Raw genomic sequence first — 72,089 nt, 5'->3', positions numbered from 1 at the left:
TAGATTTTATGGATGAAAAACCAACTGTTGTACTACGTTCTACAAGTGGACAGAATTCCTATTTTCTGTGATAACACAAGTGCAATTGCCATCATTGAAAATCCAGTACAGCATTCAAGAACAAAGCACATAGACATCAAGTACCACTTCATTAGGGAGCATGTGATATATGGTACTGTGGAACTTTATTTTGTTCCAAGTGAAAAGCAGCTTGCAGATATCTTTACCAAGCCACTTGATGAATCCACCTTTACTAGGTTGGTAAGTGAGTTGGGTATGCTGAATTATTCTTAAATTATCTCTGATAATTTTGCAAGTTGTGATGCAGCCAGAAACTTAATTGATTTTTCTGTTTTAGATGAAATTTTGGCTAAGTCAAAATTTACATGTCGACGGATGCTCATTATCCATCGAGTTTGATCATCCGTCAAAATAGAATAGCTTGGTAAAAATCAATTACCTTTCTGGATTACTTTATACCCGACGGATAATTGCTTTATTTTCATCCGTCGAATTATCTACATCTTTGCCATTAAAAGTACTGAACATTATCCATCGGATATACTTACAGTCTGTAAGTATATCACGACGGATAATTGACAGAATTTTGACAATTTATTTTATTTTTAAATGGCTATTTTGGGCAATTTTGATTGGGTCTTTAATTTTTAACTTTAATTTTTATTCCATTTTAATCTGAGAATACATAAAAGCCTCACTTCAATTTATTTTAACTTTTATCATTCTCTACTGCAACTAACTATTATCTTCTTCCTCAAAGCAAAATCCTCTTTCTCACTGCAAATTTCCTCACTTTAACAATGGCACCAGTAGTTAAAATCATGTCTTAGTCAGGATTCATCTATGAGAAGAACAACTTCGTTGCTCTTGTGAACAAAGAAATTCCTGCATCTGAAGACTTTCACAAAATGATGGACTTTGTGAAGGGATGCAAATTCAGTTATGCCATGCTGGAATCACCCACAATCTACTGTGAAGTTGTGGAGGAGATATGGACAAATGTTGTGTACCAATCTACTGACAAAACCATAACTTTTACTCTTAAAGGTAAACAATTTTGCATTAATAGTGATATAATTCAAGCATGCTTTAAGATTCCTGAGAACACTACTACTGAACCACACACAGATGCTCATTTAGTGACCATGCTTAATTCTATTAGCTACGCTCTTCCTACCACTAAGTTAAGTGAGATTAGAAGGCTAGGTCTTAGAAAAGAGTGGATTTATTTATGTGATGTAGTTACCAAGGTGTTTTCTGGTAAGATAAGTAATTTTGATTCTGTCAACACTGCCATGCTTAACATGCTTTATATGCTAGTTACTGATAAGTACTATAATTTCAGTGATATAATCATGTTTGAGTTAGGTTACAAGTTAGGGGAAATTAAAAAGAGAGCTAAAAATGTCTATTATGCTAGATTCTTTATGATTCTTGCTAACCATTTTATTGAGGATATTGTTATTGAGAACCCAACCAATAAACTGGATTGTTGGGTTCAAGAAAGGAGAGTGATTGCAGATCTTAACAGAGCAAGTCATCACAATGAGGTGCCCCTTTTCTATTTTCCAATCATGGAGGGCCCTCAGGTAAGTGAGGTAAGCACCACTGTCTCTACTATTTCTACCTCCAAAATTTCTTTGCCTTTGAGTGTGGCTATGGCATCTGTGTCAATGACCCAACAGATGTCTACCCAAGCCACCAAAAAAAAGTTTCCAAATCCAAAACAAAGAAAACCCCCTCTGGTTTCTCTCAAAAGAAATTAGTTGCAAAATCTACCAAAACCAAATAGGGGAGTGTGAAGGGGTAAGATAGGTGAGGGACAGGGTGAACATCAAAGAAACCCCAAGGATAAGGATGGAGAGGTAAGTGTACCCCAAGCCTAGCCACACCATATTTCCCAACAAACTGTGGTGATTAATAAGGAAATAAACACAACTCTAGTTTCATCCTCCCAAAATGATGTTACTATTGAAACAAGCTCCCAACCAGGAGCACTGGCCAAGAGGGTAAGGGACACAAGCTCACCCCAAACTTATGCCAGAAAGAAGAGATCTAAAATCATTGGGGATGCATAGGGAACACACACAGTGCAAATTGCAGCTAAAGACTCAGTCACTGCACCATCTCAAATTCAGTTTGATGTGGCTCCAATAAATGTGGAGTCACAACCAAAATCTTTAGTCATAGAAGCACCACAAACACCAAACTCTCCCACAAATTCTCTGGATGTGGATATGATCAACACATTTATCCCTGATTCTCCTTCTTTAACTCTGTTGGAGAAGCCAAAATTTAGTGCAAGTGAGCATCGTCTTTTAGATGATTTTTTGGCTCACTTGCCAATTCTTTCACGAACTGTTGATACATCTGTGTCCAAATAATCATCAATCTGCACAGAGTCTACAATAGTTTCCACTCCAAAACTCTATCATTTCTTCTATTCCGGTGGATATTGTTCATCCGTCGGTTAGTGATTGTATCCCGACGGATGTGCCTAACAGCAGTCGTCCGTCGGCTATCCCAACTACTACCCCGATGGATGTTCCTCATCCGTCGGTACTCACTACACACACTGAAATTTCAATAATTGTTACAAGTGTAGATGAGTTAGTAGTTGTACAATCACTCTTAGGACTGAGGGAAGGGACTGAATTGAGTGAGAGGCTGAGTTGCTCTCAGGCAAAAGGAGAGGAAAAAAGAGAAATCATGCAGGCAATTTCTTCTAGCCTGGCAAAAGAGAGTGAGAGGAGTTCCACCTTAGTAGGTGAAGGTGAGGGTGTAAGGGTGGTGAGCCAAGGGGAGCCCTTGATGCAAGAACAGAGAAAAAAATGAGAGAAAAGCAGGTACAGCTGAATGGGAAGAGCCCATTGTAAGTGAGTTAATGGATGTCAATGAGGCTGACAAGAGACAACTAATTCAACAAGAATATCAAGCTATTTTAGATTCTGTTTCTTTTGAAGCTGAAGCATTTACTCACCCTGTGTCAGCATATCAAGTTCTAGCTAAACAGGACAATGTGGTTGCAGAAAGGATGCTAAACTTAGTGCATACAACTGCTTCAATGCAAAGAGCAAAGGATGCCATCACAGCCATGCCATCTACAGCTGATGATGATGTTGATTATGGAACTGGTGGTTCTGAAGAGTTCTTTGGAGATGAAGATGATGATGATGAAGAGCCAATGGACATAGGGGGAGAAGAAGGCCCTAGCTCCAGATCTAGTATGCCATCTTGGGCATTTTCCTAAGATTGTGATGAACATCATTTCAAGTCCACTCTCTTTCATATAATTCAACAGACACAGACTGCTCTTCAAGCCACCACTAATGCTAGCACCAAGAAGCTTCTACAGGCACACCCCAACTCTCTACAACTACATCAAATACAATCTCTTCAACACAATCTGGATGTCACTTCAATCAAAACAGAGATTGACTAAGTCAAGAAGGATGTCTCTGAAAGATTGGATGCTAAATTTCCAAATACAACAATGCTTGACATCAACAGACAGTTAAGGAAGAATTCCAATCTTGCAACCAAAGTGGATTCCCTGGATACAAGACTAAAAGCAGTGGAAGCCTCTCTCACAATTATTCATTTACATCAAACACAACAAACTCAGTTGCTTCAAAAGCTGACGGCTGCACAAACTTCAACCTCCACTCAACTTGATGCTAACAAAAAGGGGGAAAAAGACTCACTTGTCCCAGTTAGTCAAGGAGAGCCAATCAGTGAGGGGGAGGATGTGCTTCACATTCAAATCAGTCAAGTAATGGTTCCAGAATTTACTTTACCAAAGCCACCAGTATTGGACAGCATTGATCTAATCCAAATAGCAGCTGCTAAGCTGGATTCAAAGTCATACATCAAGAAGCTTGATGTTGTAGCTATTGAGAAGGAATTGGATGACAAGTGGAAGAAAATAGATGAAGAAATTACAAGGAAATTTGGGCCAATTGATAAATTAGACAAGACTTTTCATCATCACTCTCAAGTCAAACAAATCTTTGTGAATGAAATGAGTCTAGGTAGCTTAGAAAAGGGCCCACCTTCATGCATAAAGTCTCCAACGGCCAATCTGGTTTTGAAGCCTAAAAAGAACTATCCAAAGTCATCAGACAAAAATCATGTGGATCTTATATTTGAGACTCCAAGGCCAGATGAAAAGAAGATGTTGGCAAGGTCCATTGCATTCTTCAAAGATCCAACTGATTCAGTGCTGAAAAGAAGAATTTCCAAGATCTACAGGAATGGTAAAGAAATATGTGTGGTGGCTGGACACCCTCAGTTTGTAGAAGCCAAGAAGGAAGAAAAAGAAAGAATCAAGCAAGAAAAGAAGCAGGCTGCTTTAGATGCTAAAAAGCTCAAACAAAAGAAGAATCAAGCTGCTATTTCTGAGAAACCACATGTGATTACTGAAGCTCAAGATCATAAAATGCTCAATGAACCTCAACAGACAAAGAAACCAAGATACAAGCAAAGAATCAAGAGAAAATTGGACTTCAGTGATGAGGAATTGGAAGATTACATTTCCAAACACTCTACAACTTTAACTCAAACATCCAAGCCCTCAGTGGTACATGAGGAATCTAAGGTGGATCCAACAAAGAACTTTCATGGTGAGCCTATAATTCCCAAGGATGAGCCAATAGACTGGGAAAGTTTTCCAATTCATGAACTCAATTTACCTATCTTCAACAAGCCAAAGAAAACAAAGTCTAGAGCAATCAAGAAGGTCAAGCCTGTGAGTTTCAGAACCAAAGCCCTAGCCAAAGCTCAACCAACTGTCAACAAGGGAGATCTTCTATACATCTGTGCTATCAAAGAATTTTCAGAGATTAATCTCTACATGGATGAACTAGAAGAAGTGAGAGCAATTGATGCTCACAGAAATCTTCCTGAAAGACTGGTGTTTAAGTATAAGGGAGGGAAAGAAATCACATGGCCTCTTCACAGGATTCTTCAAGAAAGCTGCTCTGTACTGATAAAGATCTACTCTTCCTTCAAGAAAAACTTTGGATTTAATGTGACTGCAAGGAGATTAGTCCTAAAGAAGATAGAATATCTAAGGAGTAATAAAGCCAAAGATGCACTCCCAAAGACTTTATCAATTCCCTTCACAGGAAATAAAGTGCAGTTGAGGCCTTATTGGCTGATGGAATTCATGGATGACAAGGGTGTTAGAAGATTCTTCAGACTGGATGACCAATTGAGTATCTCTAGCAATGAAACTCTATTGGAAATGTAAGAAAAATTGGATCTCTCATATGCTGAAGAACTTGAATTCCACAGGCAGCTCCAAAATAAAATAGAGGAAAACAACAGGAAGCTTGGGAAGAAATCCAGACAATCAAGGAAATAGAAATCATCTGCTCAGACTAGAGGAGCACCTTGATAATGATTGTGAGAACTCTTGTACACTTTACTTTGTTCAATTTTTAATAAAATTGTAGCACTTACTAGTTTCATCTACTATCATTTCAATCTGTACATTTTGGGCGTTTTGTTATCATCAAGTTTCTCTTAATTTATGACTATAATTCCAGTAGACATAAATTGGGGGAGATTGTTAGGAATATGTTGTGAACTTGATGATAAGTTAAACAAAACACCTTAGTAGATTTAACTTAGTGAATTTGTATCTCTCGACGGATGTTTTATTATAGTCCCGGCGGATGATCTTTATAGTCCCGGCGGATGATAACTGAACATTCATCGAGAGTGTAGCTTATGTAACAATAAGTATTGTAGCACTTTTCTGCAAACAACAATGTTTAAGTTTTATAGATTCTATAGGATTCTCTAAGTCATGTTGACTACTAGATTGATATACAGAATAGGTTGGCTAATTGTAAATATGAGATGTCTTGTAATTCTGTATAAGTGAAATGGAGTCAAGTGACAGATAGATTCCTGACGGATGATCTACAAGGCTCCCGACGGATGATCAACATATTCCCGACGGATGTTCAACATAATCCCGACGGATGATCATATTCAAAATAGCAGTTGATAGTGACAACACAATCACATGCGTCGGGTGTTTGCAAAAGGAATGTGGTAGCCTATTAAGCAGGATTTTGAGAACAAAGAAGCATTAGCATTTCCATGCAAATGTGAAGATACTCAAAGATGCTGGATAGAATAATGTAGCAGCATGATATTAGACTAAATTTATTTTTGTTTTATTGTCTTGTCTTATTATCATGTAACTTGGTGATATATAAACCAAGACTAGCAAGTAGAACAAAAAACTGAGTAAGCTTATTTTCCAGAGAAATAGATAAGGTTGTATTTTGTTAAGAATTTCTCTGTAAGTTTTTTTGTTCACTTGTAAGCAGTTGTGTGCTATTCAAAGCATCATAGAGTTTTCAATCTGATATATATATATATATATATCTGGTGGATACATTCAAATCCGCCCAAAAGTTTTAAAGCTTTGTGTTTTAGTACTTAGTGTTTTGATTTCCATTATTCTTCCATTCCGCATTACTGCAAATCAAACACTGTTATATATATTAAGTAAGAACATTTTTAAAATCTGAAAAAGAAGCCAGAATTACATTCAACCCCCCTTCTGTAATTCTTGTTGTATTGTTTGGGAATAACAGGACTTTGCTTTGGAGATGGATCAGGTCTTGGATAGGTTTAGAGATGAATATGTCACCATTCTGGGAAGTAATGCCAAGGCCCTGACTCGACAAGATTTCTATGATGCAATCATTGAAGTTTACAAAGGTCAACTCAAGGCTTTTCACCTATTTGGTAAAGCTCTAGAACTAAAGCTGATTAGTCATGAAGATAAAGTAAGGAAGATGGTGAGAGAGAAGATGGATGAGAACATACCTTCTCAAGTCAAGATCACTTCAAAATTTAAACCTTTTGCTGACCAAATGGCAAGATTTGATCTGACTTCTGTAGAAAAAGATGTCAAAAATCTCAGACAGTCTTTCATTGCTCTGCATGAGGTGGTTCAACAACAAATAGCAAACTCAAATGATACAAAGCTCAAGTTGAATCAACTCCACCAAAGCAGATATGAGCATACAACACTTCTCATGGAGGGTATCAAGCAGGCTGTGCACGACACCTTTGGTCCCTCAATTGCTTCAAGCTCTTAACAACCTGCCTCTACATCTACCAATCTCCAAATTCAAGCTCTTCAAGGTCAAGTCTCAACTCTGCAATCCTCCAATGACAAACTCACAGCTCAAGTGTAGGCTCTCACTATACTAGTGCAGACTCAACACGAAGACATTCAAGCCTTGGTGGACTCCCACAAGCATTTACAAATGCAGAATTTTGTGGCTTTGGGAGCCATCATGGGCAAGCTCAACATTCCATTGCCTGCACTTCCTGAGACTGTGAGGCCTGAATTACCAACTCTCTTACTCATTCCTGTTCCCAAGACTAAGGGGGAGATAGAAGCTAGGATTCAACAATCCAGGGATGCTGGTAAATCAAAGGAGCCTAGAAAATTGACTTCAATCACTCAGACTGCTCCAAGCTCTTCAAAAGCTCAAATCTCTAATGATGTTGGAAAGGAAAGACTTCTAAAGGCTACAGAAGGACCAAATCAAGATCAAGAATTTAGTGAACTTCTTGCAGTACTGAGGATGTCTTTTCAAAATAATTACATCACCTACAAAAGAGCATTGGCCAAGACCATCAACTCCATTAGGGCAGTGGTTGTGGAAGTTGAAAACTATTTGCAAAAAAGGATTGTTGTAAATATTAATGATGGTGGTGTGGACGGATGTCTTCAGGTGTCTCTTTCAAATCTCAGAACTCTAAGAGCATCTGAGCTGGATGTAGTGATTGACAAGGTACATGTAGTCATCATAGAGGACACTCAATTGCTTCATGAGCTCAAAAATGCACAGATAGCAGCTTTCCTGAAGCCTATCTATATCCAAATAAAGGGGTGGCCTACATCTGTCTAAGAACCAAACAATGCAAACAGCTTATTGTTCCCAAAAACTGTGTCAAATCAAACATGAGGTTGATCATGACTCTTCAGTCTGATCTAAAGTACAAAAGGAACAAGAAGGCTAAGGATGAGGAGATGATACAGATCCTGGACATGTATCTACTGAATGTTAATACCATGTTACCAAATTTGTAATTCAATTTAAAAGATGACAAGGATGATGATGAGCAGAAGCATGATGAGCAAAAACCTTCTGGTTCAAATCCAAGTCAATCTTCAAAATCAACAGGCAGCAATGACAGGAAGCAAGATTGTTTGCACTAAAACACACGCGAAAATACACGCAAGCGTACGTGATCACAAGTAGTATAAGATTTAAGTCAAGTTCGTTCCCACAGGGATTGGTTTAAGTTTAGTTCAGATTATGCACTTATACAACAATGTATGATTATCGTTCACAGCTAAGACAAGTAACAAATTGAGTTGATTAACTATTTAAGAGATTATACTAGCATGCATCAACTAAGAGATTAAAAGTGAATTACTTATATGAGAATAACACATGGGATTCTAACTTCATTAAATACTTCATTCAAAGTTTATGTCTTTATCAATAGTATGCGATGGTGATGATAACTAATCAGATAACACGAAATTAGTATACGCTATCTTTTGATATACGCATACCCTACTACTAAGCATCCACGCTCAAAATAGAAGCCAAATAGACACCAATTATGCCTAGACCTATATGTCTATAAGATTTGAAAACATAACAGTTGAAGAGCAAGTTATCTATTATGATTACATAGGGTGTGTAAGATGGTTAAAATTACTCCACGAATTATGCATGTCAATTCATATATAAACCTATGCTAGCATGGCAAGTTCTAAACCTCTATATCCACTGTCGCTTCAATAAAGATTAACAAACAATCTTAGATGTTAGCTACGCATCAAAGGCAAATAAGCATAACCAAACTAGGAAATCATAAATCACCACACACTAAAGATTTAGAACAATTAACTATTGAAATCCATAATAAATCCGCTAGAACCCCATGACAACGATTAGTTCATGATCGAACACATCGTCACCTTGGTTTCCAATGAAAACATGGTAATAAATAAGTTCAGAATACTACAATAGAATATAAAAGTACTAGGGTTTAGAACAAATCAAAACAAATATCCAAAAGTATCGCCTAAATCGAAGAATACAAAAGTATGAAACTATTTCTTCTTCTCCTTAGTTGTCTCATGTGCTCTATGTCTTCTTAATGTTCTCCATGGCTTCCTTGTTATTAAAAATGTCTTCTTTTCATTATATATAGGCCCTTGGATCACCTAGACTCTCCAAATCTTCGAATTATAATAGAAACAGGATTCTGCAGGATTTGATGGGTGCGGGCGTGCAGCTCTTTGGAGCGGGCGCGCTGGCTTTCTGACAAACATGGCACGTCCACCCCGCTTCAGGCGCGGGCGCGCTTGGGCTCTGTTCTTTTTTCTGCATTTTCTTCCCTTGTACTCTATTCTTCATGCGATCTTCCGAAACTCCATTCCTGACCTCTTATAAGCATAAAATCATTGTAAAGCTCCTTTCCACCTCCTAACTAGTGCCCTGCAATGACTCAGCACGAAAACACATTAAAACACCACATACTTTAGTCCAAAACACCAACTTAAGCCGATACGAAGCATTCCAAGTGGATATAAATTCCACTTATCACACCCCCAAACTTAAATCAATGCTTGTCCTCAAGCATAAACAGACTCGACACTAAAAACACAACCAATACATGAATGCAACTAATATGATAATGCAACGATCCCCTTAGAATAACCATAACCAATCAATAAGTAAATGTCTCTAAGAATGCAATTATTCGAAACAGAGTTCAACCAAATCCCACAAACCAACTCACCAACCAGAAACGTGCGTGTGTGTAATGCTTAACAGATATACTCACCATACTAGATCAATAATCATATCTTATTCTTCGCCAAAGCAATCACAAGTTTATAAATAGAATAGACGTTAAACACATAATGACTCACAACACCTCAATTTTACTAGAGTTAGACAAGGATTCATGCTATAACATAGAACACATCACAAAATAAATGCTTATTTGACCATGCAATGAATGAGGCCCCAAAAGACTTATACAATAATACCCATGTAGTGAGCGTTAGGCTAGCGGATCCCAAACTATACAAGCCTTAGGTCACTAGGCACAAAGTCCCCTAGAACTTAATAACTCGAGTATTAAAGAGCTCACCCTTGGTCAATTCTGCATATACTAACACAATTTTTTTCTCTTTTCTTTTATTTTTCTTTTCTTTTTTTTTCAATTATTCTGAATGAGTGTGTTTCGCTCCATCTCATTCAACCCTAGACTACTCATAAAAATATGAGCCGGTTACTAGCCATTTGATGCCTAGCTTTATTCACAAGAAGCAATGATATCCATGTTTTTCCCTAGTTTAAAAATCAGTATTCCTACGTCATTACGGGAATAACAAAAATTCTAAATATAACCAAGTGATTCAATTCCAACAAACAAACAAGTATGATCATGATCTAGTTCAAAAGCAACCTATAAGACTTGTGAAAAAACTTTGTTTCCGAGCATGCAAATCAATTCATTAGGACTTAATTATCCCTTTATTCGACATCACTACACTCTAATCAACATCAACCTACCAATCAGAAACAGCTCATCCTATGAGATCATGTTATATGCATGCAAATGCAACTACATGGACTCACTTACAAACACAAAAAAAACAATATGCAAAACAAATATCATCTAAATGAACAAACATACAAAAATATGAATGCACTACAACTAATCATGCAAAATGAATCTATATGGACACAATACACTACTAATCCTTACATTATCACCCCCAAACTTAAAATTTTCAATGTCCCCATTGAAGGCAATAATAAGGATACAAGGCATACCTAGTCATCGGAAGGATCACTCTCCTCGGGTGGAGTATCAGGTGGCGGATACACTGTACTAGCTTCAAAAGATGGCCAATCAACCTCGACACTTTGTTTTTTTAGGAAGCTACTATACAACAAAGCATGGGTTGCCTCCCACGAAGCGCTTGGTTTACGTCGCTAGCTTGAAGTTCAAAATCAAGTTGTCGCAAGAACGGCGCTCACTATCTCACGGTTCGCCGTATCATTATAGTAATGCTTCAACCTATGACCATCTACTTTAAACGCTTGGTCCGGATGCTCATCAAAAATCTCTACAGCTCCATATGGAAACACAGTTTTGACAATGAACGGTCCTGACCACCTTGACTTAAGCTTTCCAGGAAAAAGCCGGAGACGAGAGTTGAACAATAGAACTTGTTGACCAGGCATAAATGACTTGCGCACTAACCTCTTATAATGAGATCTCTTGACCTTCTCCTTGTATACTTTATTGTTCTCATAAGCATGTAGTCGGAACTCATCGAGTTCATTAAGTTGAAGCATTCTCTTCTCTCCAGCTGCTGCCATGTCCAGATTCAGCTTCTTCAAAGCCCAATATGCTTTATGCTCTAACTCCGCAAGCAACTGACACGCCTTCCCATACACCAACTGGAACAGTGACATTCCTAGAGAAGTCTTGAATATTGTTCTATAGGCCCAAACAGCTTCATCTAGCTTCAACGACCAATCTTTCCTTGATGGACTCACAACCTTCTCCAAGATTCGTTTGATCTCTCGGTTAGACACTTCAGCTTGCCCATTAGTTTGAGGATGGTAGGTTGTGGCAATATGATGATTCAAATGATATCTTTCCATCAATGCAGTGAACTTGCGATTGCAGAAATGCGATCCCTCATCACTGATTATGACCCTTGGAGTACCAAAATGTGTGAATATCTGCTTATGAAGAAAATTGATCACCACCTTCGCATCATTGGTTGGCAAAGCTTTAACCTCAACCCATTTAGACACATAATCCACCGCCAAAAGAATATACTGATTGTTGCATGATGAGACAAATGGCCCCATGAAGTCAATTCCCCAAACATCGAAAATCTCAACTTCGAGAAGCACATTAAGAGGCATCTCGTCTCTCTTGGACATATTTCCAACTCGTTGGCAGCGATCACATCTTAACATGAACTGATGAGCATCTTTAAACAAAGTTGGCGAGAAAAATTCGGCTTGACGGATACGGGCAGTTGTCTTCTCTCCACCATAATGACCACCATACACAGTAGCGTGACAATCTCACAGAATACCCTCCGTCTCACTATACGGAATGCATCTCCTGATAATATGATATGCTCCCTGTCTGAACAAGAATGGCTCATCCCATTGATACCACTTTACCTCATGTAGAAACTTCTTCCTTTGAGCATAAGAGATTTTTGGGGGGATAACATTACTCACAAGATAGTTTAAAATATCTGCAAACCATGGTTCTTCTTCTTGCACCCCAAAGAGTTGCTCATTAGGAAAAGATTCATTGATCAACGTGTTATCATGTGAAGCCTTACCTTGATCTTCCAGTCGTGAGAGATGATCCGCTACTTGGTTTTCTGTACCTTTCATGTCTTTGATTTCTAGCTCGAACTCCTGAAGCAATAGAATCCATCGAATCAATCAAGGTTTTGAATCTTTCTTCAAAACCAGATATCGAATAACAGCATGATCAGTGAAAACTGTCACTTTTTTCCCAAGCAAATAAGATCGAAATTTCTCGAAAATATAGACAATTGCCAAGAGCTCCTTCTCTGTAGTAGTGTAATTCAGCTAAGCACCGTTAAGGGTTTTACTAGCATAGTAAACCACATAGAATATGTTCTGCTTTCTCTGGACAAGAACTGCTCCAACTGTATAGTCAATAGCATCACACATCATCTCTGATGGCTCATTCCAATCAGGTGCAGTAATAACAGGTGTTGTAGTCAAACTCTTCTTAAGCTCTCAAAAGCAGCTAGACATTCTTCATCGAATTTGAAAGGGACATCCTTCTCTAACATATTGCAGAAGGGTTTAGAGATTTTGGCGAAGTCTTTGATGAATCGCCGATAGAAACCCGCATGACCAAGAAAACTGCGGACTCCTTTAACTGAGATTGGTGGAGGAAGATTTTCAATAACCCCCACCTTGGCCTGATCCACTTCAAGATGCTTGCTAGACACCTTGTGCCCAAGAACGATACCCTGTTGCACCATGAAGTGACATTTTTCCCAATTGAGTAACTTCATCGATATATGATGAACTTTTGAAACTGATTATACCTTGAACGGTGGTAGTTCAAGTAGTATTCGGAAAAGATATAAGTATATTGGAGTATCTTGTAACTTCATCTTTTCAACTTATATCTAGTAAATGATTATCTTATGCATGATAAAGATTTTCAGAAAAACGTTGAGACAAGGTTAGATATATGAGATCACCTTGCAACGATATTTTTATACAGTTATAAACTAGAAATCTGTGTATATTATGCATGGAGGATGATTTCAAAGATTTTGAAAAGTATATATATGTACTGAATATTTTGCGACTTCGTCACGTTAAGATATCAAACTTGGTTCATGTTTGCTTGACCAAGACTTTCATGAGTACTATGTGAATGCTCATATATTGTTAATTACTATACATGTTATTTTGGTGGGCTTGTTGCTCACCCTTGCTTTCTTCTTTCATCACACAACAACAGCTAGACAAAATGAACAGGACCAAGTTTCCATTTCGCGAGCGGATAGGAAACGTTCCGCAGTTTCCTGTAGGCGTTGATGCCGCTGTAGCTGAGGTAGGAACTACTAATAGGCTAGGCTTTCAACTTTTGATGTACCAGACTTATGTATATTTTTGAATTGTAATAATGGCAAAGAATATGTAAATTTATTCAGAAACTCTTTTGAGGTGTAATGACTTATAATTGTGGAATAAAATGACTTGTGTTATTTTTGGTATTCATCTCTGAGACTATAACTTGTGGTGTGTGTGTGTGTATTGTGGGGTCACAATACGCAGTTATTGGTTGTTTATTAAGTTTAAGTTTTATGAAAGGAAATGGAACTCGTGACAACTCGGATCCCCGACCCCGGATTTGGGGGTGTTACATTCAATGTATCACTTAAAAATTTATCACAGTTTATACCCTTTTAGTGCATTTATACAATTTTCAACAGTTTTTAATTATTACAACAGTTTGTACCTAGGCTAGTGATACAATGTCCTTAAGTAAATGCATTTTATAAGCAACTTTTTATAAAGCTTGGCAATCAACAGTTTGTCTTACCTTATTAAATTAGTTAAGGTTTAAAATATCAAGACCATTTTACACATTTTAGACTGATAAGATTACAGCAGCAGTATTTTATGTAGGAGTTCATCCAGATATTAAAGTAATGGATTTTGACTTTAAGAAATTTTACAAAATACTGATCATAATTAATTCACCAAACACATTTTTAATTAGATAATCAATCCATCAAGTATTTTTACTCAGAAATCAGCTATGAGATTACTTAACAACTATACTCATTATACACACCGGTTGTTATTTATACAAACATCAAAGTGACAGTTCTCTTCCATCACATAATTCACACATTAGTGATTATATATTTATTTTGATCATTATTAAACATATGCAAGAATTTTCCTTTTAAAATTATAAGTAATTCTTAGACTGGTTAGTCCTGTAATAAGCTTGTGAACAAGTCCCTATTTATTTTAACAAGTCTGAGTTCATATATTTCATATTAAATCTACCACATTTAAGCACATAGATTGACACTATTTTAATTCTAATTGTCTCTCCGTAAAAATCAAGAAATTAACTTCACAGAACTCACACGCTTGAGTTTTGAGAATTAGTGGCCTGGGTTTTTAATACATGCAAGTACTTAAAACAAATACTCAAGCATATTTTGGTATGATTAGCTCTAAATTAACCGGGAAAAAAAGAAGCCATATATTACTCATTAAATCCACAACCAAGCACATAGATTAGAATCAAATCACTAAGTGATCACTTATAACATAAATCAATCAACTAATTCACAGAGGCTATGTAATCGTGTTTAGTGAGTTTAATTCACCTGAGCCTGCAGCTTAACCAAGCATTCACAAGACTCACCAGGTTGACTCAGTCGCGGACTGAGTCAAATTCCGAGTTGTGCAATTCAACCTCGAATCGAGTATATTCTCTTCGAATTTGCTCTCTTCTAGAGTTTGTATACACCTCTGGTTCTTCTCTTGTAATTAAACTCGAAAAACATGTTAGGGTTTCATAAACTCGATCAATCAAGAACTGTAAAGGTATATATATATATATATATATATATATATCGATCCATATGATGTTTGATTTGATGATTCTCGATCAATTTATGAGTAAATCGTCGATTTTTATCATCTAAATCATTTGATTTTATCCAACCCGAATAAAAGTTCATCAATCATACAAACGATTGATGATTCTTGAAAGATATAAACTTATATAGTGATATTTTCTAATCAAATTCATCAAAATAGGAAGAAATTTGATCGAGAATTAGTTTTTAGGGTTTAAGAGAGAGAGAGAGAGAGAGAGAGAGAGTTTTGGGCTTAGGGTTAGGGACGAGTGAAATGCACTGTGCAAATAGTGTTTGTGTATATATATATTTTATACATTGAACGGCCAGGATTGATCTGTATTATAGATCAACAGTCAAGATTAGATGGTTTTGGTAAAAACGGGGATTTGGATTAAATAAAAATGGATTGGGCTTGGTTTTATAGCTAGGTTGTTTGAAAATATAGGTACATATATTTATATATATATATTCGTGAAATTTTTATGGGCTTAGATAAAAGAGTTGGGTCGGGATATTTTTCTGTTTGGGCTGGATTTAAAATAAATAAAAATTAATCCAGAAAATAAGTGTGTATATATATATATACTTTTTAAAATATATATATATTTCAAAATATCCATGTATATATATAATTATAAGAGTATATATATTTTTTAAGATATTCTTAAAAATAATAATATATTATGAGAATAGTTTTATAAAAGCCCTTTATAAATCTCACTGAGTAGAAATATTTACTCGAACAGTTTTATTTTCCCGGTTAATTAAAGCTATTTAAGATCTCATTAAATCCGATCAATAAATATCTTTATTGACAAATCTAAATTTACGAGACACTTAATAACTTGATCGGAAAAATATTTTTTTCGTGAGATGGCTTAAACAATCTCAAAAGATGGATAATATAATTCTTTCTATTTACTATCTATTTCATTGATTCCATCATTCCTAAATCCAGACAGAGTTTAGTGAATCTTTCGAAATTCAATGGTTTTGTGAATATGTCAGCGAGATTAAACTCAGTATTAATATGAGTCATTTTTATATCGCCTTTATTGACATGATCACGTAAGAAGTGATGTCTCATATCTATATGTTTAGATCTTGAATGTAATACGAGATTTTTGCTAAGATCAATAGCACTCGTATTATCACATAAGATTCAGATCACATCAAATTTTATATTATAGTCGGCTAGTGTTTTCTTCATCCACAATATTTGAGCACAAAACTTTGCGGCCGCTATATATTCAGCTTATGTTGTCGAGATGGATAGGGGATTTTGTTTCTTTGAAAACCAAGAAACTAGGCATCCGCCGAGAAACTGACATGTACCACTAGTACTTTTTATGTCGACTAAATGTCTGGCATAGTTTGAATCATAAAAACATACTAAGTCAAATGGTATTCCTTTTGGATACCAAAGACCAACATCAGTGGTTCCTTTAAGATATCTCAATATCCTTTTTACCGCGGATAAATGAGATTATTTTGGTGCTACTTGAAATCTAGAATACTTACAAACACTATACTGAATATCGGGACGACTTACAGTGATATAGATTAAGCTACCAATCATTCACCGATATTTCTTTGTGTCTACGGGAATTCCTTTTGGATCTTCTGTTAATTTATCGGATGTAGACATAGGAGTAGAGATGGGTTTGGCATTATCCATTTCTAATTTTTTCAACATCTATTTACAATACTTTGATTGAGAGATATGGATGCCTTTATCGGATTGCTTTATTTGCAATCCTAAAAAGAAGTTTAATTCTCACATCATACTCATCTCGAATTCTTTACTCATATTATCAGAGTATTCCTTATATAGTACATCATTTGTTGAACCAAATATGATGTCATCTACGTATATTTGTACGTGCAATATATCATTTTTTTTTCTTGTCTCGTAAATAAGATTTTATCGGCCGTCCCATCTTAAATTTATTTTTTAAAAGGAACTTGCTCAGCCTTTCATACCAAGCTCTTAGAGCTTGTTTCAAGCCATATAAAGCTTTATATAATTTATAGACATAATTTGGATAAGTTACATCTTCAAAACCGGGAAGTTATTTTACATATACTTCTTCTTCTAAGATCCCGTTTAAGAATGCATATTTCACAACCATTTGGTATATTTTGATATTTTTATAATAAGAAAATAGCATTTGAATTGATTCAATTCTTGCTACCGGTGCATATGTTTCATTAAAGTCTATACCTTCCATTTGGGTATATCCTTGTGCGAGTAATCTCGCTTTATTTCGAACTACCGTTCCATTTTCATCTAATTTATTCTGAAATATCCATTTTATACCAATTATAGAGGTATCACAAGGCTTTGGGACAAGTTCCCAAACTCTACTACGAGAAAATTGGACTAATTCCTCTTGCATAGCAGAGATCCAATCCTCGTCTAATAAAGCCTCTTTCGCGGTCTTAGGTTCTATTTGAGATAGAAAACTAAGATGATTCACAACATTTTGAACTTGTGACCACATTTGAACTCTTTTTCTTAAGTCTCCAAGAACATTATCTAGTGGATGACTTTTTATAGTAGGAGTTGCTTTGGGAAGTTCATCTTCCTTTTCGTCTATTTCTAATGGATTTTTATGAATGGGAGTCTCAATATCCATATTTCTGAATTGTCGAATAATATTTTCAATATCATCTTGTTCAATATTTTCTTGGTCAACAAGATCTTTATATTTCGCGGGTGGTTTACTTTCATCAAATGCCACATTCATTGATTCTTCCACCACAAGCTACTTTAGATTAAACACTCGATAGCTTTACTATTATTCGAGTACCCAAGAAATATCCATTCACCCGATTTCGGATCAAATTTTGTAAGGTGTTTTTTTGAATTTAATATGAAGCATTTGCTTCCGAATACTTGAAAGTAGCTTAACTTCGGAGTTTTGCCAAAATAGAGCCCGTAAGGAGTCTTTTGCTTCATAGGTCATAGCAAAACCCGATTAAGAATATGGCAAGCCATTGACATAGCTTCGGCCTGAAAATATTTACGCCGACGATATTCATTTAGCATTATGCTAGCCATTTCTTGGAGTGTTCTATTTTTCCTTTCAACTACTCCGTTTTGATTGTGGAGTGTATGGAGCGAAAATATTATGTGTGATGCCATGTTCATCACAAAATTTGGTAAAACTGAAATTCTCAAATTCTTTACCATGATCAGTCCTTATATAGACTATGATTTTATTTTGTTGATTTTGAATCCTTTTACATAAAGAAGAGAAGGATTTAAAAGCGTCACTTTTAGCTTTAAGAAATTTCGTCCAAGTAAATCGTGAATAATCATATACGATTACCAACGTATAAGAACAACCTCCGAGACTTTGTATAGGAACCGGACCAATTAGATCCATATGTAATAGCTTGAGAGGTTTTGAGGTAGATACCATAAATTTTGCTTTGTGAGAAGCTCAAATTTGTTTACCAATTTTACAAGCTTCACAAGTATGATTTTTATGATAATTTAACTTTGGTATACCTCGTACATTGTCTTTAGTTGATATATTTTTTATCAAATTCATGTTGGCATGTCCCAATCTTAGATTCCATAGCCATGGATCATCATTTATAGTGATTACGCATACATTCACTTGCTTGCTCATGTCACGTGTATAGATATTTTTATTTCGAGGGCAAGTGAGGACCAACTTTCCGGATTTATCTAGAATAAAACAATGAGTAGTGTAGAAAATTACCTTGTATTCATTGTCGCATAATTGACTAATGGAAAGAATATTGTACTTTAATCCGGTGACTAGTTGCACGTCGGAAATTTTAACTTTATCATTACTGAGGTCTTCGATGTCGATAATGTTTCCTTTACTATTATCTCCAAATGTTACATTCCTTCGTTACCCTTTTAATGTAGTTCAAGAGTGACTTATTTCCGGTTATATGTCTTGAACACCCACTATCAAGGTACAATATGTCTTGTACATCATAAATAAAATTTGAATTTTCATGAAAGAATCTAGGCATGGTATAATTATCATTGGGTACATGAATATTTTTAGGTGCATAATGCCTAGTTTGACAATTGGCACTTGGATCGAACTTTGGGAAGCCCTTCGGGAGGCCGGAGAGTGGTAGTGGATGAGCTCACTTGGTGGGAAGAAGCTTGGTTAGGTGAATCTAAGCTTGGGTTTTAAAAACTCTGTATATATGATAATATATCTAAAAGAGAGAAGGTTTTTTAGAAGAAGTATGTGTTTAGAAATTTGAGAAAGATGAAGAGAGTATACTTCTTGAAAATCCCAGAAACTTTGTGACTCTTAGCTTGGTGAAAATTGGTTGGGGGTGGGGGGTTTATTTATATGAGAAGTTAGGTAGTTTGAATGGTGGAGATTTAAAGAGAATGGATGGTGGATGATGGAAGTGGCATGGATTGATGACATGGAAAGTAAAGTGTGTTAGTTGTGTTTCTTTGTCACTTGTCATATAAGATAAACAAGTTTATGGAGTTCAAAAACTCGGCTGATTTATTTGATTAAATATATATTTTCCTTTTCTTTTAAGCATTGTTTAATCTTTTAATTAAGCATTAAGCACCGTTAAATATGACCACCCTACAAACTCTTAAATAAATACCACAAAAAATATGATAATTACCTAAATATTATAAAATAATTTCTTGCAAGTTTTGGTCAACCTTGGTCAATGGTAACTAGGTCAAACGTGGTCAACTATGGGACCAACTACCTCGAAATTTGTGCCCAGAAAAAAATTCTCGAAATGTTACGTAATTTTTACCATGCATATGAAATACTATTTAAATGATCCATACCAAATTTCAAGTCATTATAGTATGTGGAAGTATTTTATCTAAAATTAAAACTGTTCTGCCAGTCTTTTCTTCCGAGTAAAAATACCATTGGTCTTGAAATTAAATATATGGATCTCTTGACCAAAGTTTTTAATTGAATAAATACTTAAAATATATTTCCTAATATATAAAATATATTTGGATGATTTTTGAGTATTTTTGAATAATTTTCTCTAAGAAATGCTGATTTTACGAAACGGGAGAAAATTACTATAAGTTTATATAGAATGGGTTATAAAACTGGATATTAATATTTCAATCATGAATATTAATAAATTTTAAATAAAAACTCTTTTGATAGATGTATAAATATATTTTAAAGCGAAGAGTAAAATATTTTTGATATAGCACGAGTGTTCAAAGGATTATTTCTAATATATTCATTTTTCGAGCTTGTTGCCTTATTGATTTTACAACACAGATCTAAAAAATATCATGTCTTGATATTTCTTCTTTGATTATATTGTCTTTAGAGATATATTCCATAAACATATAATTTTGATGTTTCAGAATAATGGAATATCTCTTTTATATTTATATCTAAAATATAAATATACTTGAAAATAATTTTCTAGTTTGACCATTTGACTTTGATTTAGATCAATTAAATTCATGTCCTATGGAGAGGATATACGTGTATTTAATATATGTTTAATTGTACAAATACCATAATAAATAATATATCGAATATATCATTTCAATCCTTATCAACAAGATATTCTCGTGGAGATCGTAATTTAAAGTTACTAAACCTAGATAATGATGATGTATTTTCAGCCGGGTCATTTAGTCAAATTTTGAGTATTTTTTTAAAATGGGTAGAGTACTGATTTCGAAGCTAGTAATTTGGATACATATTATCAATTGACTTGATTTTATAAAGACCTCAAAAATATTAATTTTTATCAATATAAGATATCACAAAACTTCTCTTTATTAGTAAGATTCTCTCGTCAAACTCATAATTTAATTTAAACATAGATAGTGATGTTGTATTTTCAGCCAAGTCATGTAGTCCTATTTCAAGTATTTTTTTAAAAATGGGTCAAGCTCTAATTTCGAATTCGAAATAAACTGAAATATACTGACTATTTATATATGACCATAATCTATCTAAATATGTCGTACACATATATATTATTTATATAAGTGTTTCAATTTACATTTTAAAAAAAATATGTACATTATAATTTTTTTTATTGGAAAATATATATTAAAAGTTTACGAGACATACTTTTCAAACTAAAAAATATTTAATAAATAAGCTAATGATCTGTTTATGTACTATGCTTAATTTTATATCTCAAATTCAATTGTTTAAAATTATCTCTACAAATATTTTAGTAATTATGTTTGAATTTAAATAAATTATTGTTATTTACGACACTCACATATTATGTGTATGATCAAAAACTTAAATAACAATATGGTGTAACGGTAAGAAGATGTATATATGAATGTAAAGACTAAGGTTCAATTCCCCAAAATAACATTTTTCTCTCGTCAAACTCGTAATTTAATTTAAACATAGATAGTGATGTTGTATTTTCAGCCAAGTCATGTAGTTCTATTTCAAGTATTTTTTAAAAAATGGGTCAAGTTCTAATTTCGAATTCGAAATAAACTGAAATATACTGACTATTTATATATGACCATAATCTATCTAAATATGTCGTACACATATATATTATTTATATAAGTGTTTCAATTTACATTTTAAAAAAAATATGTACATTATAATTTTTTTTATTGGAAAATATATATTAAAAGTTTACGAGACATACTTTTCAAACTAAAAAATATTTAATAAATAAGTTAATGATCGGTTTATGTACTATGCTTAATTTTATATCTCAAATTCAATTGTTTAAAATTATCTCTACAAATATTTTAGTAATTATGTTTGAATTTAAATAAATTATTATTATTTACGACACTCACATATTATGTGTATGATCAAAAACTTAAATAACAATATGGTGTAACGGTAAAAAGATGTATATATGAATGTAAAGACTAAGGTTCAATTCCCCAAAATAACATTTTTATATAAATATTAAGTACAGGGGTAAGTTAGTCATTTCACTAAGAATTAAATATCTCACTAATTTTATCTACATTTTTTATATAAATATTAAGTACGGGGTAAGTTAGTCATTTCACTGAGAATAAAAAATCTCACTAATTTTATATTCTTGTTCTCCTATTATATATAGAAGAGATAATAATAGATATTAGATGGATAGATTAATTTAAATGTAAAATTTATTTAACTAAATTATCAATTGTTAAAATCTATTAATTTTGCATGATTAATATACACATGGATACATATTTATACATATATATACACATGCATAGATATATACACATGTGCATATGTACTAAATTGAACATGACTAGGGGTCAAAAGCGAATACTCGAATTGAATACTCGACGGTGCTACAAATTTTTACTCATAAATCACATTTTTAACAGACAAAATAATTCTAACCGCAATAATACAAACACATAAAATGATCTCAAAAAATCAACAAATTATACATATTTTCATGTCCGTGCATAATTTAATAATATTTATTTCACACATATTCTCTCAATTAACATATAATTAATATTTATATTTTTAAATCTTAGTGAAATATCAAAAAAAAATTATTTTGTTTTAGATTTATGTTTGAGGAATAGGTCCATATATACATATATTTTGTCAATAATAATGATAACAATAATCATAATCGTAATAATATATCATCCAATAATTATACATGAGAAACATATCAAACATAAATCTAATTCAAAATAAGTACTTTTTGATGTTTTAGTAAAATTTAAAATTCTTAATATTAACATTTACAATTCACTTACTTATATTGTTAATTTGATAATTAATAACATTTGATAATCGAGCATACATATGTCAATTGAACTATTTATGTCTCCAATTAGATAAATTATATATATATATATATATTATTGTTATACTTTAACTATTATATTTTTTTGTTACAAATAAATTCAAATTCAAACAAAGATTAAGAAACTTTCATCTATATAAGTACAATACATACTTCGAAGTGTTGTATAAATTATCAATCACATTTTTAACACAACAAATAGACGACGCATTTCTAACATATAAATATATAAAATAATTATGAACAAATCAATATTTTATACATATTTATGGAATTTTCGTGTATCACACTGACTAAAGATTGTGTTTTGTGTAAGTAATGGCCTACAAGATATCTTGTTATTATTTTCTCTATCGTCCCGAGTGAGTTATACCCCCATTTTATTCTCAAGTGTTGTTTTGTTTGAAATGTATGGTAGAAAATGAACACATACACGCATATAATTTTTTGCTTATAGCCTTTATTAAACATATGATCATGTTGGTTTATATTGATGTTTAGCTGCGGCCTTACACGTCACAACTTGAAAGAATGGTAGCGACTGAAGCAGATAATCTTAGTAATATTTGTGTATCAAATGAAATTAAAAGGAGTCTGGCATGTTTAGAACTATGTATTTGTTAATATTGAATGAGGGATGTGAAAAGGTACTAAGGTCAAGAATAAATATTCAAATAAAAAATAAATATAAGCATACAAACTACTATATTCTGCGGTATCCCAAACAACTACAAACAATTTTACAGCAACCCTCATGGATCATCCTTAACAGTGGACAACAAAAAATACCACAAACATTTCTACAACAACCCCCATAGATCGTCATTAGCAGTGGATAACAAGAAATACCACTTCAGACCTCTATTGTTTCAGCTTAATATCAAAATTCCAAGAATACATTCAACTCACATATCACCACACCCCAAAAATAACTCATATACACAAACAAATACGTTCTCAATCCACCGGGCAACGACGCATATATTATTAATAATTGCAGTTAAAACAAATACTCGCAACAATATTGCGACTACACTACAGATACGCATGCTCATATACAAAAATAAGTACATCATTTATCTATTAGACAATAACATAAAATATTGTGTTTACAATTACGGTTTGAAAATAAAATTTAATGTACATTATAAACTTAGTTATTTACTGAAGATAAGTTGTACCTCGATAGGCCGATGGATTATTCTCATCCTGAACAAATGTGGATGTTGGTACAACAAACTTATTTTCATCCAGTCCATAGAAAGTCACCATTGATATCCATGTAGTCTTATAATTCACCACCACTCTATGAACAACACTCTTGTATTTGCCATTGGTCAATATCTGTTACATAAATAATATTCATCATCATAATTCTAGATATTGAAATTAAATGTTATAAATTTCATAGTTACGTCAAATGAAATAGATGTACCTCCATATGATCAGAATGGTTGACCATCAAGTAGTGTGGGGGAATGTCAACATTAAACCAGGTTCCATTTTGTTGTATTTGAAGGCCACCAACTCCATTGGATGTAAGAATACTCAACAGCCCAAAATCTGTATGAGGAGATAAGCCTACAGCAAGTTCTGGCTGTGGACATGTCGGTATATGTTCATTACAAATAGGTCCATCCCCTTCTCAATTTCAGCTATATCGTATAGATACGATTCCTCGACTTCCAAGCTCTTTGAAACTCCGCTAAACAACTTCTTCATCACTTGTCTTTGTTTTGTGCTAATCTCCAACAACGTCTCCCTGTAATTAATTGTGTACGTACATCGTCAAATACAAGTTAAATCACTTTGATAAATATTAGATAATTGATAGTGCAAACGGTGGAGATCGAGTGAGTTAGATAGCGTTACCTAAAACCCTGAGGTTTTTTAGGAGAGTTGAAATCAGGATGTACAAAGAGCTTCAAATAATCTCTCCAGAAGCGTGCTTCAGTTGATACATTAATGCTACTTCCGAACATCATCATGTCCATCACATCCTTCTTCATCTTCAACTTCTGTTTCTCTTCATCTGACATTGAATTAAACTCTTCACATTTCTCAAGCATCTTTTCATGTAGTTTCTCTGATATGCCATGCTTCTTTACCTGTCAATTGTATAACCCACCAGTTTGTGTAAATATATATATAGTGAAATGAAAATATTAATTTATGAACCATGCAGGCCGACCTAGACATTTAGGTGCCCTATACGAATTATAGAAATTGTGTCCTTGTTTTAAGGTTGTTCAGAATTTTTGTTTGATATTCAAACGAAACTAGCCGTAAATAACGGTAAAATTATATACAAATATTTTTGGTATCTGAGTGCTTATTAAAATGCTTGCAAATAGATGTATATAAATAAATTTATGTTATGTATACTACATGTATTTAAAAAAAATTGTGTCCGCACTGCCTTAGTCGCCTTACCGACCCTCGAACCATGCAAACTAGTATTTATATATACCTCAAACTTAAAACATGTATACCAGGAATGCCCCCCAATCCCTGCAAGCTTTTCCAAGCTCACGGACACATTCAGCTCGCTGGACAGGGTCCTCAGAGTTGAGGAGCGAGTAGTCAATAACCGGGATGCCATCACCAGGTAAGGCAGTAGAGTCACTTGGCTTCTTGAAATATGCATATTCACGAGGGATGGAGGAAGTGAGCTGCTTCTTACAACAACATGTAACCAACTTTTGGACTGAATTAGGATTCAGGTTTTCGCCTATACTCTTCGGTGCTGAAGACATGGTGAACTTGGACTGTTAACCAGAGATAGACAGAGATTTGAGATAAAGAAATTTGATGAGAATAACTCATATTTATAGCTAGCTAGCGCTTCCACAATTTCGAGACTTGTATTTGCATTAGTTTGTTGCCGCCTAATTTAAGTCACCAAAACTAAGGAACCCCGTAGCCATAGGGTGCATGTCACAGCGACACGGGCATGCCCTGGGCATGCCATCACGTCAATTAGCCAGGCATGCCTTTTCATGATTTGGCATGCCTTTTTACTATTTTTTTTATTTTTTAATAATTATTTTAATATTAGAAATATTCGGAAATGTAAATGAGAATTATGATAGTGTTTTTATCCGACCCAGGGTGTAAGGGTTTGGATGTTTTTCAACCTTTTGACTGTGTCTATGCCTATAATATTCTTCGTGCTACCACTATCAATCACAACTGCAAAAATATGTCCATTAATAGTGCACATGGTAAGAAATAACTGGTGTCGTTGAGATTTTCCTTCATATTTTTGGGCAAACATCATCCTTCGAACAAAGAAAGTTGTTTCATCTTACACATAATCCTCAAATTCACCATCTTCACCATCCGACCATACTGATACCCTTTTTCATCTTCCTATACTTCTCGTGCAATCATATTTACTGCCTGTTTGAGGACATTAATTCGACCTATGACCAGGAAGATTACACATATAGCACTTCCTAGTCATGGGTTTAGCATAAAAAGTTACTAATATAAATGAGTATTATGATGGTATTCGGTTATTACTATCAACTAACTTTAATTTTACATTCAAGTTCACTGTATATTAGTATAATAAATATGTTTTAAATTTTATTATATTTAATTGATAAATGGCATGTCATTTGGGCATGCCTTTTGACAAAAAGCATGTCCATAGGCATGCTTCGCGGAATCTCGTGACAGGGACCCTACGTAGCCATCACAAATTTGATTTTTCTCAGACCTGTCACTTAAGTTTATGATAAGCCGTTAAACTTCATTTGTACGTACCCTGGTGCATATTTTATTTAATACTATTAGCTTAAATCCGATGCCAATGTGCGGGTTCCCTTAATATTTAAATAAATTTTAAATTTTATTTATTTAATCATATATTAATTTTAATATATTCATATTAATATATAATAATTATAGATTTATAATAAAAATAATGAAAGAATTAGAAAAGAGGTGTAGTTTAGTAAGATAGATTTTGGTCGTAAAGAGATTTAGTAAATTAGGAGTTTAGCATATATATAACACTATTTATTTTTATTTTTAATAATTAAAATAAGACGAGAACCGTTAAACCACAATATAACTCATTATGATTATTATATTATAGTATAATATAAATTGATGTTTGACTTTTTTTTCCCTCTTTTAAATTGGTGTAATGGTGTGATCAAATCATTTCTTCATGGCGGATACAAAATCGGACATATTTCCAAGGACCAAAACATTTAGTAAATTAAATTCGAAAATATATTATAATTTTTTCCATGTCACGACAATATAAATTTACAAGATTAGAGGTATCAACATCTATATCCAATAGAATCAAAATATCGATCGTTAAAGAAACAATAAATTAAATTAATGTTTACAGTATACTATATGTATACGAATGTAAATGTTTTTAAACAGATTATATATTTATATAATTTACTCAATTTAAATGTCAAGTAATGTGATATGATATCTAATCTAGTTTGATTTAAACATGACACCGGTCTTCGCCTCTACCCCATAAATTAATTTGATTTATACATGACAGGAGTCTACGCCTCTACTACATAAATTAATTTGTATCAGTCAATTAACAGTCTATCGGATTTATGTTCTTCCTCTTGTCTTGGGTGTTATCATCTAGATTAATTTCTAGATTAATGTAATTTATTTTGCAAAAAATAATACTCCCTTTTTGACAAGTTACATACTTCATCCTGCAGTCTTTTTACCTTTACACACCTTGCTTTCTTCAATACAAAACTAGTACACTTCCACGCATTCAGTTTACCCGTGCATACACAAGTCTGTGATCTAAAAGGAGCCAGTTGCAGAATGTTCTTAAACTCAAATATGCTGCAATAGCTTGAAGTCATAGAACAACTTATCCACCAAAAGCAACCCAAGTCCCTAAACCATGACACAAGGCAAACATTACGTAATATGCTTACAACCATTCACCACATCAGCAAATAAAACAAAAAAGGAGTATCGAACTTCATAAACCAAAACGTTACATGTAAAACTAAATTACAAGATGTGGGTCTTAAACAGACAAATATCACGATATAAAAAGTTGAAAACCCAAGAACCATGACTAGCTATGATCATGGACCTCTTCTGAACCACAACACTGTTGAAAAGAGTCGCATCAAGCACAGTATAACCTTAGCATGTATTGATAATGTTACATTTGAAAGGTTAAATATTTGCCTAAAACTCAAATTTAAACCATCTCTGGCTTCGATTTCACAAAACCCTATAATACTTGGTCACAAAGTGCCGCATTCTGCCGCTACTTTATTAAGGGTAAATTAATTTTTTTCTTTTGCCTATGTTCATATTGTTCGGAATGGATGTTTCTTGTATGCATGTATAAGGCAACAGACTTGCCTCTATAGCACGTTCTCACACGGAGTATTGACTGAAGAGTGCCGAAAGTTCCTTCCAATCTAACGACTCCAAGTTCGGGGAGAAAACAGCAGCACCAACACCAAGTGCGATGACAACAAAAGCAAAACCTTTCATGCATCCATGACCACGTGAGACCCTTCCGAGTAACCACTTGCAATACTTATCTGCATTCTTGATGAGTATTTGCTCAGCATGTTCTAGTCCATCTGTTAATGCTTTCTCATTCTAGCAGAAAAGAAATGACATAAAAGAATAAGTTTGCTATTTATGCACCACCACATGTTTTTTGCTAACACATATGTAGAGAGGCACCATTACCTTTTGTCTAAAACTCTTGAGTGTGTCCCCCAGACCCTCGAGAGAAGATTGTTTGACAGAGAGCTGCCTCCAGTCCTCAGTAAGCTTTCTCAAAGCAGCAACACTCACATCTAGATTATCCATATAGATGTTGTCCTGGTATATCAGATGTATGGCATCATATATAAATTTATTTCAGAATCTGCAATTGTACAAGTTCACAGAGATAAACGCTTTGAACACAACTTACCCATTGCTTGTAGCAATCAGGGTGTTGAGTCAAACACCAGATAAAGATGTTTGTTGCTTCTCTAGACAGTTCAGGAATGCCTGCACAAAGTGATTGAACTAATTATATCAACTAATCTCACAAAAAGTAGTTTCCTTGATACATATTGCAATTTGTAGTTTACCTTCCCCTGCTGCTTTCGCAGAAATTGTCATTATTTGCTGAGAAACTTGTTTCATTGCCTTGCTTCCAGGGACTCCAGCAAGGGCCACCTCTTTGAGGATGGGGTATATGGCCTCAAACCTTTCAGTGGCCTACATAATATACCACAAGGCAAAACAAACGAAAACATTTAGCATAAAACAGATAACTCGGACAAATAAGTGTACATAACATATCCCCCCCCCCCTTCCCCAGTGGAGGTAGCACACCTTGACTCTAGATGATGATGTTGGGAATGTTACTCGCAACAACAAATCAAGTGCTGAAGGTGGCATCAATCGCTCCCCCTTTCTTACAGCGCCGTTTACTAAAATACTACGAGCTTTCGGGGCAGACAAAATTCTAAAAAAAAGTATGAGATTAAAAATAAAATTAATGATGGCATGAAAGTATAAAGTGATTCACGAAGAGATATGGCATCATGGAATGTTCATACCTTTCCACTAACTGTAAAACCAAGTCCCTTGTTTGTGGATTAGAGCCTTGTTTCCCACCAACTATAGGCAAGACAAGATGTGACCACAAGTATAACCCTACCGCAAGATCTCCTTGACAGGCCTAAATAACATAAGAATTTATATTTAGCATACATATGCGGAAGAAGTAACCTCTTTTCTACAAGCTGCTCTATAGTTGCACAAAATTCAGTGTTAATAGCTTACCTGAGCTACCACCCACACAATCACCGGAAGCTTGTCTTGTCCTTTATACTTTGAATTCTCATTGAGCACCGAACATAAACTGACAAGAACATCAGGCTTCCTTCGCAACACCATTGCTAGGACTGAGAAAATTGCAACCTGCCAAAGCACATTAGTGTACAAGTCATGTCTTTACATCACCGGGTGAAGTGAATTAAGATTATGAAAACATAGTTAATGATGAGAAGTCCTTTATGACACAAATTTTATAATCAACACAGGACTTGAATTTAAACCTGGCAAATTTTGACAGGCCATTTTTCTAACAAAAGGGCACTAACAATAATTTTTTAGTGTCTCGGCAGCTTTCTTCTCGTTTTTTTCTTTCATCTCATATAAACAACAGATGACAACTTACCTGAGACTTAGAAGATGCTTGTTGCACGGCTTTCTTGGCACTCTTACCGCTGGGTTGTTGGCTGGCTAGATCAGCAAAGATGCTATCTAAAGACCACAATACACAGGAACCAAGAGACTCAGTCGACCGCTGACTGATCCAGTCAGCCGATGTCTTATAAACAGCTTCAGATATGTGAGAGACCGGAACCTGATGAATAATATCAATTAATTATGAATACGCAACTCCATTTTACATAATTATTATCACAGCATATATTCTCCATGTTAGTTATATAAGGAATGATCTTTAAATGACAGTGGTAACTAAGAAATTAGTCTCGCAATTCGAGAAAACATTTGATACTTAAAGATAAAGCAGTATATCGATATATTCTAATAAGGTAGGATATCCAATATCAAACCATTCTTATTAAATTAATGGTCACAAATTCCTTTTATCACTAATAAATAAAATACATTATGCAGTTCAAGTGTTCAACATAAACTAGTACCTATGTCTTATATAATCAACTAAATAATCCAGCACAATGTCAAAGTGAATCATCCTGATTAAACTAAACAAAGTATAGTACACATTCATCGTAAAGATTCAGATATAAATATATAAAACAAAAACAAAAATAAACTCACATCTACTATCTTCCCAATAGTGGACTCTCGAAACAACTTGCTCCACGGAAACTGAGAACCGCTCACACTCGAAAATGCCCTACCAAAATAATCCGCAAATCGCATCATCTGTATATCCTGCTGAGCTTCATATGACACCTACAACCAACAACATTTCCATCAATTCTTCATAATTCATCAGATTAAATCAGAATCACAAAAACAAAAAAAATAACAAATTAACACTCAAATTCAAAAATTCAAAATATAATCATACAAAAAAAAATCAAAATCAATCAACTAACCGATATATCGGCAAGAAATGCAGCTAAATCATCCGCATCGATATTCGCCGCCGCCTCCGCCACAGTAATTTTCGGCTTCTTCACTTTCTTCACCTTTACTTTCTTCTTCTCCTCCACCGCCGCTCCATTTACAACAACCTCTCCGTCGCTCTCGCCGTCCGACTTTTTCGCCGATCTCCCCTTCACCGCCTCGCCATCATCACCGTCAAAGATCGCCGCTTTCTGCGCCTCGATTCTCCTCCGCCGCTCCTCCGCCTGCTTCTCCAGCGACGTGAACACACTCCCGCCGGATCTGATTTTTTCGCCGGCGGCCTCCGATTTCTTCGCGTCCGGCTTCTGCTTGCGATGTTTCTTCGCGTACGTCACTTTCTGCCAGCCGTGATTGTTCGAATTCGAAGCTTCTGATTCGTCAATGTGAGTTGAATCAATCGAATTCACTTTGTCCTCCATTGTTTTGTATGTGCGTGTTTTTGTATGTATATGTCGAGAGAGAGAGATGAGAGTAACAGAAAGAGAGAGAGATATAGAGCGTTGACTGGTACGAAATTGAACTTTGTCGAGGCTTTAATTACGGGAATGCCATGGAATTACGTACAGCTTTTTTGTGTGTATATTTATTGGGAATGATCAGATATGTACCCGTCGTTATCCATTTCCGTCCCACCAGGATGTTTACATCTCTGTCGGCACGGAGACCAATATATATATATATATATATATAAGTAGTTAAAATAATAAAAAGTGAAGAAAAATGGTTAAAATAATTGGATCTATTAATATTTAATAATAGATTTGAGAGAGTGGAGGAAGTTAGTGAGTGTAATAGTGTTTTATATTATTAAAAGTTTATTATTTTTGAAATGTAAAGAAATGGATGGGACAACCCAAAATAGTAACTGTAAATAAATGGATGGGATAGAAGGAGTATTTGCCAAGAATATTTAGAAAGTGCTAGTACTTTTTATTTTATTTTGAATTTTTTATATTACAATAAATTAAATATAGATTTTTAACTAGTGCACGGAACTCAAATTAGCTCACAAATATTTTTTCCATTATTGTGACACGATATTTGAAATGTTTTAATTTGAATGTATGTACGTATGATCACATCTTATTATTATGAAAATTATCAACCGTATATAATACATGTCAATACTTATTTGGCAACGATTCTCGTATTTGAGTCGAGATACGTGTTTTTTTAAATAAATATGTTCCCTCAAATGTTAATAATCGAATTTAGTGAACTATCACGAATTTTGAATTAATAATGTAGTTTTCTTATTACTCTTTGTGAAACTAATCCATTTTAACTTTTTAATTGATTCAATTGAATAAAATATGCGTGAAACTTATAAATACTGTATGATTATATGACTAAAAAATTATCATTCGAAAGTAACTATCCTATTTTAAAATATAAATTTTTCTTATTTCAAACAATAAAAGAACAATATATTATCTAGCGAAAGCGAATATATAAACCATTTACAAAATTCACCGTTATTTATTTATTTAACAGGAGTTTGTAGTTGGGGTAGATTTGAAAATTAGCCGTTTGTGAAGGTCTACAAATTGGTACTCGATTCGATCTTATCAATAAATGAAGTAATAAAGATTCTGAATATTCGAAAAGTACTCGAAAGAAATACTCAGTTAAAAACTGGGATAAGATATAATGCTCAAATTTAATATTTTTTTACTTATTTAACTTAAAATATTTTATAAATGATACATAACATAATTAGTTATGTCTTAGAGTACCTCGAAAGGATACTTAATATAAAACTCGAAAATTTTAAACTACTAATTTATAATCTTCGTATGTATTTAGCTTATATTTTTTTATAAACAACTTGAAATAAAATTAAATATTTTTTTAAACATTTTGACTAGTCTTTTACCATTATTTTATTACAAAAATGTTTAAAAATTATATTTTCTTTCAGAAACTAGTAGTCACTCCGGGTGTTTTTAGCCCATTACTAAATCTTTTCAAATTTCAATTATAAAGCCAGGTTTTTTCCGAGTTTTACCCACGTTTAACCGTTTAACCCGAGTCAAATAAAAAATTTAGTTATGATTGAGTATAGTAAAATCGGACCCGAAATAGGTCCGAGTTCGAGTACTCGGCTGAGTATTCCAAGTTTTAGAATGTTTGGCAGTTTATAGTTAGTCATGCAGTTACAAAGACAATTGTGGCAAGTACGCAAATAAAATCAAATTTGCAAAGATAATAAACGTGTATTTATGCCATTTGATTTTGACACATTTCAATTCCAACTTTACGATACTATTTAGTTTTTTAGAAGATTACATAAGATCACAAGTACATATGTTATGATTATATTCTCGAAAATATATTTTTACATATAATATATATATTTAACTATTCGGCAAGATATTACGACATAATTTATCACTTATTACCTCATACACTTGTATAAACCTGTTCTTTTCGATAAACTCAGTTATTTTTCCTAAGAGTTAGATGCATAAGATGCATAGTGTGTACCTGTAATTATATACTTATGCACTTTGTTTGTGTACTCATAATTTCATATATAGCAAAGTGTGTACTTAAAATTAGCGAATTCATGCAAATAACATAATTCCATTAAATTTGACCAAAACGGTTAGTTTGTTTCTTTTTTTGCAAGGATATAGTAGTCTTTCCGAATGATTCTTTCGTAGTTCGTATAGATATATAATATAATTGTAATAAATCATAGAAAATATGTAATAAATCATAATAAAATATATTTCTCTTAATAATTGTAATATATTTGCTGAACTTCTTTTATCATTTTTTAATTTAATTAAAACAAGTAAATAACTTATAAATATTAATAAATCACATACCATTTTTCATTGCATTTTTTATTTATTTAAAAAATAACATTTTAACAAAATTGAATTCAATCTTAAAAAATATTACAAATTTTGCTTTTTCAAACTTATCATTTACGTATACTTAAAAGTTAAAAATGTCATGGGTGCCATGTACTTGTATCACTTTTTAAATTTTAACAACATTCACTTTAAAAAAAGTTTTATCATCAAAGAAACTGTAATTAATTAAAATTTAGATAAGAACGAATCAACTTCATAAGATTTATTTAATATTAATCTAAATTAATACAAATTAATAAACAAAGTTGATCAAATTTTTATAAATTCAATAATAAGTTACACATCAAATTATTTAGATTGTGTTTTAATGAATAAAAGTACTGAACTGACCTTCTAATACTTAACAGTGTTAATCATATTTTTGACTGAAGTACATAATTTGCTATATATCAAATATCAAACTGCGGTACACAAAGTGCATAATTAATAAATACAAGTATATATTATGAATTTAACTCTTTTTCTTATGGACGTAAAAGTAATTTCTAGAGTGTTGCACTAATATATAAAAAAAAGTTTGAATTTTGAGATTATATTCTAATGTTACAGGCGATCATTTTAGGAAAAAAGCATCATTTCACTAGAATCACTAGTAATGAGAGAATCTTATTATGGCTCCATAGAATCAAAATGGATTGCAGGAGAATTTCAGGGGTGTATTCATTTCAGATTTTAAAGGATTGTTAATAATCTACGGATTTTAAAAGATTTTCGTTGATTTCAATTCTTCGTGGATTTTGATAAAGTTGATTCAAAATTTTGTAGAGTCTTGTAGATTTTGTGGAGTTTTTTAGAAATCCATCAAAATCTTATATATTTTGAAGAGATTTCAAGATATTAAAAATGTACTAGCAAATCCATCAAAATCCACAACTTTTTTAAATAAAAGAAAATCCATGGACTTTTGAATACCATCAGATTTTGATGGATTTTTTAAAATCCAAATTGAATACCCCAAATTTTAATTAACTTTTTAAAATCTAAATTGAATATACTCAGATTTTAAAAAACTTTTTTCAATCCTTATTGAATACCTTTAGATTTTAAAGGATTATTTAAAATCCAAATTGAATACTACTTAATTTCTAAAATCCATAAAAATCTTTCAAAATCTCAATTGAATATCCGTTTAAACTAAGCTATCTAAATAAGAGCCCAACAACCATAAAACGGCAAGTCATATGGGTCACACCAACAAATCACTTGGGCTGGGCTCAATAAACAACTAAAGCATAGAGAACAAACTAGAGGCTAACAAAATGACATATACAGTGAAAATTATCAAGCTAATATTAACAGAGAAAACTAGGGGATCTGTAAACCGGGATGCATTCTCGAATCTCGAGCTACAAACCGGGTTAAACCGTAATAATAGTAAATATGACGTAAGATTGATTGACAACTAGTGGTAGTAAAACACAGTGTGCTGATATTTGGACAAGATGGCTGATATTTGGACAACTAGTAAAAATAGTAAATATGACGTAGGATTGTTTTTTTTTTTAACTTGAAACAGCAAGCATCCCATGTATTTTAGAAACGACCCATTTACGGAAAATCCCTACAAATTACAAATTATTTTTTTCAAAACATTATGTTTTTTTTCTTAAAAAACTAAAACTGGTATAAAGCTAATAAAAAAACTAGGTGAAGACTTTACAGTGAAATCTTCATAAGTATACACGACACATAACATAGAAAATATAAATATTGAGGGAGCATTTTAATCAAAAAAAATTGAACTCGATTAATAAAAAATCAGGATGATATTTTAATTTTCATCCTCGGCAGATGCATATTCTCACGATTCAAACGGGCAGGATAATTTTTGTGCCATTTTGGAGATATACTCTTATGTTTAGTTAACAAAAAATAAATATTTTTTTAAAATTCAATATCCGGCACAGTTTATGTGTAATTCGACTAATATTAATTAACAAAATATTCTATAGTCACAAGTGCCTAAACTCTATGCATTTGTCAGAACCGAACCTATAATTTTGGGGTGGTAAGATTAAATTTTCGATATTAATCAGTGTAGCTGTTAACCTCCTTAAATGTTACTGCTTCCGTCTCTATTCCATTAATTTTTTTATATATTTTTTTTGTATTTGGCAAGTATTTTGAGACTATTGTGAGTATCACTTTACAATTTTTTTAAAAAATATTTGTTTACAAAATATTAAAATTATATTTTTATTTATAAGAAAAAGTAAAAAAAAAAAGTAATTATATTCAATAAGAACGTAAAAGTTCATGACTAAGCCCCTGTCCACCGGATGGAAACAGTAATATAATTGAGATACAGTCAACGAACCAACATTTTACCGCATAACTGACGGCTCAGTCAACGATACAATTGAGTTGCATCTGAAATATTTACCCTACAAAACTGGGAAGACCTACTTTTTTCTCAATGTCAGGGCAGCTTTTCAGAAAAGGACTTGATAAGAGCTCCTGACAGGTTTTCTGTACGATGTGTAATTTTATTTCAACCAATTTTCGAAGTATGCGAAATTACAAAATTGAGCAATTTGACTAGATTTATTTAATTCTTTTACTCTGTAAACAAAACTTGTTCTTAGAGGTACCTTCCCTTTTTGTTAAGTTTGAAGATCTCTGTGTTTTGATGAAGATTAATATTAATTTCCCTTTTGCAAAAAAAAAACATATGAGAAAAAAAAAATAACTATTCTTTTTATAAATTTGTTTAAAACAAACACAAACGTAGTTTTTAAACTTTAAACACCAAAGAAACTGTCTAATGTCTAACGTAGTAGACGGGGGCTGAATTGACGTAGGCTCACTTTGCCGTGGAAGTAAATGTAAATGTAAGCTGAGAGTTGTTGTACAATCGATGCAGTGTGTTAGAAGTTGCCGGCGTCACAATATTATACTGTTATCAATCTGCGTATGAAGAAAGAAGATATGTTAATCATGTCCGTCATTGAGAGAGAAATGGGAATAAACAAATTAAATTATGTAAATTACTCGAATTCAACTCATAAAATATTCAAATTTCGATCTGGGAATCAAAATTACCGAGAGATATTTAAAACTAACGTTAACCAGTCCCGAAAAATAGAGACCATAACATATGATAAAAATCGGGAGAGATAAGTGTGGGACCCTAAGCCATGTTGTTGAAAGATGGAAACTTTACTGTTAAAGAAAGATGTTTTGGGAATCAAAAACCACGTGTCAGAATCACGTGGGCTATCAGAAACAGAAAGGAGTAGCAGGTAGGGCCCAGTTGCCTCAGCTGAGCTGCCCGAATTTCCGTTTCAGCAATCTGACAGTCAGTTGGGCCGTCTTTACGCTATTCTATGGGCCGCACACATCACTTTCGTCTTTCTTTCACTTGTACTCCATCCCCCTCTATCTATGCATCTATCATGTGCCTATTTCGATACACACTAATTATCCACAATCCACATTACACTATCTTTTTGTAAAAATAGTAAATCTATTTTTGTCAAAATTAACAAATTTTCTAATTCCTATGCTAAATTTATCCTTTTATTTTATTCTTAACAGCTAACTAGGAGTAGTTAGTTGTAGCAATTTGGATTACAATTTAAATATCGAATATGTATAATGTATTTTTTTACTTCTACTAACAAAGATACCCTTTTGAATTCAAATCAACAGAGGCCGAAAGTATAAATCTAAAATATAATTAAATATAACAAGAAAATGAATATCGATTTTTGTTGAAATTGTAAAAATATAAGTTTAAGTTCAATTAATATAATAAGTGTTTTGCATTTATATATTACACTAAATTTATTTAATATTAGTTTAGTTAATAATTTTAGTATATATATTAAATATGTTATGAGATAATTTGTATTATAGTAATTTTAATAATATCCTAGCTTAAGTGCTAAAAGTAATATAAAATATTATGTTCTACTGCGTATTTAACTAACTTCAACTACAACAATTACATGAGTGTGACTTATTCATAATTTATATTTAATACTCCATCCATCTCATTTTAGTTGTCACATTTGAATTTGTGTCGGTCAAATTGCCTTAAGTTTCACTGAAATTTATTAATAATTTATAATTAAAATAAAAAAAAAATTACATCACTGGAGAGGAGATTTAATCTACTTTAATATATAATTTTTAGTTTTTTAAAATAATATAAAAGTTATGTTTAATATTTGGTCAATTTTACTTCTATAAAAGAAAATGTGATAACTAAAATGAGACGGAGAGAGTATTTTATTATTAAATACAAGAGAGAGAGCAGAATGTGTAAGATTTAGAGGGGTCTTCCTCTTCCCAATGATATAATAAGGCATTATTATGATATTATCGGATCAAGTTTTTAATAGTTAAATGTCCTAAATTATAATTTGGAATATCATAAAAGGCATTTTTTGTACAAATTGTTAACGAACTTCTTAAAGGTGGTTGAAGATTAATTTAAGAATAATGTTATATATATTAAATTGAGTATCAAAATTTAGCCTCAAATAATGTGACAATGTTAACTTAATAATGAAATATTTTTATTAGTAAAATTTATGTAAATATAAAGTGTCTACAATTATTAAATGATTTGTGGAATCTCAAATCTCAATACGTGGTATTTGAAATTCATTTTGAGTACATATTTGGTGCTTTTAAAATTATTCTTAATTTAAATTTGTATTAAGAACTCAAATTGATAGGAATAACAACTGGGCGGTTTGGTTTAGTTTTAAGAAAAACCAACTTGATACCATATATATTATCAAAATTAAAATCAAACTGAATGACATCCAAAAATTGAAAATCAAATTCGAGCGGCTAATTTTCAGTTGACTTAAAATTTGAACCGAAACCAAAAATTATGTAGAAACTAATAGAAGAATTATTTGAGAAATAAATTAATTATCAAGTCTTTTGCTAAAAAACGACTTTTTTCCCAAATTATTACAAATATAATAAAATATGTATAATTAAATTTAGCAACTGTATCATTAAAATTAGTATGCTTATTTTTTTTTATTAATTATGCTTAATTATTCTAACCAATTATTTTTCTCATTTTACTCGTGTTTAATTTGAAACTAGTAAATTTTATTTATCAAGCATCTAACCAACTTTTAATATATTCAAAATGTTTTAAATTTAAGTGCTCAATTATATATAATTAATGTTTACAAGTGATGATAATATATTAAATTTAATATAACAAGTTCAGTCGAATTTTGGGTCAATTTCGGTTAGACGAGGTTTCTTTTTTTGGGTCAGGTTTAATTTGATTAACTTAAAAATTAAAATCAAACCAAATTTTATTCTTTTTAAAGAGAAAACCTAAATTTTAAATCAAATCGTAGAAATTTGATTCAGTAAAAATCGTTTGAGTGCGGTCTGGTAAGCACAACTCCGAAGCACGTACTCGGCAGAAAGTGACTTGGTTTTTGGATCGTTTTCGTTCAAGACGATTGCCTTGGAAAGCGTGTTCTAAATATCCATAATTTTCTGGCAAAAAAAATAATCCATAATTCGCGATGATCGCTGACATATATTTACTTATTGTCTCAATTTTAAATATTTTTATGAAAGATAGTTCTACATTGTATAAATGAAATGCTGTAAAATGTACTCCCTCTGTCCCTCCCATTTGTTTACACTTTCCTTTTTGGAATGTCCCTTCCAATTGTTTACATTTCAAAATTTTCCAAAAATAGTAAAGTTTTTATAATTTTTAAATTAACTACATCCACTACTTTCCTCCACTATACCCACTTTATACATATAATATTAATCGGTTCCACTACTTTACTCACTTTTTCAACTTTTCTCCACTACTTTATCATTTTTCTTAAACTCCGCGCCCCACCCAAATGTAAACATTTGGGAGGGACGGAGGGAGTATTTGTTTTGTGTGGTTATTCATATGGCCCAACTATTTTCTAACACTTGCTCCTATGTTTCACATAACTTTTTTCACATTCTGAAATTAATATATTCTCTTACTAGTTTTAGCACGATCAAACAATTTACTCATGCAATTAATATCTTTCTTTAATTCAGATTGGCAGTTCAAATATAACAATAGAGGAAATTATTATTTGCATAATATTTTTCTTTTTTATATTTAATCATCTAATATTTACGATCTTAGTGACTTCTTTTGAAATTTTAACGTGTAAAGTAATATAATCTTTTTTGAAAAAAATATCCAAAATACATTATTTTTGTTTTTAACTGTCCAAAATACCTAGATACGCGCAGACCGTCCAAAATAACTACGACATATTGGACATTTCAAAATTTAAGAAAGAATACGAATGTTATACATCCGTATTCACTTTTGTTTTTATAAAGAATGTGCATGTTTAACATGCATATTCATAAAAAAAAATGTGAATAGGCATGTTCAATATGCGTATCTTTTATAATTTTTTTTTTTTAAAAAAGCGCATCTCATATATATTTGTTCCATGGATATTTTCTGCCCATGATACCGTCAACTGACATTTTAGACATTTCTCTCAAATGAGTTTTTTTTTATTTTTCACTCAATTTATTTTGCATAAATTTTAACACTGTACATTTTACTAAAAAGGAGGATATTGGATTTAAAATCATCTACTATCACATAGACATTTTATTGAATAAAATGTACAAATTTTGCCATCACATCACTTATTAATTGACAAGCAATTTTCTGACCAAGCATAATTACTAACAGTAGTTACATTGAAGAAAGAATCTACTTTTAATTCAGAAATTTTATCTTGTTTGGGGTTCGGGTCCTGTCACGACCCTCTCTTTCTCTAGTATCGGACCACCCTGTACTATTCCATTATTACTTTATATATTTCATTATTTTTGTATTCAATAATGCATTTCTGGTACAATTGTGCACTTCTGGTGTTTTTTATCCTACCATCAATGGTGAATATTAACTAAACTCTTCTATAAATAATTATAATCAAATTATATGTGATGGAATAGTGTTAAACTTTAATTCACTTCCTTAGATTTGATATATTTATAACATGTTTTTTTTCTATCTATCTTATTGGTAGATTTTAATTTATTTAGGATTAAATATAATAGTACATTATAAATCTATTTTAAATATTATAATGTCATGCTAATTTTTATAAATATATGTTTTGCAAAAGGGGAAATAATTTTATAATTTCCCGCGAGATTTACGTTTCCATTTTCATACCATGATTAGAAGACAAAATGTGTTATCAAGACAAATTCCAAATTTTGGTTTATAAAATTTCAAGCCGGATAATATTATGGGTCGTGAATTGATCCTAAAACAATTATAAAATCACAAATATACTTATTCTAACATGAAGATATAATTTTAACCGCCTATTTTTTTATTATATAAGATCAACAGTTTAAATTGTTTTGGCGGTACAATACAAAATTTTGGATAAAAAATCTTTTATGCTTATTATATGTAAAAAGATATAATTGTTTTTAAATGTCTCATCGAACATCACATCATTATTAAAGCTGACAATTCGTTCGTTTAGTATAATTTAGTATGGTATATTTTCGTATTTCATATCATAAATTTCTAACCCAATCCGAACTGTTAATAATTCATTTCGATTTGTGTTCGTAAATTTTTTTTTGTATGTTTCATGTGGTATTCCATATAATGTATTATTAGTAATAAAAGTAAAGATAAATATAATATATATTTAAATTTTAAGTTTTTAATAATTGAGTCTTAAGTCAAAAAGTTATAAATACTTAAGTGTACACATGTCTTGTGAAATTTGATCGAATCTATTTTTTATCTATATTTTATAAAAAAATATATGTCGAAAATTATTGTAATATATATATATATATGATAAGTTTATTTAAATATTTATTTTTTTCATATATTTTCGTTTCGTGTCATGTACACAAGGGTGAATCCAAAACCTGCATTAAATTCATCTGCATATTTTCGTATTTGTATAATTTTGTGTCCGTGTACCAAAAATAATAAACCAAATCTGTTATTTCCCGTGTTATTATGTTGTGCACGAAATTATCGTTCTAATCATTACATATGTAACATCTCATATTGATAAAATAGTGAAGTTGATGGTATCCATAATGTCCAAATGATGCTAGGGAAGAGTCATTTTCCGAATTCCGTATTTATATTGGTGAACTCGACGGAAACATTATCCCAATAAAAAAGGTGTTTAACACATCAAATGGATTAAAAGTATTTATAATTTTTATATATACAACAAGTAAATAAATATTGTTTACATCGATATTTTTAGGACGGGCTGATGTTGTGTTATTAGGTGCACTATACCTTGGATGTTATAATACATACTATATAATCTAATCGAAATTAAACTTTCTTATTTACAAGATTGATTAAGTGGAACATGAATTATCAAGATTTTGAAAACTCAAATTTGCTTAATTCGATTGAGCTAGTATATAAATAAAGATTTAAAATCACTCCAAATCCGACCCGTTACTGTTTAAGTAACTTAATCTACGTTCAACCCAGTCCCATTGATTAAACTCAAATATTTTACTAGTCTTGCTTAAAAAATTCCTTCAACTCACAACCCAATTAACAAACTATACATACACATCACACACACATACACCATCACAAACCCCTTCTCTCTCCTCTCTGATTCTACGCCAGTTTTGTGAAAAACCAAGCCCAATCTCATCCAATCTCCAATGCTCAGATTCTTCCCCCACTCACTTCTCTTCTTCTAATCCTCATCCTCTCCAACAAAAACTCACAAACCAACCATGAAAAGAGACCACCCCAGCTTCTCTAATTGCACTGGAGGCACATCATCTTCATCTCCTGGAAAGACCAAAATGCCCTGGAATGACTGCGAACAACAAGATGCCGGAGTCGACGAGCTTTTGGCTGTTCTTGGTTACAAAGTTAAGTCATCTGATATGAATGATGTGGCTGAGAAGCTACAGCATCTTGAACAAGCCATGGGACAAGCTGATGGGGTTTCACAGCTTGGGTCTGAGACTGTTCATTATAATCCTTCAGATTTGAATTCCTGGCTGGAATCTATGATTGTTGAACTCAACCCGCAACAACCTGATCCTTTCTCCGAGTTAACGGCCGGGAGTAACATAATTTTCGACGACTCGGATTATGATCTTAAGGTTATTCCTGGTAAAGCTGTGTATCCCAATCCAAATCAAAATCGCCCCGTTTGTAAAAAACAGAAGACTGTAACTGCTGTTCCATTACAGGCGGTTGCGGTTGCGACGACTCCGCCTGTGCCTATTGGTTCGGGTTCGTGGCAGGTTTCGAGCGTCGAAAGTCAACCAGTACAAGTGCTTATTGATTCACAGGAGAACGGTGTGAGATTGGTGCACACGCTGATGGCGTGTGCGGAGGCTGTTCAGGGGAATAATTTCAAGTTAGCGGAAGCGCTTGTGAAACAGATTGGTTTTCTCGCTGTTTCGCAGATTGGTGCCATGAGGAAAGTTGCTACTTATTTCGCTGAGGCGTTAGCTAGAAGGATATATAGATTGTATCCGCAGAATTCTCAGGACTCTGCTTTTACAGATATGTTGCAAATGCATTTTTATGAGACTTGTCCTTATTTGAAGTTTGCGCATTTTACCGCTAATCAGGCTATACTTGAGGCGTTTGCGGATAAGAAGATGGTTCATGTGATTGACTTTAGTATGAAACAAGGGATGCAATGGCCGGCTTTGATGCAAGCTTTGGCTTTGAGGCCGAGCGGGCCTCCGAGTTTTAGGTTGACTGGAATTGGGCCGCCGAGTCATGATGGTACGGATCATTTACAGGAAGTGGGATGGAAATTAGCTCAGTTTGCGGAAACGATTCATGTTAAGTTTGAGTATAGGGGGTTTGTGGCCAATACTTTAGCTGATCTTGATGCTTCTATGCTTGATCTTAGGGAGGGTGAGACTGTTGCGGTTAATTCGGTTTTCGAGTTGCATCAGCTTTTGGCAAGGCCCGGGGGAATTGAGAAAGTGATGTCAGCTGTTGCGGAAATGAAACCTGAGATTGTAACGGTTGTGGAGCAAGAAGCCAATCATAATGGACCCGTTTTCTTGGACCGTTTTACTGAATCGTTACATTATTATTCGACCTTGTTTGATTCGTTGGAGAGTTGTGGTAACGGAAGTGGTGGTGTTGATGGTGCTGAAATTGTGAGTAATCAAGACAAGGTGATGTCGGAAGTGTTTTTAGGAAGGCAGATCTGTAATATTGTGGCTTGTGAAGGTGTTGACCGAGTTGAGAGACACGAACAGTTAACTCAATGGACGGATCGGTTCAATTCAGCCGGGTTTGAACCGGTTCATTTGGGGTCTAATGCGTTCAAGCAAGCTAGTATGTTGTTAGCTCTTTTTGCTGGTGGGGATGGATACAGGGTGGAGGAACATGAAGGTTGTTTGATGTTGGGATGGCACACAAGGCCTCTCATTACCACCTCGGCCTGGAAACTTAGTGGTTGACTCAGTGAGTTGAAACTCGAGATAGAATCCGAGTGAGTTGGTGCCAACTCAGTGCCAACCTAACACACCCCACCAAGACAGAGTGCACTGTGTGATAAGCAACTGGGTGACCCAGATGAGAAAGAGATATGTTATGATGTGAGACAGAACACTGTTATGTTTGTGTGGTTCTGCTTTTGTACCTTTTGATTTTACCCAACTTATTATTTTGCTATGGGTTGTACTTGTATCTATATGTTACTTTGCTTAATAATAGTACTATCAACTTTCTTTAAAGTTGCTATTAGTTGTTTAATTAATGATAAGTACAAATTGAATCATTTCATATTATGTGGGAGTGCATATAGAAAGTAAAAAACTGTTTCTTCAAAAGCAAATTAATTCTCTAACATTCATGAAGTTAATGACTGTGTTATTTCTCGGTACATGCTCAATTTTATCTTATCTATTCACAAAGATAATGTAAAAGATTAATTGGTTGATGGGGGTTTAATTTGGTTGTTAGTCTTCGTCAGTGAATGTATAATAGTGTGTACGGCTTTATTAGATGATACGGCTTTATTAGATGATAACGAGACAATTTTGTTTATTTATTTAATTGCTAAAAATGTATGGAAAAAGGGACATTTGATAGTAACAATTACTCACAAACAGGGAGTATATAATGGTAAGTGGTTGGGTGTGCATGCTGCGATTTTTAGTATTAAATGTAGTCAAATCAATACATGCGATTCAGTTCGGTTAATTGTTATTAACCGTCGTCAAACCGCTTAAAACGGTTTTTTGCTTTCGGTTAATCATTCATCGTTTTCGATTTTTATTCAGGTTTTTTATACATTTTTTATTTGTACGATTTTTTATTGATAATGTGTTGGATAAAAAATAACATCAAGTTAAATGATAATATTACATTAATCACCAAAGATCTGTGATTTTAGAATTCGTTAAAAAAAATTGATATATTTCATAAAGTTATGTTTTGAATGTATAATTCATATTATCTTCAATAATATATACGAAATATGATAAAAATATATGTTCACAACAATGAAAAAAAAATAGTTAATATCAAAACATATGATAAAATTGATTATATACATATTAAAAAAAAATTATGATTTAAGAGTATTAAATATTAATCTTAATTAATTTATGATATTAATATTATACAATTTATCATACTAACGTTAAGTAAATATTTAATTAACAAAATATTAGAACCGGGTTATGATAATATATACATGTATATATACATAATATTACATATATCCCTCCGTCCCTTTCAATTATTTACATTTTTTTAGAGAGTGTCTGACACGCATTTTAAGGTGCATATAAAGTATAGTTCTGTAATTTTTTTTATAATTTTGTTTTTCTGAATAAAAATTAAAACATTCGACTTTTATTCAAAAAAAAGAAAATTATAAAAATAAGTTACATAACTATACTTTTTATGCACCTTAAAATGCGTGTCGGACACTTCCTTAGAAATGTAAACAATTGGAAGGGAGTGAGGGAGTATATAATATAGCTGTGCGGTTAATTTCGGTTCGGTTTTGATTGAAAACCGGAACCGAAACCGCAGCGCTATCGGTTTTTATCGATTCAATTTTTTCGATTTTTTTAGCAATTTGATTTTTTTTTATTTGTTTATCGGTTTTTTTCATTAATTTTTCGGTTTCGCTTTTTTTTGACCACTTGACTTGGGCAAACGAAAAATAATGTTACTCGTATTCTAACACTTGAATGCGAGGCCGTAAAGCTGTTCCTTGCTATTTTTTATTTCTTAACACAACACGTCATTGATATAGCAAAGCGCAAGAAATAGCTTAGCATGAGATTTCCAAAGAAAGAGCTCAGCTAAAAATACGAGAGCAGTGTTATCATTCCAAAACAAATTGTTCAAATATTTTATCAAATAAAGTGACCAATTCGTGACGAATTTTAATTTGTAAACATATATTTATACAAACGAGTTATCATAATTTATTTAGGAAGATTGTAATTTAATACGTGACACATCATTATTTGTGAATTTTTTTTGAATAATTTAATATTTCTCAATATTTTTTTTGAAAGTAGTCGGTTATATCAATAAAGAGTTAGTATAGCGGTTGAGTGTCCAAAAATTTAATTAGTAACATATACATGTATAATTAATTAGAAAAAAGCAGGGGTTGCAAATCTATAAAGACATTTCATTATTATAATGCATATCTTCGCAAAACTTCATTGTGACCGGTCCCTATTTCATAAGCCGGCTGGCCGGCCGATAAAAATTGTAGTGCGATTGAAAAATTATTTAATTGTCACGTCAGTACGTAACAACCAACCTCCAATCACATAATTTACTTTGCCATTTTATCGTTGTCTAATTCAAGAAATTAAAATGTATGTCTCCTCAGTGTATTATTGAAGACGGAGAGGGAATTAGTTTAATGGTTGAATTTTATTTTTCTCTCTGCAGTGAAAAAATTAAATTACAGAATCGTAATAATCTTATTTATCAAATAGTTAGTTTTAAAAAGTCATCCATATTTGTTATATAACTTATTTTAATCACAATATATATGGTATAATGTCATTTCCAACAATAATCATCATGTCCCATCTGCTTTATGTTTCTGTCAAATTAAGAGGACTAATCACTAATTTAAAAGTAAGGGCCATTTTTGGTTAATATTTGCACAACCATCCAATTGAAACACTCTATTAATAGGAATTGGGCCTTGTTTAACCAATATTCTAACCATTATACTTCACACTCTTCACCCTCACTAAATGGGGTAATGCATAATTGCATATACAAGTGGTGATTGTAGTTTGTAGTAGCTGTTAATTTGGTTTTTTCGGATTAACAATCACTTAAAAGTAAGATTAGTGTGGACATAGTGTAATAATACTATCTTCACATCACTTTCTAGTAGTTTGATTAGAGCTTGGTATGATAATGCAAACCAAAGGTTTAAACTTTTTGAGCTGCCTCAGCTTTCCAATCTTTCGCAATCACGTTGTAGGCCAAGAGTGACCAAGAGTGTTTAGTGGCTGTCTTTTCACAATTATTTAGTTTAATATCTGGTATTACTATTTCTTTCTCTCTCTTTTTTGGTAAATTGCTATTTCTTTTCAGTTCAATACTCAATAATTGGATGAATTCTAAAATACAAGACCGAAAATAAGTAACATATATTGTGCCCGTTTGAGAAATCTTAAAATAAGTAACTTATAATTTAAAATGAATAAGGAACTTATAAGTGATAAGTAGATAAATACTTATAAGTTAAATAAGTGTTTGGTTAAATGTCATAATTTTTTTATTTAACTGAGTTAAAATAAATAAATTTTAAATATAATTATCTTAATTCGTAAATTTTAAATTAGAAAGACATATAAAAACATAAATTTTAAAACAAAAAATAATAAAAAAGAGAAAAATCAAAATAAGTTGAGAAAAAGTACGTCGTTGCTAACATTCAACTTATCAGCTTATAAGTTGTAAATTCGACTTATAAACTGGGTCGACAAACACTCGTCAATAAGTACTTACGGGCTTACAAGCGAATAAGCAACTTATTCCGGCAGCCAAACAGGCCCATTGTTTACTAAAAAAAAAGTAACACGTATTGTTGCAAGTAAACAATAAGGAAAAACCTTAGAGCAAACAAATAAATCTGAGTGTTTTACATTCTGATTTTTATTAAATTACATTAGTTCAATTTAAGTCATGTTATATACATACTATTTGAATACATGAACATAAGTTAAATGAAATATCTAAATATTTACCATCTAACATGTATTATAATCTAAAACTTATAATATAAAAAATATAAATTCAGTGAAAATTAATAAATAGATTAAATAAATTGTTATATTTATTTTAATATAAATACATATATATATATATAATTATTTACTAAATATTATGTTATAAGTATGTGTTCATAAAATATTTACGAGTATATATAACTAATACTTCAAATACCTTTTCTGGAGCTATATTAACTAAAGAGTGTGTTCACGAGCATTACTCACGAACTTGTTAAACTTGTTCCGGAACATTGTAATCCAACTTGTTCGCGAATTTTCGAGCCGAACTATAATGTGCTCAATTCATATTATTTACAAATCAAATATTAAAATTGTGTACATGTCCGACTCGTGATAAATCGCACCGAATTTGAGTCGATTTTTTTTCCAACCAAAGATCAAACTGTTCGCGAGTTACACCTAATTTTTCGTGAGTATATTGACTCGTTTACAATGCTAAATTTTAAATATCGAAATAAGAATTTGAAAAGTCGTTTAGCAGAGCCTTTTTTACGGCCTAATTTTAACCGTGGAAGGAATAATTTGGGAAGCCATTTATCGGAGACAATTTTGGGAATTGATATTAGAGCATCTCCAAACATGAAGATTCCTTAGCTAAAAACTGAGTTGACATACAAAAAAAGGCAATCTCCTTATTGTGTACTTGCAATAATATGTGTCACTTTTTATAGACTTTCGAAAAAGATCGTCATATTTTAAGTTTTCAAGTTATATTTACAATAACGGAAACAAGAAATTTATATTTGTTGTCTTAGATTTTGAATTTGGTTATTGGTCAATTCGATGCCCGGTCTCTAAATAAAAAGGTTGGAACGAATTCCTTAACAAAGTTTCAAAATTTTTGATAATCATTTTATTTCATTCATAGTACCGGACTGGTTGGTCATTTTCGAACTTTTTCTTTTTTATTATATTTTAGCATCCTTAAGCGAACTTCATTGCTTATGGTAATAGCATCTCCAATGAGGTTGACTATAATGGCGGGCTTAATTGAACCTGTAAGAAATGATATATAATTTGCTAAATCTGTAAGATATTTTGTTTAGATGGTAAATATATAGATATTTTATTTAACTTATGTTCATGTATTCAAATAGTATGTATATAACATGTCTTAAATTGAACTAATGTAATTTAATAAAAATCAGAATGTAAAACACTCAGATTTATTTGTTTGCTCTAAGGTTTTTTTTAAAAAAAAATATTTTTTGATATTTTTTATTTTAAAAATAAATAAGTGAAAGTCATACAAAAGTTCGGAAATCTTGAGAACGAGTTGGTAAAATGAGTTGTTTGTGATCAAAAGGTCGTGTGCAATATTCACAGGTTCATTTAACCATAATTCGTGAGCTGTTCGGTGACAATGTTCGTGAATAACCTTTTTACTAATGAGTCGATACATGAACAAAAATTTAAATCGATAAAAATTTGAGCTCGGGTTCGAAGTCGATATATTTTTAACGGGTTAAAATATGAACAATCAAGAGTTCGACTCGATTCGGCCTTTTATGTTCTTTATTTGCATTTTATTTTGGGGACTTATCTTGAATTTTATTTTAACGCCTCCAAATCCGGGTTCCGCGGATTTGGTCGTCACGATGAAATCTCAAAATAAAACTACGTGGTTAAAAGTAAACAATCGCCAACAACTATTTAACAATAAAAAAATATACTTTCCGACCACAACGAAACCAAGTTTTTTTTAAGTTAAAGTGCTAGAAACAAGATTTCCATATTTATTAATAAATTTTTCTTTTTTTTTAAACTCTTTTGACTAATCTCTGAAAACAAAACTTAAACCATTGGTATAACTTCAATCAGAAGTATTTCAGGCCAAACTATTTTATAACATAACTAATATACCTAAAAAACAACTTTATATGATAGGACTTACACGATTTCCCGCATACCCTGAAACAACTATCTTCATAAATAATCTTCTCCTATTTTGTTTCAGAACTACGCTGTTAAATCTCACAAGTTATTTCTCACGAAAAGATTAAATTATAAAAATGAAAGCATGAGCAAAAGAATGCCCAACAAGTATATTAAAATATAATTATAAAGCCTCAAAACATTTGCGATTTTCCAAATAAGACTGAAACGTTCACTTTAATAACATTAAAGTGATTTTGATGATTTGTAATACTTTTTCGTCAAAATATATTGCTAATTAAGCAACAGAGGCTTCAACAATAATATAAATTGTTATTCCTAGTGAACTAACAATGAGATTTACAGAAGGGGGGTTGAATGTAATTCTCAAAACTTTTTCAAGTTTTGAGCAGTTTCTAAGGCTAAGTATTTTTTAGAACGAGTGTGTGAATTGCTTGAAACTAATACAAACAGATATATATTCAAACACAAATGTAAAGAACACAAAGAACTTAAAAACTTTTCTGGTGGATTTGTTGTTCCACCAGAGATGTGTTATTTCAGAAAATCTGTGATTCAAAGAATTAAATCACAGCTGTTTCCTAGTACAAACTAGATGATTTTCTCTCTGGATATTTCTAAACAGCTCAGGAAAATTCCTACTAATTACTAGCTGCTACTTGGTTTATATATCACCAAGTTTACAAGTGAAGACAAAACTGTAAAATACAATTAAAAAGATTCTTCACATGTTTCTTCTTCATTTCTCTATCAAATGCAATTTAGGCTTGGCTGTAGATCTTTGAATACTTCCTTGTTTGCATCAGAATGGAAATGCTGCATTTTCTTGATTCCTCCTAGAGGCTTCCACATTCTAGTTTGTCTCTGTCAACCCATGTGCCTCTGTCAGCTTGTGAATTGTCACTATCAACTGCTAATGAACTAAGCATCCGTTGAAGCTTTCAACCGTTGATGCCTTATCCGTTGAGGCTTTATCCGTTGAAGCTTTATCCGTTGATGCATTATCAGTTGAAGTCTTTATCCGTTGAAGCACTTATCCGTTGATGGATATTATTCGTTGAAGCATTAGAGACATCCGTTGAAGTTTTGTTTCTAATCCGTTGAAGGTCTTCAATATCCGTTGATACTTCTTCACTTATACAAAATTACAAGGCATGAAATATTTACAATTAGCCCTCCTATTTTCATATCCATTAGTAGTCAACATGACTGATAATTTCCTACAACATCTAAGAATTACAACTTGAATCCAGAGAATGAAATGTGCTACAATACTAAACTTATTGCTAAGTAAAGCTACTCCTTCAACGGATAACCAAGATGGTATTATCCGTCGAGGCTACAAACACTAGATTTCTACTTAAGTGTTTTATTTAACTTATCATCAAACTAATACACATATTCCTAACAATCTCCCCCTATTTATGTCTACTAGAACTGTAGGCATAAATTTGGGTTTAGCTTGATGATAACAAAACACTTGACAAATATATAAACTGTAATAAAGCAGAAATTCAAAAGTGCTACAAAAATGTGTATGCTGAGATGGAATTGAAGAATTACATTGTTTCCAAGGGTGCTCCTTTAGCCTGAGCAGATTAGTTTCTTTTCCTTTGATTCCTTGTTTTCTTTCCTAGCCTCATGTCATTCTCCTCTATTTGAAGTTGAAGTTGTCTGTAGAATTCAGCTTCATCTTCTTCATTGATCTCCAACTTAGATTGTATATCCTTGAGAGTTTCATTACTGGCAATCTTGAGCTGATCTTCAATTCTGAAAAATCTTCTGACTCCTTTGTTGTCTCTGAACTCCATCAACCAATGAGGTGATTTGTGAATTGTAATTCCTCTTTCTTGAATGAGTAATGTTCTAGGCAAAGCATTGGGCTCCCTCCAAGTTTTCCTTATGTTGGCAATCTTGTTGAGAATCTCAGTCTTGGCAGTCCTGGTAAAGCCAGAATCCCTTTGTATGGCTGAGTAGACTCTAATCAAGGTAGAATAGCCTTCATTCAGAATTCTGTAAAGAGGCCAGGTCCTATCCCCATCTCCTTTGTATTTGAACACTAGTCTTTCTGGTAGCTGTCTGTAGGCAGCTATTCCCCTTACTTCCTCCAGCTCATCCAGATAGAGTTCAATGTCTGAAAATTTTTTATGTCACAGATGTGAACATAATCATCCTTAGAGGTTGAGGCTTAGGCTTCTGTGTGAATTTGATTGAGGCTTTAGAGGGTATTGATTTTATTCTTCTTTTCTGCTTCTTTGATGATGGAGAAGAGGTTAGGAAGGTGGGCAATTTGATGGTGTCCCAATCAATTGGTTCCTCCTTGGGAATGATTGTTTCACCATGAATGTTCATGAAGGGGTCAGGCACAATGGGTTCAGGAATAGAGGGTAGTGGTTTGGATATTGATTGGGTTTCTTCAGTCTCATCTACCATATTTCTCTTTGCATTGACCTTCTTTCTGTTCCCTTTTTGCCATTCTTCTCTCCCCTTACTTCTTTCCTCCATATCAGTATCAACCATGTCCCCATAGCTTCATCTTCACTTTTGTCTTCAATTTCTTTCTGTTCTTCAGCCTGACTTGACTTTAGCTATTTTTCAAGCTTTGCTTGTGCTCTTTTGTCAGCCTTTAGCTGTTTGGCTTCTTCCTTCAACCTTCTGGTTTCATCCCTCTTGGCTATTGAGAATTTGGGATGTCCTTGCATCACACATATGCTCTTTCCCTCTCTGAAGATAATAGCCATGTTCCTCCTTACAGCCACATCCATGGTCTATTTGAGTTTTGAGATACTTCTACCCAAAAGCTTGTCCTCATCAGCCTTTGGAAGAGGAAAATCCACTTCTTTCAGGGGATTCTTTGTAGAGTCCTTATTGGATATGTTGTTGGGCTTGAGAACCATATGTTTCAGATCCTTGGAAGAAGTCTTTCCAACCTTATTCCTCCCTACTAGCTTGAGCTCCATAATAATTGATTCCACTTTTGTACTATGCTTTACAGATTGTGATTGAGAAGTTGTAGAACCAAATATTTATTGCATCTTTTCATCAATCTTCTTCCTTTGCTCTTTGACTTGTAATTCAGCTGCTGCTATCTGGATTAGATCAATTCCATCAAGCTTTCCTTTGATTGGAATAATTGGAGAAGTGGTGATGACAGGAACTAGCGCTTGAGATATTTGAACTGTTGTTGATGGCTCTCCTTCCCCTTCCCCTGTATTCTCCCCCTTTTTGTTATCATCAAGAGTAGGGGTCAAGCCTTGTGCATTTGCCAGCTGCATGAGTAGATTTGTTTGAGTTTGTTGATTCTGAAGAATGGTGACCATAGAGTCTTCAATGATCTGAACTCTGGTTTCCAATTCGGCCAGTCTCTTGTCAGCATCAGATTCTTTCCTCAGTCTCCCCAACAAATCTTGCATGGTACCATAAGGTATGACTGAATCCAACTTCTCAGCATTGTAGGATTTTAGATCAGCAATATCCTGCTTGAGCTCATCCACACTTAGATTTTGTTTGAAATGCTGCAACTGCAAGAGATGAAGAGATTCCAGATGATCTTGAAGAATTGCCTTGGTACCAGCATCTGTAGTCTCCTGAAGGGCCTTTTGAATTGTCATGACTTGTCTGACTAAAGTGACACCAAACTCTCCTGTGTTGATGCTTTTGCCCATGCCCATTCAGGAAGATCTGGAACAGAACTTGGGCCTGCTACTCCCCCTAAGTTCATGCTCTTATCCAAAGAATCAGAGTCATCATCATTAGAATTTACTCCAAATTCTTCAGATGGCTCACCAGCTTGAGAAGGCAGCTTGTTAACAACAGCTTTGTCTCTGAGAAGAGATTCTGAAGTGTGTACAATGTTTAATGTCTGTTCTGCCTCCACATTGCCCTGAGCAGCCAATAATTGATAGGCTGAAATAGGATGAGTAAAAGTGTCAGCATCCAAGGAAATATTATCAATTACAGCTTTGTAATGTTGCTGAAATTGTCTTTCCTTTTCTGCATCATCCACTTTCATTGACGCACTAGCAATGGCTGGATCCACCCTTATAGCTTCTGTACCTGCCTTTCTCTCATTTTCTCTATTTTCTTGCATCAGGGGCTCCCCCTGGCTCACACACACCCTCTCACCCTCACCCTCACCTTCTAAGGTGGCACTCCCCTCATTCACTTTTGCCATGCTGGAAGAAATAGCATGCATATGGTGACTCTCAACCTCTCCTTTTGCCTGGGAGCAACCCAGCCTCTCACTCAAAAGATCACTCCCTTCCCTCAAACCTAAAAGTGATTGTACAGTAACCATGTCCTCTACAGTTGAAATTGTTTCTGTTATGTGTGTACAGACCATCAACGGATAGGGAGTATCCGTTGAAGTGGAAACTGATGGTATCAACGGATAACTGCTGTTAAGCTTATCCGTTGAAGAACAACCACTTGTCAACGGATGAGAGATATCCGTTGAAGAAGGAAAAGATGTAGATATATTAAGTGACATAATTGTTGAATCTGTGTGAATTGATTTTAAGTGTGGTGACACAGATTCTTCAACTACATCTGAAAGAATTGGCTGATGATCCAACAAATTATCTAAAAGATGATGATCATCAGGTTTTGAGTGAGGCTCCTCCCTGAGTTTTAATGAGGGAGAATCAGGAATTGATGTGAATATCATATCCACATCCAGAGATGGTGATGGAGAGTTTGATGACAAAGCAGCTTGAGAGATGTGCAAGATTAATGGTAAAGATTAACTGACAAAGGAAGATTAAAGTAAACAGGGGATGCTAAAGATATGCTAAGCCGTAAATGGAAGATCTGTTTTTCTATAAATAGAAATGACAAGTGACAGTTTAGAAAAGCTAATAGCATTTCTTATTACACACTGTGTAAACCAGCAGTTAACTGAGTTATAAAGTTAACACTGGTCCTTAGTTAGAACACGGGATGCTAAAGATATGCTAAGCCAGAAATGGAAGATCTGTTTTTCTATAAATAAAAATGATAAGTGACAGTTTAGAAAAGCTAATAGCATGTCTTATTACACACTGTGTAAAGCAGCAGTTAACTGAGTTCTAAAGTTAACACTGGTCTTTAGCCAGTTGTAACAATATAGATAGAAAATCTTGTATTCTCTCTCAAGAAAGAAGCTAAGTTCTAAACCAAGATCTTAAAGATTTTATAGCAAAATACTGCTTGATTTTTAATATAAAATTAAGTGAGTTTTGAAGATCTTTGTTTTGCATATTTGCATTGTTATTTATGTTTAACATCTATTCTACCACATCATTGATAAAAACAACTGCTAAAGTCAAAGTCGATCAAAAAGTAAACATTTAAGCCAAAACACATTCACCCCCTGTGTTGTATTCATATCTAACAATCTGATTTAATCTCGGCGTTGTGATATCTTCCTTGATTTGAAAGATATTGTTTCGAGATATTTTCCGTAATTTATTCGTTGTGATGGATTCTTTCCTCTTTTTCATGGAGAGGATAAAATTTGAGCATTAAATGATAATTATTATTCAGAATTAACAATTAATAATACTAGAAATTTGGACTATGCCAAATTATGGCATAACATATACCAGAAAGTGTATCTCACTGTCCAAGAAACCATAAATAAAGTCATATTTTTAACAACAGTAATGAATTCTAGTTGAAAAATTATTAAAAGTATTTATCAACCAGTATCACAATGATAAGTTGTATTGAAAATAATATTGTAATTCAATTGTTAAAATATCGAGTCAGTGTGGAAATAACTGCATAAGAAGAATAGTGGAGGAATACTTGCCTTAGATCCTTAGCATTTACGATCAGACTAACACAATTATCTCATTTTTCTTTCTCATGTCATCATCATCGTTTGTTTCAATAATTTCTTGATCAACTGTTATTGTCGTTGCTACAAGCTTGGCACACGATACTATTCCATTTCGCTCTTATCCAGTGTCTGGTCCTGATCCTCTTGAACGTCCCACATCTAGAATTAAAAGATATCACTCTAATAGTATAAACAATATCCGAGTAACTGGTCGGCTAAACCACATCGTCTGCGCAAACAATAACCCACACATTAAGAAGAACAACTAAACACGCGAATATGAAATCATCTAAGCATATAATTTAAATATGTAACAGACCGAGCTTTCGGACCATTAAATCTAAACCAAAACTAATGCAAAATACATTCTATTTATCCAAAATTCAGTTACAACGGTGATTATTATAAACGCGCAACTAAAACCGGAAGTCCAAAAGTTAATATACTCCAATTTTAAGTACTCAAATTCGATGTTATCCAACTCGAACTCTTAAACAAAATCTGAAATAATAAAATAATGTGCGGCGAAGTCCAGTATGAAACCATTTGATCCAACCAGTAGGCCAAGAACTTATAAACATATAACAAATAACGATAATCTATACTATACGATATACGAAATAAACACTTTCGATACATATTCTTATTTGATACATACGATACACATAATCACAAAAAATAATAATTCGAAACCCATAATGCATGTCACAAACCCTACAACTCGGTGATAACGGTTCTAAATTTTCAGAAAACTGTCACCGCAAACCGGTGACTACGGTTCTAAGTTCTTATTCGATATTTTCACAAACCATGACATTAATCAGAGATCCAAAATTATCGTAAAGACACCACACATATATAACGATACATATATTATAACACATAATACTTTCAAATATATCATCACTTAGCCAAGTTTTTATAATTAAATATACACGTATATCACATAATTTTTTAAAACAGTTGCAAAATCGATCAAAAACTTACCTCAAAACCTAACCATATATGAAATTGTCCATTTTGACCCACTAAAAATGTTTTCTTGATAAACTTAAAGCATGAAAGTTGTAGAGAAAGAAAAGATCTTTCCGAAAAGTTCAGAATTACCGATTTATAACTTACTTTAATTTTTCTACGAATTTTGCAAGATTGCTGATATATGTGTATAAAGCCTTACGAATTTTGTTATTAAAAACCAGGAAAACGAATAAGATGTATTTAAAAAGTTACAAACCCTATTTTTTAACCAACAAGTTATCCATATTAAAATGTGATCAAAATGTTAGGCCCATCAGTCTAAATCAATTTTAAATCATAATCCTAATCCAATTTGAATACTTTTATTCTATTTTTTTATTATTAATCTAAAATTATAGGATATTACAAAATACTCCCTCTGTCCCAACTGGTTCTATACGTTCACTATTTGCACGCATTTTGAGGCTTCCATAAGGTATAATTTCATAATGTTTTTTTTGAATAAAAGTTTAAACATAAAACTTTTATTAAAAAAAAATTCAAAAAAATATTATGGAGTTATGCTTTAGACGATTGAAAAGTGTGCCAAAAAGTAATGTATGAAATTCAATGGGACATAGGGAGTAGCACGTAAGCATGTTATTCACGTATCACATATTTTGGTTTGTCAAAAGATTCAGTTTAATGTATTTAAAACTAAAGTTGGGTCAACATACGACTTTTCGGGAAATATTCAGCTCATAAATGTGTGTAGAACGAGCAACATTTAGAAAAAAAATATTCTAGGTCTCTAAAGTATATTTAATGGAAACATAATAATTTTCTGAGTGTAGAAGTGTTGGTTCGTATTAAACTGACAAATAGCCTATTTAATATTGGTAAAATACAAATAATTCAATTAAAATTAAAATTAATTGATTATTTGAAAGTCTATACATTTTTAAAAGCTCAAACTAATTTTTAAAAATATTATTTGGATTAATTATAAATATATTTTATTTTATTTAACTATTTATGAATAATATTAATTGATTAAATTAATTAATAAACTAATTATATTCATAAATAATTAACTAAAACAAATTATAAATAATTAAATCAAGTTAATATTTTCTAAAATAATAAAGAAAATATTTTATGGAATTAAAATTGTTTAAAAATAATTAACCAAATAAATTCTGAATTTAAAATAAATTTTTAGAATAAATATTTGAATTTTAATTCATTTGTAAAGTTAATCCCATAAACGTTTTTACATAAATTGAATTGGGGAATTTTGGATCAAACCCGGGTAAAAATGCGGGTTTTGAAGAACACAGTCGTGTTGGGTTGAAAATCTGCCGGTTTCTGAAAATGCTTCCCAGATTTCAGCGCCTTCACCGTTGTCGGTGAGCTTCGATTGGGCTAAAAATCGTTTGGTTCTGTTCGTTTTTTAGCCCCAAGATCACACACAACCTCTCGGCAGTCAACCCTCGCAATTAACCGTTCTAAACGAACCTTTATTCGTGTTTTCAGTCCAAAAAAATTATTAACGTCGACGAAGTTTTGTAAATTTCGGCTAAACCACAAACTCAATTCATTTAATACTAAACACAACGAATTTTATACCAAATTAAAGCTTGCAAAGTTACCAATCTATATATATAATTAAAATCATCAAACAATTATCATATAAACTGAAAAATCGAATTATATTTTTTTGAGTTAAAATATAACAGTAGTAATTTTTTTTGAAGGAAAATAAATATTAATAAAAAATATCTAATTAAGTTAAATAAATATAAATTATCTTATATTATTGATTAATTAAGTATTCTTGAAAATACAATCAAGCAATTTGGTAACATTGATATGTACACTATTTTGAATTATAGTTCATAAATATAATGTAAGAGTTTTCATCATTGTATCAAAATTTTTAAAATTCGGCATATCTAACATTTAATATATTAAAGCATATCAAAACATAAAAACAAATTAAATTTTCATCTAGGAAGGCTAAACTAACCTAAACAAATTGATAAAAACTCTCGTCGAGAAGAAATTTAAAAAAATCAAATTATATAAAAAAACAAAAAACTTTAGGTCTAGGTTTGAGATAACAAGTAAATTCTTATTGAGCATTTCTCTTTCTGAGTAGTGTTGGACCGCTAAGAGTCTCAAATTAGATATGATAAAATTTCAAGTCATATGACATTTGTGATATAATAATTTATGTTATTTTAGTTGATGATATTGATGTGAAGAAAGGCGGAGTCTACTTTATTTAACTATACAAGCTTAAATTCTGTGATTGACAGATTTTTATTAATATTTTAAATTTTTATTTATTTTGTCAAATTATAATTTTAAAATTTTATATAAATATATAATAATAATAAATTTATAAAAAAATAATAGGATAATACGTGGTTATAGTTTGGTAGAATAAATATATTATATCTAAGAGTTTAACAATTTAATAGTTTAACGGATATATAATACTATATTTTTTTATAATAAGATAAGTTGTGATTGTAGTTTAGTATGATAAGTATACTATGTATATAGTAGTTTAATAATTTAGCAGTGTAACGAATATATAACACTATTTATTTATTTTTTTAATAACTAAAATTAGTGAATAATCGTTTAAATTTAAATTATACATCATTCCGATTATTATAATATAAATATAGATAACCGTTCAGATTAAATTTCGAGTATGGAGTATTTTTTTCTAAAATATAATAAAATTTCATGTTATATCAGATATTATTTTTTCCAAAAATTAATATTAAAATAGATGAAAATATTAGTCCAAGTGTCCCCCAACATCTGGTTTTCTCGATGAATTTTGAACACCCGAACCAAGGGTCCCAGAGTAAGAGTAGTAGTGCCTGTACTTTATATATATATAATTCTAAATTCTAATTCAAAACGTGATCTTATCCATTAGATTTCCATCCTAGGTGGACCTCCCTTTTGATTTCCCCCACTCATATAGAGCCAGGGGAAAGACGTGAAGCTTCAAGGAACATGCCCATGATGATTAACCGGAATTTACAAGTCATAGCATCGAGGAAGCCAAGTCAAACTTAAATTGCAGACAAAATGTTTGTGAACAGTACATGTGGAATTTTGTTAGAAACCGCAAAGAGTAGATTAACAAGAATATGCATGCATGCGCGTAAATAATATTTTGGTCAGATTGACATTGTCACAATGTTAATTGGAAGAAGATCGTAAGTGTGCGTTCGTGCGGGGAATGTATAAGCTGGAGATGGAGACTGATGGGGTTCAATTCATCTGGGAGAGTTTTAGGTATATAGGTTAGGGGTAAGCATTGCGGTTTTTTGCTCAAATCGCAATTCAAACTGCACCTACATCGCGTAACTTAAAAAATCATATAAACCACATCACGAAAATACGGTATGGTGCAGTTTGTGCGGTTTATTAATTCAAAAAAATTAATATTTACCTTCAAATATAATAAAAATTTAGCTAATAAGAAATTTAAAAATAATTTTTTTTTGATTAAAAATATAAATATATGTCAGATATTATAAAGCTAGTTTTATAACACACAACTATATTAAATAAGAAATGAATCTATAATATATCTATATATACATTATATGTCTATATATTATTAATACTTTTTATATATATATATGAAATTGCGGTGCGATTTGAATCACAATGTCAAAACGTAAACCGCATCGCACCGCGCGGTTTGTCAAAAAATTAAACCGTAACCGCATCACACAAAATTAAAAACCATAAATTTTACGGTGCGGTGTGGGGTGGTGCAGACGGTTTATGCGGTTTGATAATTACTCCTAATACCGGCGGATGAATCTTATAACAAATGTCGATTCAACAAAAATTATTTTGAAGACTTTATATTTTTGATTCGAGTCACTCCCTTTTATAATTTTAATCGTTTAGTAATTAAATTGTATTGAAAAACTAGACTATAATTTTTTATATATTTTTTCTCTTGATAAATATTAAACGTGGCATTTTCTTTATATATACCAATAAAATTATGGGCTTTTTTGAAAAATTCCTAAGGTCAAAAATATTATTGCAAAAATATTTAATATTTAATTTTTATTTTTGTAAAAATATTTTTATATTTACAAAAATACTATGTTTCAAAAGTTATTTGCAAAATTACGGTTTTTTGCATCTCGATTCAGTTAAATGCAATTTTCGACGAGTTCTACAATCTCATGTAACCTCAATGCAATCAAAAAAATTTGATTCAACTATTTACATATCTGCTTTATTTTATTTGTACCTTAGTTTTGTAAATATTTTTAGAATATAATAAAATCACTAAAAAACTCAAAAAATTAATATTATGAATATTTTTTCTAGAATTATATGTTTCCTAATTTTATATCTCACATAATTAGGTCATAATCATTGAGCATATTCTCACTGGAATTATATGTTTCGTAATTTTATCATCTCACAGGTCATAATCATTGAGCATATTCTCACTGCATTGTGGAGAGAGTTGATTTGATCGGCCCATAATTAGGTGAATATACAGTGTTTGGGGTAGTTGGGCCGAAATATCTGGAGTGGACTAAAACAATGTCCAATTCAAGTCCGTCCACGTTTTTTCTTTCTTGACTCATTTCTCCCTTTTCTTTTTTTACTATCGCTTGTGAATCTGATTTTAGAAATCCATAATAAAATTTCAAATTAAAATTATACATTTAAGAGATTTTCTCAGAATTTATGTAGGAAAAACTGATAACTACTGTATGAAACTAAATTATATAGGCCCCATTTGGTATTATTTTATTGCAGGCATCTACAACAGTTTTTTGTTGAAAAATGGTCAGAAAGGTGTTTGGTAAATTCTAAAAGCTGAAAAAGCGCTTTTGGTTTAAAAGTTGCTGTTTGCAAAAGAATGTACCCTGCTTTTGGAAAAAATTGTTTTCAGTTTTTACAAGAAGTATCTATCACTTTCACCATCAAACCTTCTCAAAAATATTAATTTTATATATTATATCCTAAAATATGTATAAATTAAAAAAATTACCAAACAATCATCTAATTTACTGACAACACTTTTTTCACAATAATTTTCAACAACAGTCTCAAACGGAGCCATAGTCTTAAACAAAAAAAATATTAGACATAATATAAAATTATTATTTAGTCCTCTTGCGTGGGTTGGAACTTGGAATATAAGTTGTAAGCAGTGTTACAGAAATCGGCCGAAATACCGATAAATCGGCCGAAATATCGCTCAAAACCATACTTCCGATCTAATTAAGGTAAATAGTTGAATAAATCGATTTTCCCATATCGGGTCAAAAATCGGGTCAAAATCTCAGAAATCGGGTCGCTAATTCTCAACACAATCACGATAAATTTCGATCTCCTGGTTTGATGCTTCGAAGAGAGAGACGAAAGAAGTAAAAGATGGATGAATTGAGTCGTTAATTCTCTCACCAATCTGATATTCAAAGTTTTCTAATCAATCTCTAGAAAACATACAACATATATATACATTAATATATCAGATGTGTATGTGAATGGATTAGCATAATAAGAATTGTTAATTATTAAGAATTGAAAGGGATTTGGTAAGAAGATGAAATGGGCTACTGTTGATGAACGAAGAGAAGAACCCAGAATGAGAGAGAGAGTGGAGTTAGGTGATGAATTAGATAAGGGAGGATATAATTATACTCCTATTAGTATATTTTATTATCTAGAAGTCTACCTCTCGGGTTTTGAGGGTATTATAATTTTTATTTACATAAAAAAATGATTAAATCTAAATTTTAAAGATATAATTATATATAAATAAAAATAACAATCTTACTTAATATGTATATTTTATAAAATTAATATTAAAATACATTCGATTTTATTCCGATTTAGTATTCTGATAAATCCCCGATTTCCGATAAATCGTAAATCGGTAGGTAAACCGATCTAGTCCGATTTCCGATTTTTATAACACCGATTGTAAGACGATGAGGACGCGAGTGTGCTGTTAAAATAAAAGTTGAACGATAAATGTGAATCTGGTGTAATTTTTTGTTTGAAATTGGCCGTGACTTGCTTGGTCAGCAACACGTGTGTGTCAGACGAAAAATACCAGTATTCAGAGTGAGCAAGTTGAGAATACATAATACTCCATGTTCTTACAACCTGTACGGCCAAATCTTGCACATGGCCAAGTTGGCGATTCACATTTTTCAGGTTCGTATTACGTTTACTCTACTTGGATGAGATTCATTTAAAAATTTGATTGATTTGTACCCCATAATTTAACATACCTAATGCATGCATTAATCAAAGTCAAATGATCTACCAATATTCCCCGCCGTTCACAAATCTCGCATAGACATCCTATTGTTTGACCTTTTTCCTCCATTATGTGGGACACTGAACAAACTTAAGACGTGGCTTCTTTATACAACAGACGATGATCTCGAATATTTCAGCCTCGAATTGACTATGATTGATTACAGAATCGAACTCAAAAAAAACTAATCATTTGTATGCATTAAAATTTATATTTCAAATATGCCACAAATATAAACCAGATCACCAAAAGTCTGGCAGTTCTTATTCATTATCAAAACCAACCTTCCAGAGGTTTACATTTGTTGTTCTAGCATACAACTGAAACAAATTTTGAAATAAAACCAACAACAAAAGAACATAAATAATTTTGAACATGAAACAAAATTCATTTCAAAATCTAATTTAAGTGATCCCCCAATCACTTGTTTCAATTTAATGGGAACAAACCTTCAGATTAAGAGATTTGTTAAACCATGCCTTCCAGCTTCCAGAACCCTTTCGATTGATTGCTGCCGTTGCATCTTGCTCAATTTCCTTATCCACCCCTGGCTTCTTGCACATCATAAAGTTCCTAACACCAAACGATCCAATTGTTTCCCAAGGGCTCAATGCTGAAAACAGATCAATTAAAACACATTAGCTAAAACAGAACACAGCATAAAAGTGCATCCTATATGTGTAACTGTTTGATTGCTAACCACAGAATCAACGAGGAAAGTGCAAATCAAGTGTCTATAATGTATATGTTACTAATTGAATCCCCCAGTGCATTGCACTAATAATTGCCTGTTCTAACATTGTTAATTGTAATACAAAACTCAACTATTCCCAATTCTTATATTAAGCTCTCACCAAGCTTTGAGCGCAACCTAGAATCACATTCGATATAAACATGTTCTACAATACAAAATGAATCTATCATACCAAACAAACGATTAATGCTACACATACTCAATAGGCAGGGTCTTAAACGAAACAATTAAAACAACATAGTCTGAGGCACAACGTTGGTGTACATTTAATCTTCCCGACTCTCCCAATTGTAAAATTTACGTTAAATCCTCTAAAGATCCCAACAAGACAATTTCTGGGTCCAAATTTTAAATTCAGCTACACATGACAATCTATACATGTTAAATTCTCTAAACATCTCAAAAGACAATTTCTCGGTCTAAATTCAGCTACACATAACATTACAACTAACATAATCACAAAAAGTCAAAACACGAAACAAGTTAAGGCACAATGATGATACCTTCCGTTCCAGCAATAGGAGAGTACAGCACAAAATTATCGATTTTCGATCCAAGAACAGGAAGCCTCCCTTCACGAGCATAACTCTTAAGAACCATATCAATAACATTAGCAACAAGCTCCTTCTCATCAACCACAAACCGAATAGGACCAGCACTACCCATAACAGTCACACTCACCAACAACCTGTTCCCTCTCTCACCCTGATTCTTCTTTTGCTTAGACAAAAACATCTTCTCAACAAGTCTTGTTTTCGACTTTCGGGTTATCTTGAATAAATCAATCAAACTAACAGAATTCAACAAAAATCAATCAAGGGGTTGTTTGTTTATGTGTTTCTTGATGAAAACCCTAAAAAAACAAGAAAATTGTGGTGAAAAATATCAAGGGTCAAGGCCAATGCAACGAAAGTACCAGGCTTCCTTACAAGAAGCAAAGCAGAAGATTGAAGAAACAGAAACTCCCCTTGTTGGATATGGGGAGATCATCAACCAGTTACTTAAGATTTCCACCATTCACAATTCAAATTCACAAGAAAAAAATAAACAAAAGACCAGAAAATATTTGTGTGTGTTTGTGTGCGTGTGTTTTGGAAACTAGCAAGGTTTGATAGAATTGAGTTTAGGACAAATCTCTTGAAAGCGTAGTACTTCTGTTTATATAGTTGATACACACACACGGGGTTAGTACTCTAGTACTCCATTGCACCGACCCACATGTACTATGTTAGCAAGTAATAATTCTTGATGGGTACGTTTGAGGGGTGAAATTGTAATTTTCCCTAAGATTTTGTTTTTATGATATCTTTTATTTTATTTCTATATATGTGTGTTGTTATTTATGGATTATGGGGTAATGAATACTCTTTTATGCTTTTTCTTTTTCTATAAATGTGTATTATATTTTGGAATATGTGAATAAATGAAAAAGTTATTTTTGTTGTTGTTGCAGATTAGATAGGATTTTGATATGGAAAGAATATTAAGTACGATCAATCTTAGAGATAACATAAGCTATTTCGAATTTCTTAATACTTAAGTTTTCGGTACGAACTATCGAGTACATTCTAGTGATGACAAATAAAATTTCTTATTGTATATCAGAAACCTCTAGAATCGTCCCGAAATATTCTGTGTACAAGGAAATGAATTTTTTATTTTTATTTTTTATTTAATTTGGTTCCATTCGGGCAGCTAATACCATTTGACGGGCCCCGTTTTTGTTGGTTTAGTAGGCGTAGATTTGATGTCCAGCTAGAGGTGTTGTTGGGCTTTCGATAGAAAGAGAACCCTTGCTGCTAGCCACTTATCCAGATGCAGAGAGGCCCAGGCCCATGGGTTGGTTGTAAAGACCATATGTAGTTCAAGACTGCTTAAAAGATGATTCGTTTTTTTGACTATTTTTTAAAAGTTTGAATGTTTGATCATTATTTATTAATCAAATCGAATCAAATTAAATTACACTATTTGGTAACCCGTGTCAAGCACGAGCCGAAATTAAAAATAATAGTATCACATTATTATTTACATAAAACTGAAACTCATAATCGGTGCAGAATCCAGATCTAAATATAATATAGAAAATGCTGTTAAAATATGTAGTTAAAAAATCGGAGTTAAGTGTAACTCTCAAATTTTACCCGTATAGTTCTAGTTGTGCATGCACCTAATTATTAACTTATATAAATCTGACATGTTAACTTACTAATACGATTATTTTAAATTAAAGTAACGCTTGGATATTCAGCAACAAATAAAAATTGAAGGAAAATAAAATTTACACAGAGTAGAAGTTAATTTTTTTCGGTTGAGATTTTATTACATAAAATTTTAAAAATAGTTGTATAATTTTCTAGTGAGTACCAATATTTAGGACCTAAACATGATTTTCTTATTAGTATAGATAGTTGATAACCCGTGCGATAGACTAAAAATATTGAATTAATATTTGTAGAGAATTATTCATCATCCATGCGAAACATGAATTAAAATAATTATATTAATATCAATATTAAATTGGTTCCCGCAAAAAATAGTTACGTGGTTAAAAAGAATTGAATAAGTTATGAAATTTTCCACAATAATTCTAGTTTTGCATTGTTTTACTTGATATAGAAATCTAACATATTAGTTTTATTTGTGTGAAACGAATTGTATCTCTATCTTATGAACCATATATCTGTTCTTTAGATAATTTAATATTAATTAATATAAATTGATAATTATCTTATAATTAACCTTTTCAATATAGTTTATTTAATATTAATTAATTATCGATAAATATTAATTTACAAATTAAAAGTAAATAGATGTTATTAAACTTAATTTAATATTACTTAATATAATCAAAATACAACCCATAAATTTGTTATTGTTAAAATATAATTTTTAATTTAAAGTAAATACACGTTGTGATGGAAAGTAACAAATACAATCGTTAAATCAATAATTTTCATTTTAAAAGTTAATAAATGTTACTAAAGTCATTTGCTATTACTTAATTATTTTTAAAATAATACTATGGAAAATAAAGTTTAGAGAGAATACAAGTCAATTCATGTTAATAGTTTATTTTATAGTTAGTAGTTTTTGTTAGAAAATGGAAAGTTTGAGGCATATTTTATATATGTTTTTGATATGATTTCCGGAAGCTAACACTTGGAGGTTGTTCCTTGACACGAGTACTTAAACTTTCATATTTGGAAAGATATTGAGTTTATATAACATCTTGTATTAGTGTTGTTTACAACTATTAGCATAAGTGGAATGCTTGTGTGGCCTAGTGCTAGTGGGAACTCTTATATTTTTCTATTCTATTACAAGTTTAATTATTTATGTTAGATATATTTGATAATGTCATGGCCAATATGATTTATGTTTAGTTTTCAGATCTTACTTAACAGGACAAATCAGTACTTAACTGGGAATCAGTACTTATACTGGAAGTCAGGACTTAAGGATATCAGTACTTATATTATCAGGAGATAATCATCAGAAGTTGGATATCAGAATTTAAGTGCTGAAGGACGATCAAATAAGGAAAGTAGTTGATTAAAGGAAAGAAGATCGAGATAAACATAAGAAGAAATATGCATGAAGAAGGAGTTCCGTGAAGAATGGAATACTTGGAAGAAAAGATATCTGATTGATATATTTTAGGAAGCAGAATTATATTCCATATCAATTAGCGATTATCTTGTAACTGTGTAGTATATAAACACAGACATAGGGTTTATACTAGAAGTGTTATCATATTCGAGAAGATAATTCATTGTAACCCTAGCAGCTCTCGTGATATTTGTTCATCACTGAGAGGTAACAGTTCCATACTGTAACAGAGTTTATTGTTTCAATAAAGTTTGTTTTCTGTTACTCAAGATATTAAAGTTCGATTTGATTGTATTACACACTGTATTCACCCCCTCTACAATGTGTGTGACCTAACAAGTGGTATCAGAGCTTATCACATACAGTTAAAGATCCAAACACAATCATGTATGACACAGAAACTCCAACTAAGCCTACCAAAACTGAAGAACCTCCAAAGACACAAATTCAAAGTCGGTATGAAACCATCAGAGTTCCCATACTGAGACCATCTAAATATGCCATATGGAAGGTGAGGATGACCATGTTTCTGGAAGCTACAGATCCAGAATATCTTGATAGAATCAAGGAAGGGCCTCACAAACCAACCAAGCTCGCTGTTGCAGTTGCAGGTGAAGCAGCAAAAACCGTACCAAAGGAAAAGAGTGATTATACTGCTGAAGATATCGCATCAATTACTAAGGATGCTAAGGTACGACACTTACTGCATAGTGCCATTGATAATGTAATGTCAAACAGGGTAATTAACTGCAAGACTGCTAAAGAGATATGGGATGCTCTGGAAACAAGGTGTCAGGGAACTGATACGATTAAAAAGAACAGGAAGACAATACTCACTCAAGAGTATGAACACTTTGATTCAAAGGCTAATGAATCATTGACTGATTTATATGATAGATTTGTCAAACTCTTGAATGATCTGTCACTGGTTAATAAGGAGTATGATCTTGAAGATTCAAAACTTAAATTCCTGTTAGCTCTTCCTGAATGTTGGGATTTGAAGGGAACAACAATAAGAGACAATTACAATCTTGATGAAACAACTCTTGATGAAATTTATGGAATGCTCAAGTCTCATGAACTTGAGATGGAACAAAGAAGCAAGAGAAAAGGAGGAAAGTCAAGAACAATTGCTCTTAAGGCTGAAGAAGAATCCCCCAAGGAAGCTAGCTCAAGGAAAGACAAGGGTAAAGCTCTTTTAACAAAGTCTGATACTGAGTCATCAAGTTCTGAAAGTGATGATGACTCAGATTCTGAAAGCTTGCCTGAGACTGATGCTGATGAGGAGATGATGAAGCTGTGTGCTCTTATGGTGAAAGGGATCACAAAGATTGCATACAGGAAGTTCAGGAAGGAAAAGAAGTTTTCCAGGAAAGGCATAAGTTCTGATAAGAAGAATTTCAGAAGATCTGAAGGCAGAGGAGGAAAGTCTGATAGAGGAGATTATACCAATGTCAAATGCTATAACTGTGGTGAGAAATGCCACATATCTCCTGACTGCAAGAAGGTAAAGGGTGACAAAGGCAAGGCTCTTGTCACAAAGCAGAAAAACTGGACAGACACCTCAGACTCTGAAAGTGAGGAGAACTATGCATTGATGGCAAATGCTGATAAAGAAAGTGCTGAGAGCAATTCTGAAACTGCTGAAACAAAGGTACCTCAGACTACTTATACTTTTCATACTGATGATATTAATGAGTTGAGAAGATATCTTAAAACCATGTTTGTTAGTTATAGAGATCAAACTTTAACATGTGAAAGATTAACTTCTGAAAATCTTGCTTTTAAGAAAAGAAATGATTTCTTAGAAAAAGAGTTAGTTATGTTCCATCAAACTCAGAAGGATAGAGATGATGCTCTTTATGTTAGGGATGAAGTGCTAAAAATGAATGAATCTCTAAAAATTGAGTTAGAAAAGGAAAGAGAGATAATCAGGACTTGGACTAACTCTGGCAGAACAACTCAAAATTTGCTAAGTAGTGAAAATTGGAAAGAGGGCTTAGGTTATGGAGAAGATAAGAATGATATAGGAACTGTAGAAATTAAGCCTGTTGTTAAGCAAAAGCCAAAGTTAAAATCTGTTAAGTTTGTAACTGAAAAGTCTGATAATGATAAATCAAAAGTTAGAGAGGGATTAACTTCTGACAAACTAAAACAGGAAAAGACAACTGAAGTAAACATAGGCTTAATGACTAAGAAGCAGCTTAAGCATAAGCTGAAAGATGTTAAGAATGCAAACAAGGTAGAATCACCTAGGAAAAATAGGAATGTAAATGAAGGTGTAAATAAAAGCAATGATTATAAACCTGTTCCTGATGCTCCTAGGAAAACATGTCATAACTGTGGAAGTTCTAACCATCTGGCTTCTTTTTGCAGGAAGAATAAGAACATTAACTCCTTACCTTCAAAATCAGGAGTTAAAAGTCAGTCTGTTAGATTTAAACCACAAAATCCTTGTTTTCATTGTGGTAGTTTATGGCATTCCATTTATACTTGTAAGGAATATCATAGTTTGTACTATGATTATTATCAATTAAAACCTTCTTTGAAGAAAGTTTCCATTGTTTCTTCTAATGTAAATTCTGATTCAAAGTCTGATAGTGTAAGTTCTGATAAGAAAAATGTTAACATAAACTCTGATGCTAAATCCGCTGCAAATGTTAACAAACTTAATAAGGCCAAAGGATCCAAGCAAGTCTGGGTCCTTAAAACTAATAATTAGTGGTCTTTGTGATTGCAGGGCAACAGGAAAAATATTCTAGTTCTGGACAGTGGATGTTCAGGACATATGACTGGAACTAAGGCCCTGCTATCAGACTTTGTGGAGAAAGCTGGCCCAAATGTTTCTTATGGAGATGGCAACATTGGAAAAAATTGGGATATGGCGATATCAATCTTGGTAATGTCATCATTAAAGAAGTAGCTCTGGTCTCAGGACTTAAATACAATCTGCTGAGTATAAGTCAAATCTGTGACAGAGGTTATCATGTTGATTTCTTTGAAGAACACTGTGAAGTTGTGAGTAAATCTAAAGGCAAAGTTGTTATGAAAGGATACATGCGTGGTAACATTTATGAAGCTAAGCTTTTAACAATTACTGATGGTTCTACAATCTGTCTGATGAGTAGAGCATCAATTGAAGAAAGCTGGAATTGGCACAAGAAACTCTCTGATTTAAATTTCAACAATATAAATGAACTGGTCAAGAAAGATCTTGTGAGAGGACTGCCAAAGTCAGTATTTGCTCCTAATGGCCTTTGTGATTCTTGTCAGAAGGCCAAACAAAGAAAATCTTCATTCAAGAGCAAGACTGAATCATCAATTCTTGAGCCTTATCATCTACTACATGTTGATCTATTTGGCCCAGTAAATGTCATGTCTATTGCAAAGAAGAAATATGCATTGGTCATAGTGGATGAGTTCACTAGATACATATGGGTGTATTTCTTGCACACAAAAAGTGAAACTGCATCTATCTTGATTGATCATGTCAAACATCTGGATAAATTGGTCAAAGATTCTGTGAAAACCTTAAGGAGTGATAATGGCACTGAGTTCAAGAATTTGATAATGGAAGAGTTCTGCAAAAACAATGGAATAAAGCAGGAATTTTCTGCTCCTGGAACTCCACAGCAAAATGGAGTTGTTGAAAGGAAGAATAGAACTCTCATTGAAGCTGCACGTACAATGCTTGAAGAAGTAAAGCTTCCAACCTATTTCTGGGCTGAAGCTGTGCAGACTGCTTGTTTTACTCAAAATGCAACACTCATTAACAAGCAAGGAAAAACACCATATGAGATGGTGAAGAAAAAGAAGCCAAATCTGAAGTACTTTCATGTATTTGGATGCAAGTGTTTTGTTCTCAAGACTCATCCTGAACAGCTATCAAAGTTTGATCTAAAAGCTGATGAAGGAATCTTTGTTGGATATCCACTTTCCACAAAAGCCTTCAGAGTCTATAATTTGAGAACAAAAGTGGTCATGGAATCTATCAATGTCTCCTTTGATGACAAGAAGATTACTGATCTTGAAGATTTTATTGACCATGATCAGCTGAGATTTGAAAATGAAGACTCAAATTCTGATGCTGAAAATCCTGACAGTCTAAGTCCTGATACTGTAAATTCTGATGGATTAAACTCTGATGTTATTGAAACTGTGGTGACTACGCCAAAGGAAGATGCACCTGTGCAGGGGGAGCATACTCAAAATCTTACCACATCTCAAGAAACTTCAGAGTATACGTCCGGATATTCAAGTTCTAATTCGTCAAGTTCTGATAAGCCAAGTTCTGACAGTGCTGA

The 72,089-nt window shown here is 32.4% G+C and overlaps 4 protein-coding genes across 5 annotated transcripts; 1 reads left to right on the top strand and 3 right to left on the bottom strand.

Moving 5' to 3' along the window:
• Positions 1-24,229: 24,229 nt before the first annotated feature.
• On the bottom strand, positions 24,230-26,039 carry LOC141714322 (2-oxoglutarate-dependent dioxygenase 19-like). Its single transcript, XM_074517848.1, has 6 exons — positions 25,971-26,039; positions 25,561-25,836; positions 24,941-25,176; positions 24,752-24,830; positions 24,504-24,665; positions 24,230-24,412 (listed from the first exon to the last, which is right to left on the bottom strand). Exons 1-6 carry the CDS (start codon positions 26,037-26,039, stop codon positions 24,230-24,232), a joined length of 1,005 nt encoding a protein of 334 aa, XP_074373949.1.
• A 1,604-nt stretch (positions 26,040-27,643) lies between these two features.
• LOC141674535 (uncharacterized) lies at positions 27,644-31,784 on the bottom strand. Of its 2 annotated transcripts, XM_074481246.1 has the most exons (11): positions 31,195-31,784; positions 30,911-31,048; positions 30,279-30,467; positions 29,882-30,019; positions 29,656-29,777; positions 29,429-29,561; positions 29,182-29,311; positions 29,019-29,098; positions 28,790-28,924; positions 28,451-28,696; positions 27,644-27,967 (listed from the first exon to the last, which is right to left on the bottom strand). In XM_074481246.1, the coding sequence occupies exons 1-10, from the start codon at positions 31,642-31,644 to the stop codon at positions 28,466-28,468; spliced, it is 1,746 nt and encodes a 581-aa protein (XP_074337347.1). In that variant the 5' UTR covers positions 31,645-31,784; the 3' UTR covers positions 27,644-27,967; positions 28,451-28,465. The 2 variants fall into 2 exon arrangements, with proteins under 2 accessions (XP_074337347.1, XP_074337344.1); XM_074481243.1 differs by lacking the exon at positions 27,644-27,967 and having other exon boundaries at positions 28,055-28,696.
• A 10,874-nt stretch (positions 31,785-42,658) lies between these two features.
• On the top strand, positions 42,659-44,850 carry LOC141674529 (DELLA protein GAI1-like). Its single transcript, XM_074481238.1, has one exon. The coding sequence runs from the start codon at positions 42,868-42,870 to the stop codon at positions 44,572-44,574; it is 1,707 nt and encodes a 568-aa protein (XP_074337339.1). The 5' UTR covers positions 42,659-42,867; the 3' UTR covers positions 44,575-44,850.
• An 18,801-nt stretch (positions 44,851-63,651) lies between these two features.
• LOC141674521 (uncharacterized protein At4g22758-like) lies at positions 63,652-65,420 on the bottom strand. Its single transcript, XM_074481229.1, has 2 exons — positions 64,680-65,420; positions 63,652-64,035 (listed from the first exon to the last, which is right to left on the bottom strand). The coding sequence occupies exons 1-2, from the start codon at positions 64,909-64,911 to the stop codon at positions 63,857-63,859; spliced, it is 411 nt and encodes a 136-aa protein (XP_074337330.1). The 5' UTR covers positions 64,912-65,420; the 3' UTR covers positions 63,652-63,856.
• Positions 65,421-72,089: the final 6,669 nt, after the last annotated feature.

This window comes from Apium graveolens, chromosome 1 (assembly GCF_009905375.1).
Source record: "Apium graveolens cultivar Ventura chromosome 1, ASM990537v1, whole genome shotgun sequence".
Classification (NCBI taxonomy): domain Eukaryota; kingdom Viridiplantae; phylum Streptophyta; class Magnoliopsida; order Apiales; family Apiaceae; genus Apium; species Apium graveolens.
Note: the sequence above shows the minus strand (reverse complement) of the source record. Positions and strands in the feature narration are given on the sequence as shown.

Excerpts from the sequence above, each read along its gene's own strand:
- LOC141674521 (XM_074481229.1), bottom strand. The coding sequence starts at position 64,911 with ATGTTTTTGTCTAAGCAAAAGAAGAATCAGGGTGAGAGAGGGAACAGG. Across the intron at positions 64,036-64,679 it reads TCCTATTGCTGGAACGGAAG|CATTGAGCCCTTGGGAAACA; the intron begins GTATCATCATTG and ends ATCTGTTTTCAG.
- LOC141714322 (XM_074517848.1), bottom strand. The coding sequence starts at position 26,039 with ATGGCATGCCCAGGGCATGCCCGTGTCGCTGTGACATGCACCCTATGG. Across the intron at positions 25,177-25,560 it reads GGGATTGGGGGGCATTCCTG|GTAAAGAAGCATGGCATATC; the intron begins GTATACATGTTT and ends TACAATTGACAG. Across the intron at positions 24,413-24,503 it reads ACCATTCTGATCATATGGAG|ATATTGACCAATGGCAAATA; the intron begins GTACATCTATTT and ends TTTATGTAACAG.
- LOC141674529 (XM_074481238.1), top strand. The coding sequence starts at position 42,868 with ATGAAAAGAGACCACCCCAGCTTCTCTAATTGCACTGGAGGCACATCA.
- LOC141674535 (XM_074481246.1), bottom strand. The coding sequence starts at position 31,644 with ATGGAGGACAAAGTGAATTCGATTGATTCAACTCACATTGACGAATCA. Across the intron at positions 29,312-29,428 it reads CATCATCATCTAGAGTCAAG|GCCACTGAAAGGTTTGAGGC; the intron begins GTGTGCTACCTC and ends TATATTATGTAG. Across the intron at positions 28,697-28,789 it reads TCAAGAGTTTTAGACAAAAG|AATGAGAAAGCATTAACAGA; the intron begins GTAATGGTGCCT and ends CTTTTCTGCTAG.